The sequence below is a fragment of the Bos mutus genome, chromosome 28, assembly GCF_027580195.1.
Source record: "Bos mutus isolate GX-2022 chromosome 28, NWIPB_WYAK_1.1, whole genome shotgun sequence".
NCBI lineage: Eukaryota > Metazoa > Chordata > Mammalia > Artiodactyla > Bovidae > Bos > Bos mutus.
In genome coordinates this window covers 19,231,457-19,283,201 of record NC_091644.1, presented here as the reverse complement: position 1 = coordinate 19,283,201, position 51,745 = coordinate 19,231,457, and the positions used below count along the sequence as shown (strand labels likewise).

The window sequence follows — 51,745 nt, the reverse complement described above, 5'->3', positions numbered from 1 at the left end:
TTTTGCTGTCTCGTACACAAGGTTATTGTTATAATTCTTCGGCACTCAGCCTTCTTTATAGTCCAACTCTCACATCTGTATATGACTACTGGAAAAACCATAGCTTTGACTATATGGAACTTCTTTGGCAAAGTGATGTCTCTGCTTTTTAATACACTGTCTAGGTTTATCATAGCTTTCCTTCCAAAGAGCAAGCATCTTTTAATTTTATGGCTGTAGTCACTGTTCACAGTGATATTAGAGCCCAAGAAAATGAAACCTGCAACTGTTTCCACTTTTTCCCCTTCTATTTGCTGTGAAGTGATAGGACTGGATGCCATGATCTTAGGTTTTGAATGCTGAGTTTTAAGCCAGCTTTTCCACTCTCCTCTTTCACCCTCATCAAGAGTATCTTTAGTTCCTATTCTGCCTTTACAGTGATATTATCTGCATATCTGAGGTTGCTGATATTTCTCTCGGCAGTCGTGATTCCAACTTCTGATTTGGCATTTCATCTAAGATCAGGAACAGGACAAGGATACCCACTAGATGAATACATAGAGCCTATACCCTCAGGCCCAACACTTAGGAAGTGTTCACAAATGGGAGCTATTATCATTGCTGCTGTTGCTGTGGTAGATGTTTGCTGGGTTATCTCATGCTAATCTAAAACCCCATGAGAAATTTTTCCTGATCTCTGAGACTTATGACTAGAGCATTAGTTTCAAACATAGGGGTATGTTTGAATCACCGGGGGAACTGGTTAAAAATCAGATTTTGGGGCCTAGTCCCTTCCAGTCCTTATTCAGATGCTTTTGAACTGTGGTGTTGGAGAAGATTCTTGAGAGTCCCCTGGACTGCAAGGAGATCCAACCAGTCCATTCTAAAGGAGATCAGCCCTGGGATTTCTTTGGAAGGAATGATGCTAAAGCTGAAACTCCAGTACTTTGGGCACCTCATGCGAAGAGTTGATTCATTGGAAAAGACTCTGATGCTGGGAGGGATTAGGGACAGGAGGAAAAGGGGACGACAGGATGAGATGGCTAGATGGCATCACCGACTCAATGGACGTGAGTTTGAGTGAACTCTGGGAGATGGTGATGGACAGGGAGGCCTGGCATGCTGTGATTCCTGGGGTCGCAAAGAGTCGGACACGACTGAGCGACTGAACTGAACTGAAAGATACATACATATATATATAGTTAATATATATATGTATATTATTTATATATATATATACATATATATATATATATAGAGAGAGAGAGAGAAGCCCCCTGCCACTAGCTGTGCTGAGCACTGTCCATTGGTGTCCTTTTCCTACTTTACTTGATTTTCTTAAAAAAAACTTTAAATTAAATCTTATACATGCTTTTAGAAAAACAAACCAAAGAACATCAGTTCAGTTCAGTCGCTCAGTCATGTCAGACTCTTTGAGACCCCATGGACTGCAGCACGCCAGGCCTCCCAATCCATCACCAACTCCTGGAGTTTACTTAAACACATGTCCGTTGTGTCAGTGATATCCAAACATCTCATCCTCTGTTGTCCCCTTCTCCTCCTGCCTTCAGTCTTTCCCAGAATCAGGGTCTTTTCCAATGAGTCAGCTCTTCGCATCAGGTGGCCAAAGTATTGGAGCTTCAGCTTCAGCATTAGTCCTTCCAATGAATATTCAGGACTGATTTCCTTTAGGATGGACTGGTTGGATCTCCTTGCAGTCCAAGGGACTCTCAAGAGTTTTCTCCAACACCACAGTTCAAAAGCATCAATTCTTCGGTGCTCAGCTTTCTTTTATGGTCCACCTCTCCATACATGACTACTGGAAAAACCAAAGCTTTGACTAGACAGACATTTGTTGGCAAAGTAATGTCTCTGCTTGTTAATGTTCTGTCCAGACTGGTCATAACTTTTCTTCCAAGGAGCAAGCATCTTTTAATTTCATGGCTCCAGTCACTATCTGCAGTGATTTTGGAGCCCAAGAAAATAAAGTCTCTCACTGTTTCCATTGTTTCCCCATCTGTTTGCCATGAAGTGATGGGACCTGATGCCATGATCTTAGTTTTCTGAATGTTGAGATTTAAGCCAACTTTTTCACTCTCCTATTTCATTTTCGTCAAGAGGCTTTTTATTTCTTCTTTGCTTTCTGCCATAAGGGTGGTGTCATCTGCATATCTGAGTTTATTAATATTTCTCCCAGCAATCTTGATTCCAGCTTGTGCTTTATCCAGTCCAGCATTTCTCATGATGTACTCTGCATGTAAGTTAAATAAGCAGGGTGACAGTATACAGCTTTAACATACTCCTTTCCCGATTTGGAACCAGTCTGTTGTTCCATGTCCACATCTAACTATTGCTTCTTGACCTGCACACAGATTTCTCAGGAGGCAGGTCAGGTGGTCTGGTAGTCCCATCTCTTTCAGAATTTTCCACAGTTTGTTGTGATCCACACAGTCAATGCTTTGGTGTAGTCGATAAAGCAGAAATAGATGTTTTCCTGGAACTCTCTTGCTTTTTTGATAATCCAGCAGATGTTGGCAATTTGATCTCTGGTTCCTCTGCCTTTTCTAAATCCAGCTTGAACATCTGGAAGTTCACAGTTCATGGACTGTTGAAGCCTGGCTTGCAGAATTTTGAGCATTACTTTGATAGCATGTAAGATGAGTGCAATTATTTGTGCAGTAGTTTGAGCATTCTTTGGCATTGCCTTTCTTTGGGATTGGAATGAAAACTGACCTTTTCCAGTCCTGTGGCCACTCCTGAGTTTTCCAAATTTGCTGGCATATTGAGTGCAGCACTTTCACAGCATCATCTTTTAGGATTTGAAATAGCTCAACTGGAATTCTATCACCTCCACTAGCTTTGTTTGTAGTGATGCTTCCTAAGGCCCACTTTACTTCACATTCCAGGATGTCTGGCTCTAGGTGAGTGATCACACCTTTGTGATTATCTGGGTTGTGAAGATCTTTTTTGTATGGTTCTTCTGTGTATTCTTGCCACCTCTTCTTAATAACTTTTGTTTCTGTTAGGTCCATACCATTTCTGTCCTTTATTGTGCCCATCTTTGCATGAAAAGTTCCCTTGGTATCTCTGATTTTTTTGAAGAGATCTCTAGTCTTTCCCATTCTGTTGTTTTCCTCTATTTTTTTGCACTGATCACTGAGGAAGGCTTTCTTATCTCTTCTTGCTATTCTTTGGAACTCTGCATTCAAATGGGTATATCTTTCCTTTTCTCCTTTGCCTTTTGCTTCTCTTTTTTTCATAGCTGTTTATAAGGTCTCCTCCTAATATAGCTGTTTATAAAACAACCATTTTGCCTCTTTGCATTCCAAAGAGCCTAGAAGCTTACAAAGTGGAAGGAAACTCCTTGGGCCTGACTCCTTCCATACAGAACTCATTCCTACTCCCTGAGATAACGGTTGTTGGCTGTGGTTAACTTTTGTCTGTTTGTCCCCAGAAATCGTCTATACTCATACAAGCAGATCCATTAACGTATCTCTTTCACCACCCTATCAATACTTTCTTTGTGAAAAAAACACAAAGAGGATCGTAGGATAGAGCAAAATTGACAAAAGTTTTTGGTAAAGGGTCAAGCAGTAAATATTTTTGACTTTGCAGGTCATATGGTCTCTATCCCAACAATTAAATTCTCTCTCCATTGTAGCTAGAAGTCAGTCACAGCAATTCATAAATGAACGGTGTGCCTGTGTTCCAGTAAAATGTTTTTACCAAACCTCCAGCAGGCTGGATCTGGCCCCCAGGGCGTAGCTGGCAGCTGTTGAGTACTACAACTTTCTCCTTTCACTTGGATTTTTTTTTTAACATCTTTTCCATATCAGCACATGCAGTGATGTCATTGACTGCTACATGGCATGAATATTTAGCCATTCCTCAACTGGACTGCTGGATATTTTTTCCAGGTTTCGTTATAATAAACAAAGCTGCCATAGGCTGTATGCCTGGTTGGCTATTCTTAGTCAACTAGCATGAATTCTTATAGCAGAACTGGTGACTCAAAGGGTCAAGATAAATTTAAAATTTTGATAGAACAAGCCAAATTGTTCTCAGGCTTTTTAAAAAAAATTCAGATTGCCACATACCCTTGTGATTTTTATTGCTTAATCTTATTCCTGGTGAATATTTTCTGTTAACGGTTTTGTAATAACTAAAGGAAAGATCCCAGAGACAGAAGGACCAATAAACTCTGTGGCAGTTGACTCGACTTAATAACTCTTCAGTAAATGCTTGCCATCATGAAGTAATTTGCACAGCTTTCTTATCAGTGTATGGAGAAGGAAATGGCAACCCAATCCGGTACTCTTGCCTGGAGAACTTCATGGACTGGGGAGCCTGGTGGACTACAGTCCATGGGGTCTCAGAGTCGGACATGACTGAGCAACTTCACCTTCACCTTGTCAGTGTAAAGGCAAATTCCCTGTGGCCCAAAAGTGAGGACAGCTGTTCTCAAGGTAAAGAACATTCTGTGCAAAAGCACACTAGAAGCCTGTGCATAGCAAATATACTGATTAGACAGGACTTAATTGCCATTACAGGTGCAGCATATGCAGGCCTGGGCTCAGGGATGGTGAAAATGAATTTTGAATTTCCAATCAGAGGTCTCATTTGGGCCCTTTATATAACTGGGCCAATGCTTCAGATTACCTTACCTGAAAAAAAAAAATGCATTGATCATGCAGTGTTGCTGAGGGTACAATATTAAAATTTTTTTTAATTTTATATTGGAGTACAGTTGATTTACAATGTTGTGTGTTTCAGATGTACAGCAAAGTGATTCAGTTATACATGTATCCATTCTTTTTCACATTATTTTCCCCTATCGGTTATTATAGAATATTGAGAGTTCCCTGTACTGTACAGCAGGTTCTTATTATCTGTTTTATATATATAAATAATGTTTTATCACTTTTATACACAGTAGTGGGTATATGGACTCCCCGATGGCTAGGTGGGTAAAGAATCCACCAGCAGTACAGGAGACACGAGACGTGGGTTTGATCCCTGGGTTGGGAAGATCCCCTGCAGGAGGCGTGGCAGTCCACTCCAGTATTCTTGCCTGGAGAATCCCATGGACTGAGGAGCCTAGCAGGTTACAGTCCAAAGGGGCGCAAAGAGTCAGACACGACTGAGTGACTAAGCACACACCAGTGGGTGTATGATAATCCCAATCTCCTAATTTATCCCTCTTCTTCACCTTTCCCCTTTGGTAACCACAAGCTTGTTTTCTAAGTCTGAGAGTCTGTTTCTGTTTAAAATGAGTTCATTTGTATCATTTTTTTAAGATTCCACATATGATACTTGTCTTTGTCTGATTTACTTCACTAAGTATGATAATCTCTAGGTCCATCTGTGTTGCTACAGCTGGCATTATTTCCTTCTTTTTTTATGGTTAAGAGCCTCCTGATGAAAGTGAAAGAAGAGAGTGAAAAAGTTGGCTTAAAACCCAACATTCAAAAAAAAAAAAACATTCAGAAAACTAAGATCATGGCATCCAGTCCCATCACTTCATGGCAAATAGATGGGGAAACAATGGAAACAGTGAGAGACTTTATTTTGGGGGGCTCCAAAATCACTGCAGATGGTGGCTGCAGCCATGAAATTAAAAGACTTCCTCCTTGGAAGAAAAGCTATTGACCTACCTAGACAGCATATTAAAAAGCAGAGACATTACTTTGCCAACAAAGGTCCATCAAAGCTATGGTTTTTCCAGTAGTCATGTATGGATGTGAGAGCTGGACTATAAAGAAAGCTGAGCGCCAAAGAATTGATGCTTTTGAACTGTGGCATTGGAGAAGACTCTTGAGTCTCCCTTGGACTGCAAGGAGATCCAACCAGTCCATCCTAAAGGAAATCAGTCCTGAATATTCAGTGGAAGGACTGATGCTGAAGCTGAAACTCCAATACTTTGGCCACCTGATGCGAAGAGCTGACTCATTGGAAAAGACCCTGATGCTGAAAACGATTGAAGGCAGGAGGAGAAAGGGATGGCAGAGGATGAGATGGTTGGATGGCATTACTGACTATGGACATGAGTTTGAGCAAGCTCTGGGAGTTGCTGATGGACAGGGAAGCCTGGCATGCTGCAGTCCCTGGGGTTGCAGAGTCTTACACGACTGAGCGACTGAACTGAACTGAATATTCCATTGTATATCTGTATGTGGAGAAAGAAGTATTACATCGTCTTTTCCCATTCCTCTGTCAGAGGATGTCCAGGTTGCTTCCATGTCTTGACTATTGTAAATAGTGCTGCAGGGAACATTGGAGTGCATGTTATCTTTTTGAATTATGGTTTTCTCCAGATTTATGCCCAAGAATGGGATTGGTGGGTCATATGGTAGTTCTATTTTTAGTTTTTATAGAAACCTCCATACTGTTTTCCATAGTGCTTGTACCAGTTTAAAAACACTCCCACCAGTAGTGTAGGAGGATACCCTTTTCTCCACACCCTCTAGAGTAGTTATGAACAACCAGTCTTCACTCAGCACCCGCTATGACCCTGGCACTGGGCTAAGTCCTTCACCTATTTCCTGCTACCCTGTGATGATGGTGATATCACCATTTTAGAGATAGGAATACTAATGCTCAAATAAGCCAAATCATTTAGCCACAGCAACATAGTCGCTCCTTTTGACTTCCAGGCCCATGGGGGATAAAAATGCAACTATATGCTGCATTGAAAACTGGCAGAAGCCTTGCAGAAAACAAAATAAGAGGAACAAAAATGTCTGTATTCCATTTACAATCTACCCCTGGAAATTTATCCTTGGAAAATAATCCCAAAGGAAAAAAGTTATGCCTAAAGATACCAATAACAAAGAGCTAAAAAGTTTAACAAAGGAGAAATGATTAAGGAAATAATCAGCTTATGGATTAGTAAGTACATTTTTCTTTTCAAAAATTTTATTTATTTTTTAATTGAAGGATAATTGCTTTATAGAATTTTATTGTTTTCTGTCAAACCTCAGCATGAATCAGTCATAGGTATACATAATAATGACAGTGAAAACTAAGGAACGGTGTGAAATAGTGGGAAAACCCCTGATCTCAAAGTCAGGTAACTGGATTAAGTCATCACTTACCATTTGAGGGACCTTGGGTGAGTTACTTAGGTTCTCTGAGTCTCTTTTTTTCTCAAAAAGAAAAAAAGATTACTCCTCTGTGTATAAGATAAGGTTTCAGAGGATTTGCATTCCCACTGTATGTCAATAGTAACACTTTATTTCATGGTTAGGCATGGCCGTGAGGCCTGCATGAGCCAATGACCAAGAACGTCTATGGTGTGTGTCACTTCAGAGCATTTACTCAGCAGTGTGAGGCTCCAGCCCTTTCTCCCTCTGTGTGATGGTGACCGTCAGGAGAAAACAGACGTTAACGGGGGGCCAAGGCTGAGCTGTCACAGGGAGGACAGCTGCCCAGAGGCAGAGACGACTTTGTGAGGAGTGAGGAATGAACTTGTTTTCTTAAGCCACTGAGGTTTGGTTAGTGCCAAACACAGGGGCCTATCCAGATGATGCGCCTAACCTCACCAGTCTGCTTATTACCACTTTCCCCACAGGACCTGAAACAGTGCCTGGCACAAAACCAAATCTCAAGAAATGTTTGTAGAATGACTGTTGTCCCAAGGGTTAGGCTTTCTTTGAGGCTTTAGTATGTAGATAACCCTTATCCAGCACCAGTGATGAAGAACTTTACAGATGCCTGAAGTTGTTATGGGTTATTCTGTCCCACAAAAATTCATATTTTGAATTCTTAACACCCAGTCCTCAGAAGGTGACCTATTTTGGAAATAGGATCATGATAGGTGTAATTAGTTCAGATGTGGTCATACTGGAGTCGAGTGGGCACCTAACCCAACATGACTTTTTTTTTTTGGTGTGCCATGCAGCTTACAGGATCTTAGTTCCTCAAGCAGGGATTGAACCTGGGCCCACGACATCAAAAGCGCCAAGTCCTAACCACTGGCCCGCCAGAGAAGTCCCCTGATGTTCTTATAGAAGGGGAAATTTGGAAATAAGCAGAGGGAGAATGCCTTGTCAAGATTAGGGTTATGCTGCCACAAGCCAGGAACTACCAAAAGCAGGGAGAGGCCTGGAATAACTCCTCCCTAGGGAGCACAGGCCTGCAGATACATGACCTCAGACTTCCAGCTTCCAGGACAGTAAGACAAAACATTTCTGTCATTTAGCCCATCCAGTTTGTGGTACTCGGTTATTGCAGCCCCAGTAAGCAGGTACAAGAGTATTTTGCATTTCCTTACTTGACCAGAGGAGTGAAAGCTTTCTACAGAGGCGCTCATAACAGAACTGTTGCTGACATTCCTTCCGACTAGTGTTCTGTCCCTTGTATCCCTTCCTTCCCATAAAATTGGGGTGGGTGATTTCCTATTTATTGGACCAGTACTTGTGAAGTCCCCTACTTTGCATCGTCTTTCATTAGAAAACAATTTTTATCTTAACAAATCACTTCAGAAACCACACGACTGAGGCAGCATTTAGAAACAACTTATAAAATAAGAGAAATGCTACTTAAGTCTGAATGCTGATGTTTCTGATTCTGGTCCAGACAATAAGACATAGACCTGTTTTTCCCTGCTTCTTCTGCTAAGCACAGCTAACAGCCCTGGAGATAGCGAGACACAACCAAAGAACTCTGAAAGCTGCTAAGAAGGCTTGCTAGTTTCGGAGCCCAGGACCGGAGAACAGCATTGACAGGGCACATACAGTCCCACCACGCAACAGGGGGAGAGCCCTTCTCAAACCCCAACCTCGCAACAGAAGGCGGCCCAGACAGGCTCACACCCCCGCCTGCACCTGTAGAGAATGGGGGTCCCCCTGGTGGGCATGCCACCACCTGGCAAGGGGGTCACTGACAACCCAGGTGGAAAGAAACAGCCAGGGAGGCACTCTCCTTCCCCACAAGGCCTGAGACTCCCCCTTTCCACCAAGAGTTACCAAGGTATGTGGGTGGACTGAGCCAGAGGGAGAAATCCAGTCATAATGGGTATACCAATTCAGGAAGCTTCTTTATCCCTGGAGCCTAAGACTCTCCTCCTTCACCAGTAGATACTTAGCCCTCTCAGGCAGCACCAGCAGGAACCAACAGAAACCCTACTGGCCGCAGATAAACCAAGCTGACCAAAATAACACTGCAAAGCTGCTGAAACTTAAACTGCCATTGAAACCACAGTCCACAAAAGTAGGCCAAGACCCATGTGCTAACTCTAAATAGGGTGATGCTCACTAAAAATAAAAAGATTTAAAATGGGTCCTAGCATGTCCTAACATAATAGACAAAATGCCTAGGATATTATTAACAGTCACATATCATACCAACAACCAGGAAAATCACAAGTTGAATGAGAAAAGAGTCAATGGATGCCAATACTGAGATGAATCTTGACAAAGATTTTAAAGCAGTCATCTTAAAGCTGCGACTAGATTGCCAACTAGAAATTCTCTTGAAATAAGTTAAAAAATAAAAACTCCTGCAATGAAATAGAAGTTATAAAAAAGAACCAAATGGGCATCACAGAACTGAAAAATACTATAACAAAAGAAAAACTTGCTGGCTAGATTCACTATTAAGATTGGAGAAGACAAAAGATAGATTCAGTGAACTTGAGGATGGAATAATAGGACCAACCTGAAAGAGAAAGAAAAATAGACTGGGAGAAAAACAAGAGCCTACACGCCTGTGGGACAATAACAAAAGATCCAATGTTCATATTATCAGAGTCTCAGAGAGGCAAGTGTGGCTTGGGCTGAAAGAGTATTTGAAGAAATACAGCTGGAAAATCCCCAAATTTGATAAAAGACACAAACTTCCAGACCAAATCCCAAACAGGATAAAGCAGTAACATAGCAGTAATTAGCTTAAATCTAAATGGTCTAACTGTATCAATTAAAAGACAAAGATTGGATAAAAATGCAACTCAACTATATGTTACTTATAAGAAACTCACTTCAAATTGAACATATATAGGTTGAAAGTAAAAGAATTGAAAAAGATATAACATGCAAACAGCCAAAAACAAGGAGTGACTATGTCAGTGTCTGATAAAGTAGATTATGGAGCAAAGAAAATTACTACAGACAAAGAGGAACATTACACAATAACAGAAGGATTAACCCACCAGCAAGACAAAGACCCTAAATGTGTACACACCAAACAGCAGAGCCTCAAAATACATGAAAAAGCTGATCAAGCTGAAAGGTAAAACAGACAAATCCATAGTTGTAATTGAAGACTTCAGTACCTCCCTTTCAACAATTGATAAAACTAGAAGAAAACCAGCAAGGATACAGAAGATCTGAAAAATACTACCAATCAACAGGATTTAGTTAAATAGAATATTCCACTCAACACCAAATTAAAAAAAAATTTTTTTAAAGCAACTATGGAACATTCCCCAAGACAGACCACATCCTGGGCCATAAAACCACCTCAGCAAATTAAAGAGAATTGAAATCATATGAACTGTTTTCTGAGCATAATGGAAGCAAACTAGAAATCACTGATATAAACACATTAGGAGTCTAAACACGCAGCTAACACTGATCTGCGGGTTTCATGCAATGCCTATCAAAAGCCCAGTAAGGTTTCTTCCCTAGGCATAGACAATAGACATAGTCCAGTGTATTTTATAATTTATTTGAAAAGGCACACACCCTGGACTAAAGAATAAAGTGGAAGGAAGTTCTCTATTTGGTAGTAAGACTTAGCATATAGCTAGAGTAACCAAGGGAGCATGGTTCTGACAGGTAAGACTCATAGATCAGTGGAACAGACTGAGCACCCAGAATCGACCCACACAAATACACTCAACTGATATTTGACAGAAGCACAAAACCAGTACACTGAGGGAAGAATAACATTTCAACAAATGGGGCTGGAGCAGTTGGACATCTGTAGCAAGAATTAAAGAGCCTTGCCCTAAACCTCATACCTTATACAAAAAAAAAACTCAAAAGGGATCATAGACTTAAATGTAAAGCTATAAAACATTTGGAGACATTCTTTGGGATCCAGGTAAAGAATTCTTAAACTTGATACCAAGAGCATAATTCATTAAAAGAAAATTTGATACAGAAGACTTTATCAAATTTAAAAATCTGTTCTGTAAAAGCCCATGTAAAGAGAATAAAAAGTCACAGAATGGGAGAAAATGTTTACAACTACGTATCTGACAAAGGACTTTCAACAGTTAATGATGGGAAAAAAAAAATCTAATCAGAAAATGCATAAAAGGTAGGAACAAATATTTAACCAAAGAAGATGGCAAATAGACACAGGAAAAGATGTTTTACATAACTAGCAATTAGAGAAATGCAAATGAAAAGCACAACAAGATATCATTGCACATCTAACAGAACGGCTAAAATAAAAAAATAGTGACAAACCAAACGCTGGCAAGGACGCAGAGAAACGGAATCTCTCATACATTGCTATAGGAAGTGTAGAATAGTGTAGCCACTCAAGAAAACAGTTTGGCAGCATTTTATAAAACCAAATCTATGCATCTATGAGATGACTTAGCAATTACAGTGAAAAGTTATATATTGACACAAAAATATGTACATGAATATTTGCAGCAGCTTTATTTTTTATATTTATTTACTTGGCTGTACTGGGTCTTAGTTGTGGCATGCGAACTCCCGAGCTTCAGCATGTGGGATCTAGTTCCTTAACCAGTGAACAAACCTGGGCCCCCTGCACTGGGAGTGTGGAGTCTTAGGCACTGGACCACCAGGTAAGTCCTTGCAGCTTTAATAGTCAGAAACTGGAATGAGCTTAGATGTCCTTCACAGGTTAAACAGTTTACACATACATACATACATCCGGGGGAGAGGGTGTGCATCTCACGCTAGGCCACACCCATATCTGCAGGTCTCCAAGGTGAACAGCCTCTGGCATACATAACATACTACTCAGCAATAAAAAGGAATGAATAAAAAGAATGAACTACAGATACATGTGATCAGAGGTGGGTGTGGTTATAAAAAGATAAAACCAGGGGTCTTTGTGATATTAGAAGTGTTAAGTATCTAGTAGGATACAGGAGCCTACACAGGTTATTATACAGAAAAACACACCATACAGCTGAGTACAAGTAAAACTGGGAAATGTGAGGAAGATGGGTAGACTATCAGGGCCATATCCTGGTTGTATTATATTGTAGTTTTACAAACTTACCTTTGGGGGGAAAGGTATAGAGAAAGTCTCTCTGTATTATTTAACAACTGCATGTGATTTTACAATGATCTCAAAAAATTTTTCAATTAAAACAATCTGAATGCTTAATAATGCCTTTACACAAATTGCATCTCTTTTACAAACAAGGGAGCTGGAGTTGGGTGTTTGGTACCTGACCTGAGATTACAGAGCTAAGCAGGTAGATCATGTAGCATTAAAAACTCAGGTCTGCAGAGCTCCACAGTCCACAAATTTAATCACAGAACTATTCTGACTGATGGCTCACAATGAGACGACAGGAATTAGGTAAGAGCAGAGTATCAAGAACTACTGTAAATACAAGGGATTTCATTTTCAGGTGCCTAAAAATGTCAGTTTTTAGTAAAACTGAATTGTAAGATCAGTCATAGAAAGCAAATACCAAACAGCACCCAAGCCTGCTCGGTAGTGTTAGACTTCAGATTAAAATAAAAATGTCATAAACCAAGTTGAAACAAAATAATTTTTATTTCCTAACCATAGCAAACATATACATCCAATATGTACTTATCTTGCATACTCTGTCACAGATGACTTCCAAACTACAACCGCCTTGATATTTAAGCAGGAACTAAATGTTACCTTAGTTGACATGATAAATGCTCTTAGATAGATAATGTATGAATACACTGGATTGGTGACAGCAGAATCTGACTGATTAGTTCTATAAATTTAAAGCTTGGAAAAGCTACTATCACATCTAACACTTTCCGACAAGTAGGATGCAGCAATTATCAGCTTGTATTCCAGAGAAATTTCCTTAGTTTTTCTGGTGATGGAACCACTTATCCACTGTAGTCAGGAAAAAGAAAAACAAATTAGAATCCCTGTTAAGAATCAAAATTACACCCAATATATAACAGTGAATAATATACTTGCTTTAATATATCCTGCTATGGATTCCATTAAAACAAATCTACATACATGCATAACTTCACTAAATTACCAAAACAGGTAATTTATCAGTGTTTTGTTTTGGGCTTCCTTAGGAAGGAAGGAAGGAAATGGCAGGTGGAGAAGGAAATGGCAACCCACTCCAGTATTCTTGCTTGGGAAATCCCATGGACAGAGGAGCCTGGTGGGCTATAGTCCATGGGGTCGCAGAGTCAGACACGACTGAGCAACTAAACATCCTTACTCTTGATGCCTATAGATAGGCAATTCTCACCAGAAGAACCTTACAGAGAATCCTAATATCTAAAGATGGAAAGAACTGTTTTCTGGGTGAATCAGCCTGTGGCCAGACTGGGGTGCAGAGCCCAGCCTGCTCCAGCCTCCACAAGGCATCTACCAGGAACTCAGAGAACAGTGGGTCATGATTTGGAAACTGCGGTCACAGGGGATGGCACTAAAGGTGGTACGCACAGCCATCTTTTCCCACCTGTGCCTCAAAACACAGAATGCTGCTTCTCCCCACTCTCCTCTCTCTGTATGTATGTGGTATGTAAGATGTATCTATGGATATACATGTAATTTTCCCACATATATGCATAACTTTTAATGTAATTTTACCAGAATATAGATCTTACCATCTGTTGGTATTGTGCAGGCAGATTCACATGGTGGCGGTAACTAAAATACAATATTAAAATGTATTAGTCTAATTCCGGAAAAAGAATAAGCTAAAAAAGTATATTGACAGAAAGATTAAAAGGAATGTTAACAGAAGACAACTATCTCAAATTTTAAGTTCTAAAAATAATTTACACCAGATGGGAACAATGCAAAGCTTGCTCTACTGCTAAGAAATGTTAACAAATTCAAAACCTCTTGGCTTTTAATGACACACAGGAGAATAATTAATAAAAATGTTTTTTTGAAATAATTGAAAAACATGTATATATAGACTTTATATATACATACATATATATAAAATGTAGGCAGAATGTTCTTATTGAAAAGTAATGGTCGTTAACCAATGGCTTTCCCCTTTTAATTTATCTCAACTTTGTAAAAATTTATATACAAATAAAAATAAATCTAAATGTACTGGCTTCATCATTAAATTGTCTTTTTCCCTTGTACTGTACAAGTCAGTAAAGTCAGACCTCATTTTCTTTTGTTTTTCTCGTCTAACATTACAAATGAGAATAATTTTAGACAAGCTTCAGTCTTTAAGTTAATCAAAATCAGATTATTTCTTTGATGGATGATTTATTACCTCACCTGAAAGTCTCTCTAGGACTACAAACCACTCTTGCAATGATACCTGAAATCTGATGACTTTCTCCATCTTTGCTATGACCAAACCACATAAGTTCCCATTGGTACTCTTATGAAAAATGGCTTATGATAAGCACCCAGGCCCTTCGGTTATTTAGAACATTCTAGAGTCACTCTGAGTCTTACAGACTGTCCTAGCTTGCTATCTGCCCAGGTTAGGGTTGACTAGGATTCTCCTCAGGTTTCCCTCAGTCCAATGTCTACTTGAGTTTATGGTTTGTAATTTCAAGACCTCACACCGTAACAGACGTACAGGACACCCTCAAATATTTATTGAACCTACTTTCCCTCCCCATTCAACACCGTACTTTTTGGCCGCCGAGTTTGTTTTTTTCCCAGGAAACCTTTACTTACAGCATCCACAATGGCTTTGGCAGCATCAGGATCACACTGGAAGGGGCTCTCAGACACTGTAGTGTTCATGCTGTTACACAAAGGGAAAGCGTCACACTTAACAAAAACTTCTCTTATTAAAACTCATGTTAAAAATGACAAGTTGAAGCTGGTAGATCAGGTGAGATTCAAGTTTGGCATTGAAAGATTCCTCACCTATATTAAACATTCTGATTATTTATTTTGGCAAGATACAGCTATTCTTAAGGTAGATTTTACTCAAATACTTTAACAAGTTCAGATTTTAAAATCTGTGATTGAGTGCTTTGTAATTATTTGAAAGAGCTAAGAAATGCAAATTAAAATGAGAAGCCTATCTTTCCTAATTAGATAAAATGAAAAAAAAAAAAACACAAAAATCTGGTTTCTGTCGGTGCTGACACCTGGCAGGAGCAACACCTGGTTCAATATTCCTGAAAAATAATCTGGTAAAATATGTCCACAACAAAATTTTTTTAAAAAATTTTAAAACACCAAAAAAAAAAAAAAGTGTCCAAAACCTTTTAAAAAGCACATACACTTTGATAGACAAATTCCATCTCTCCAAACTCAGAGATTTAAATAATTATGTACAAAGATGTTCAACATACATGATTTCACTATTGATAAGATTGAAAAGCTGGAAGTAACCAAAATGTCCAACAACAGAGATGATTAAAAATGATTTATCCATCAGACAGAACAATATACAGATGGAATATTTATATTATATATTTAATGACATAACAAATGCTTGTAGTGTTAACTTTTCTAAACCACAAAACAAAATGTATATATTATATATGTGCATTTGTTTAGTCGCTCTGTCTTACTCTTTAGGACCCCATGGACTATAGCCCACCAAGCTCCTCTGTCCATGGGATTATCCCAGCAAGAATACTGGAGTGGGCTGCCATTTCCTACTCCAGGGGCTATTCCCAACCCAGGAATCAAACCTACACCTCCTGTGTCTCCTGCATTAGCAGGTGGATGGGTTCTTTACCACTGTGCCATCTGGGAAGCCCATATATTATACATACAATATGATTATTTTTGAAAATATACTTAAAAAGGACTGTAAAAAGAGAAACCTCTACATGTTACTAAGAGTGTCTATGGAAAAACTGAGATTAAAGTGATTTTTTAAAAACTTTTTTTGGTTAACTATGATTCAAAATTTCCTTCATATTGAATTATTGTATACTATTAAGTGGTTATAATCAAAAATATTCTATGAAAAAGAAAAAATATTCAGCCACCTGTTACTTAACATGTGCTAAAGCCATTTCCACAGAAATAATAGGATACCACAAAATAGAGACGATATTAAAAGCAAAGTCTCATGATTGTACATTTTCATACAAAGGTGTGTGTGTGCTCAGTTTTTCTTATGTTTGTGGAGAGACAGATGTTTTTATTTTACAAGACATTATCCCGACTTACAGAAGATTCCTGAGAATTTCCTATAGTTCTTTTCTCCCTCCAGAAAAGAAATTTATAATATAAACAGATGCTGGGGTGTGTATGTATATCTTACCTTGCATAAATGGGATCACACTATGATAAGTAAACTGCTATGGACTTTGCTTTTCTCATTTAATATATTTTGGACATCATTCCATATCAACATCTAGAGAATAATGTGCCATATACTATTCTGTTCTATGAATTGTTTAATCATTACAATTTGGTTGTTTCTAACTTTTTTGATACTATAAATGACACTGCAGTGAACATCCTTGTACCTGCATCTTGCAGGACTGTATCTATAGGATACATTCCTAGTAGTAGTGCTTCAAAGAAATAGAAGAATTTAAAATTTTGAGATTAATGGCTGATTTACATGTTATACACCAGAAACCAACACAGCATTGTAAAGCAATTATCCTCCAAAAAAAAAAACCAAAACCCTAGGGACTGACTACTGTCAAACTGCCCTCACAAAGGCTATCCCCATTCATACTCTCACAACTACATATAAATGTTGCCACTCCAGGCTATCATTTAATTTTTTAAAATTTTATTTTTATTATTATTTTTTTTTTACTTTACAATATTGTATTGGTTTTGCCATACATCAACATGCATCCGCCACGGGTGTAATTTTTTTTTTTTAACTTTGCAGATCTACTGAAGGATAATACTATCTTTCTGAGCTGCATTTTAAATTATAAAGTGAGGCTGCACATCTTCTTATATGTAAACTTACTTTCTCTTTTTCTCTCCCTCTATTAGTATTCTTTCTTTTATCAATTTGAGTAAGTTATTTATCAATTAAGAAATTTAGTCCTTTGTCAGGTGTTAAGAAAAAACTGGGAAGAACTGCCTCCTGATACATAAAAAAATCATAAGTAAATCTTTCTTTTCTGGATTTTGAGTCTGTCTTCTGTTTAGAAAGGTCTTCCCTACTACTAAGCTAATGAATTAAATTCACCTAGTCTTTTTCTAGAATTTTCTCACATTACAGTTTATCTGTCTGGAATTAAACACTGACATAAGACAAGAGTTGCAAACTCATGCTGGCAGCCAGTGCCAATTAACATGTGGGTATAAAGTAGCTGGGGTTAAGAACACTGGTTGGCGCTGGGCTACTTGTACAGGAGTACCTGCCTAGTGACAGCACCTTTCAGCAATGAAAAGCAGCCACAGCATGAGGGTGGTTGCCAGTGTGCATACCTGGAGGAAGAAAGGAACGTAAAGGGCGAGATAGAGATCTAGCCTTATTTTCTCCTTAAATAGGCAGTTGATGCAAACCTCACCACCACTACCCTTGTTTTTTCCAGGATTTCTGTCACTATTCTGACATGCAGTTTTTTTCCCTAGATGAAACTGAATGTTATTCATGAATATATGATACCTTTATATTTAACATCTTTTATATTTCTGTATAGAGTTTTAAAGTTTTCTTCTTCTGGGTCCTTCAGATTTCTTATTTATACTTTTTTTTCTTAAATACTATTCTACATGGGATCTTTTCCTCCAAAGCTAGCAATGTGCATATATACTCATTTTGTAATCCTCCACCTTATAGAATTCTTTTTCCTAGGGCTTTCTGTGTACACAGTCATATCATCTGCAACAACTTGCTTCCCCCTTTTCCAGTATTCCTGCATCTTATTTCTTTCTCCTATTTACTTCATCAGCTAGTATTTTCAGAACAACACTAGTTAAGTGGTAATGGTGGCCATTCTCTTATAATCTTCAAAAGAGGGAGTATATTATACTAAAAATAAGCTTGGATGCTTATTTTTACACAGACTTGGATGCGAGTCCTCACTCCAAAACACTTACTGTGGTATGACCTTGGTTAAGTCTCCCCGTGTCTCTGTTGCATGCTTGGCAAATATTAACTGCTCAATCAGTATTAGTTAGTAGTAGTAGTAGTAGAAGTAGTAGTAGTTAATTCAATGTGCATGGTAGATCCTGGTTTAGTTGTGATGATCCTATATATTTACATCGGAGAATACCAACCCTTGTACTCAACCCATTCTGAGCACCCTGATGCTAGGCAGTTTTCCCCAGTTACCCTAACAAAGCTCTGATCTCACTCTCCCCTTTATAATTTTAGTTTGTACTTATTCAGAGTATCTTTGTGGCTTTTTTTTTTTTTAACTTTCTGCAAAGAAAAAAATGTTGCCTGTGATATTCCAGTTCTACAAGGATCAAGCCATTAGCCACTACAGTCACCCGCTGACAGTGTGCCCTGAGGGGAATTCAGGATGGAGAAGAACAGGAAAGATTTGGGTATACTGGCCCCTAGATAGTTAACATGAATTTCTAAGAAAAAATTTCAAATGACCCCAGACTCCTGCCTTTTCTCAAACATAGAAAAGCACTGAAAGCATTAACTTGAGATGCCTCTTCTCTATGATTAGCAGTCATCTTTTTATGCATGACTACATGTTTTCCCAGCAAAAAAAAAAAAAAAAAAAGTTTATATTGCTCTTGGCTCCTCCCTTACATCTCTGCAGTAGTTCTTTAGGGCTATCTGAGAGGCTGTCTCCTGGGCTATACGTTCAACAACAGCTTATTTATATTTCTATATAAATAGAAAATAAACTGTCCTCAAATAAATTGTAACTCACAACCTTTACGTTGTGTGGTTTTTCTTTCAGTCTATACTTCCTATTGACTTAAGTACTGATAAAACCAGTTATCTCTTTCCTAAGTGAATGTAATGGTACAATATGTTGAGGTTATTAACGTATCTGGAGTAAGCTAGTCTGCTTTATGTGTTAAACATGGAGAAAAGAGTTAATGCTTACCAGCTGATTCCTTTTCCATCAGTTTTCTTAGTCACTAATGCTCTCCAATAGTCATGAGTGCTTTCAATAATGTCAATTGCAAAGTTCTATAATTTAAAGAGATATTCATTAGAATAACAGAAGCAAGTTCTTTCCTTTTCTAATTCTGGGCACGGTGCATGGCATGTGGGATTAGTTCCCCAACCAGGGCTAGAACCCATGGTACTTGCAGTGAACACAGTCTTAACCCCTGGACCACCAGGGAACATCCCTGTTCTTTTCTTATTATCAATATTTTACCAAAGCATCATAGCTTTGTCTCTTTTGAATCATTTCCTTGTATCAAAAATGGAAGAAAACCATTTAAATGAACAAATCAACATAAAGCCTGTCTTGTGTCTTTAAACAGCTATTTTATAGGTCATATAGTCTTTAGATGGTAACAATGTGGTTAAATTATGTCTCAATACAGGTAGGCCTACAGCTACAGTTCTGAGTGACACCTTACCTTATCTTTAAATTCTGCATTGAAAGCAAACTCATTTTCAGGTTTTCCATCTGGAACCTTGTACCTCCTAAACCAATCCACAGTAGCTTCCAGGTAGCCAGGTTTCAGCCGCTTGACATCATTAATATCTAAGAAAAGAATAAGATTCTCTTCTCAGATTGCAAGATATATATGTAATTATTTATGCATTCAATAAAAATACCAAGTACTTTGAAGAGCTATAGGATGGATTGTCAAAAAAGTTCAAATAATGTTAGAACTAATATCTTTTTGAGAAGAGAACATATATACACATTAAATAAAAATCATCTAGTGTCTTAGAATAGCTCTGACACTAAGTACTAAGAGAACAATCAGTACCACAATAATTCCTATTAAATAAGAGGAGGGAGAAATGACTGGGGGCTGCATGAGAGAATAGTTTGGCAAGCATGTGTAACTTCCCAGGGCTCAAACCTGCGTCTCCTGCAATGCAGGCAGATTCTTTACCACTGAGTCACCAGCGAAGCCCTAAGAGAAGGATGTCTGTTTCAGTTGCTCAGTCATGTCCAACTCTTTGCGATTCCATGGACTGTAGCCCTCCAGGCTCCTCTGTCCATGGGATTCTCCAGGCAAGAATACTGGAGTGGGTTGCCATGCCCTTCTCCAAAGAGAAGGATAAAAGATACTAAAAGAGAGGTTGAGGTTGTACTTGAGGATCACTCTCCAATGATGTACTAAAAGACAAGAAAACATGCATTACATATGTTCACTGATAGGTTACTTGTTACATGTGAATAAGCTTTCCTCACTCTACAGTATAGGCATTCAATATCACAATACTTTAGTTCCGGCCAAAAAAAAAAGTGTCCTCTGTAAAAAAAAAAAAAAAAAAAAATGTTTTTAAGTTTCTGTATAGTCGTTATCAATGTCGAGCCTCAATGCCATCAAACTCAAGTTTAAATTACCAAATTGCTTTTCCATGCAAACAAATAGAAGATACAAGTACAAAAAAAAAAAAAAATCCATCAGGAAAACTGTAACTGGAAGGAGGAATATGTTCAGCAACAGCTTATTTATATTTCTATAATATAAACTCTGCTTAAGCCCAAATTATAATGTATATAGTTAAAGAAAATCATGCATTTTATTATCAGAGTACCACTTAAAGTAGGGAAAGTTTACAAAGTGAACTGGGAAATGTTTAAACACTGATTAATTTCAAGGAACTTATATTTCATATAAAAGGTATCATCTGATACAGAAATAGTTTGAAAATCCAGAAATCCAAAATGCAAGTGTACGTTGTCTTCCAACAAATTTCCCATCCAATTCTATTCTTTAGGCACCAAATGCAAGTCCGCCAATTCAGTTCAGTAATGGCACTGACTGATGGAGTCAGGCCCCACAGTTCGAAGGCTCAGTTCCACAGCAGTGATCCCACTTCAGACGCTGGTGGCAAATTCCAAGCCATGCCACTTGCTACAGTTTCCTACAACTCTCTCCTTGGGTTTGATAATTTGCCAGAAAGACTCATAAAACTCAAGAAAACACTGAGCTTATGTTTACTGCTTTAGTATAAAGGATACAACTCAGGAAGAGTCCAATGGAAGAGATGCTTAGGACCCAGTGTGGGGGATGGAGGGTGTAGTTCCCATGTCCTCTGGGGGCGGAGGGAGGCATGCCACCCTCCAGCACTGCAGTACGCTCACCGTCTCAGAAGGGCTCCACATCTCATGATTCCAGACTTTTCATGGAGCCTCCCCTCCCAGTTCCAGGGGTCAGTGGCTGGGGCTAAAAGTTCCCACTCTCTAATCATTCAGCTTTTCTGTTGACTGACCCTGTCTGAGGCTAGCTAGGGGCCCCACCTTAAGTCCCCTTATTAGCACAAACTCAGGTATAATGAAAGAGGCTCACTGTGAATAAAAGACACACTCATCACTCAGGAAATTCCAAGGGATTTAGTTCTTTGCCAAAAACTAGAGACAAAGATCTAACATATTTCTGTATTCTATCATAGTAAGGAGAAATGTAAGAACTGATGAACTGTTTGACTTTTTTTGATCCAGATATCGAAACGTATGCTGGACTCAGACTAGGGAACCCTGGACACCAGACCCAGGAAAAAAAAAAAGTAAGAAAAACTTCAATTTTTGTGCCCCCTGTTGTACTTTATGTATCAATTCTGTGCTGTTCCTTGGGTTCAGCCTCTAATCAGCCCACAACCATGAGCAGCAAGAAATGCTCACTTTCCTGACGACCACAACTGCAGCAGGCGGGTGGCTGGCTGTCGTGGGCCCCACAATGTCAAAGAGGATCACCATGGCCAACCTGGTCGCTTTAGTGGGTAGGCCAGCCTCCCCCATGGCTCTGTGTATATTCCCCCCAAAGTTGTGGCTTGTCAAGTGCTCTACTTAATTCTCTTCCAGTTATAACAGATGACGGACACTGCCTTACACTGATATTTAAGGGAAGCTGTATACAGCTTGCACCACAGGGCCAGCCACCCAGAGAAACTTTCAGGGTTCTAACAACACTGACTGCAAGAGAATGACACCCAGAAAATGCTGCTGATGTAATGTGGTGTGGCTTCATTAACTGTGGCCAAAGCACACTATTTTAGCATGTGTACCCTTGTGTACACATCTCCGTGTGGAGATACCCCACATCCAAGGGCAGAGAAACCCCAGTAAGACGGTAGGCACTGAAACGGTTGTGAGGAGATACCCCACGTCCAAGGGCAAAGGAGAAGCCCCAGCAAGGCACCTTGTCTAACTCAATGAAACTATGAGCCATGCCATGTAGGGCCACCCACAGACGGGTCATGGTGGAGAGTTCTGACAAAATGTGGTCCACTGGAGTATGGAACTGCAAACCACTTCAGTATTCTTGCCTGAGAACCCCATGAACAGTATGAAAAGGCAAAAAGATAGGACACTGAAAGATGAACTCCCCAGGTCGGTATGTGCCCAATATGCCACTGGAGATCAGTGGAAAAATAACTCCAGAAAGAATGAAGAGATGGACCCAAAGCAAAAACAACACCCAGTTGTGGATGTGACTGGTGATGGAAGCAAGGTCTGAAGCTGTAAAGAGCAATATTGCGTAGGAACCTGGAATGTTAGGTCCATGAATCAAGGCAAATTGGAAGTGGTCAAACAGGAGATGGCAAGAATGAACATCGACATTCTAGGAATCAGCAAACTAAAATGGACTGGAATGGGTGAATTTAACTCAGATGACCATTATATCTACTACTGTGGGCAGGAATCCCTTAGAAGAAATGGAGTAGCCATCATGGTCAACAAGAGAGTCAAAAATGCAGTACTTGGGTGCAATCTCAAAAATGACAGAATGATCTCTGTTCATTTCCAAGGCAAACCATTCAATATCACAGTAATCCAAGTCTATGCCCCAACCAGTAACGCTGAAGAAGCTGAAGTTGAATGGTTCTATGAAGACCTACAAGACCTTTTAGAACTAACACCCAAAAAAGACGTCCTTTTCATTATAGGGGACTGGAATGCAAAAGTAGGAAGTCAAGAAACACCTGGAGTAACAGGCAAATTTGGCCTTGGAGTACAGAATGAAGCAGAGCAAAGGCAAATAAAGTCTTGCCAAGAGAACACACTGGTCATAGCAAACACCCTCTTCCAACAACATAAGATAAGATTCTACACATGGACATCACCAGATGGTCAACACCGAAATCAGATTGATTATATTCTTTGCAGCCAAAGATGGAGAAGTTCTATACACTCAGCAAAAACAAGACCAGGAGCTGACTATGGCACAGATCATGAACTTCTTGTTGCAAATTCAGACTTAAATTGAAGAAAGTAGGGAAAACCACTAGACCATTCAGGTATGACCTAAATCAAATCCCTACCGATTATACAGTGGCAGTGAGAAATAGATTTAAGGGACTAGATCTGATAGATAAAGTGCCTGATGAACTATGGATAGAGGTTTGTGACACTGTACAGGAGACAGGGAGCAAGACCATCCCCAAGAAAAAGACATGCAAAAAAGCAAAATGGCTGACTGGGGAGGCCTTATAAATAGCTGTGAAAAGAAGAGAAGCAAAAAGTAAAGGAGAAAAGGAAAGATATTCCCATTTGAATGCAGAGTTCCAAAGAATAGTAAGAAGAGATAAGAAAACCTCCCTCAGTGATCAGGGCAAAGAAATAGAGGAAAACAATAGAATGGGAAAGACTAGAGATCCCTTCAAGAAAATTAGAGATACCAAGAGAACATTTCATGCAAAGATGGGCTCAATAAAGGACAGAAATCGTATGGACCTAACAGAAGCAGAAGATATTAAGAAGAGGTGGCAAGAATACACAGAAGAACTGTACAAAAAAGATCTTCATGACCCAGATATTCATGATGGTGTGATCACTCACCTAGAGCCAGATATCCTGGAATGCGAAGTCAAGTGGGCCTTAGGAAGCATCACTACAAACAAAGCTAGTGGAGGTGATGGAATTCCAGTTGAGCTATTTCAAATCCTAAAAGATGATGCTGTGAAAGTGCTGCACTCAATATGCCAGCAAACTTGGAAAACTCAGCAGTGGCCACAGGACTGGAAAAGGTCAGTTTTCATTCCAATCCCAAAGAAAGGCAATGCCAAAGAATGCTCAAACTACAGCACAATTGCACTCATCTCACATGCTATTAAAGTAATGCTCAAAATTTGCAAGTCAGGCTTCAACAATACGTGAACCCTAACTTCCAGATGTTCAAGCTGGTTTCAGAAAGGGCAGAGGAACCAGAGATCAAATTGCCAACGTCCACTGGATCATGGAAAAAACAAGAGAGTTCCAGAAAAACATCTATTTCTGCGTTATTGACTATGCCAAAACCTTTGACTGTATGGATCACAATAAACTGTGGACAACTCTGAAAGAGATGGGAATACCAGACCACCCGACCTGCCTCCTGTGAACGTAGTTCACAGGAACACAGAACTGGACACGGAACAACAGACTGTGTCCAAATCGGGAAAGAAGTATGTTAAAGCTGTGTATTGTCACCCTGCTTATTTAACTTATATGCAGAGTACATCATGAGAAACGCTGGGCTGGAGGAAGCACAAGCTGGAATCAAGATTGCTGGGATAAATATCAATAACCTCAGATATGCAGATAACACCACCCTTCTGGCATAAAGTGAAGAAGAACTAAAGAGCCTCTTGATGAAAGTGAAAGAGGAGAGTGAAAAAGTTGGCTTAAAGCTCAACATTCAGAAAACAAAGATCATGCCATAGATTCCCATCGCTTCATGGCAAATAGATGGGGAAACAGTGGCAGACTTTATTTTGAGGGGCTCCAAAATCACTGCAGATGGTGACTGCAGCCATGAAATTAAAAGACGCTTACTCCTTGGAAGAAAAGCTATGACCAACCTAGACAACATATTAAAAAGCAGAGACATTACTTTGCCAACAAAGGTCCGTCTAGTCAAGGCTATGGTTTTTCCAGTAGTCATGTATGGATGTGAGAGTTGGACTATAAAGAAAGCTGAGCACTGAGGAATTGATGCTTTTGAACTGTGGTGTGTTGGAGAAGACTCTTGAGAGTCCCTTGGACTACAAGGAGATCCAACCAGTACATCCGAAAGGAAGTCAGTCCTGAATATTCTTGAGAAGGACTGATGCTGAAGCTGAAACTCCAATACTTTTACCGTCTGTTGCATAGAGCTGACTCATTTGAAAAGACCCTGATGCTGGGAAAGATTGAGGGCAGGAGGAGAAGGGGACGACAGAGGATGAGATGGTTGGATGGCATCACAGACTCAATGGACATGAGTTTGAGTAAACTCCGGGAGTTGGTGATGGACAGGGAGGCTTGGGATGCTGTGGTCCATGGGGTTACAAAGAGTCAGACACGATTGAGTGACTGAACTGAACTGAACTCTTGTGTAAACAGCACGTGTGAAAATGGACACAGTGATCAACAGGATCAAGACTAAATGAAGGAATGCACTCTCAATGTATAAAATTTAAATAATACAGAAGTATCTGAAAGAAAAAGTCAGTCTCCATCTTTTTTTCCCATTGCACTATTAAAGGGTTGGTGTTGAGTCCTTTTTAAATGAGTTTGTATATATATATATGCAAATATGCACATATTTAAACATATGTGAGATGATACTCTGAAAGGTAAAAATAACAACAGAAAGGAATAATGTAAGAGTTAAATTTATAAAATTCTTAGAAGGAAATAACTTTGTGACCTTAGATTAGGCAATGGTTTCTTAAATATGATACCAAAAGCACAGCAATAAAAGAAAAAATAGACTGCATCAAAATGAAAACCATGAGTACTTCAAAGGACACCATTAAGAAAACAAAAGGACAAATCCACAAAATGGAAGAAAATACAGACAAATCATATACATCTGATAAAGGTCTAGCATCCAAAACATAGAAGTGCTCTTATAGCTCAAAAACATGATGATACACCCCATTAGAATGGCTATACTTTAAAAAGATAAGTAACTAATGCTGGCAAGGAAGTAGAAAAATTGGAAGCCTTTGAAGACTGTAAGATGGTGCAGCTGCTTTGGGAAAAATCTGGCAGTTCCTCCAGGGGCTAAACATGGGACTTTCCTGGTAGCTCAGTTGATGAACAATCCGCCCACAGTGCAGGAGACCCCAGTTCAGTCCCTGAGTCGGGAAGATCCAGAAGAAGGAAATGGCAGCCCACCCCAGAATTCTTGCCAGGAGATTTCCATGGACAGAGAAGCCTGGTGGGCTACAGTCCAAGGGGTTGCAAGAGCTGGATTTGACGTAGCAACTAAACCACCATCAGGGGGCTAAACATTAAGAGTTACCATTTCACTCAGAAACCCCCCTCTTAGGTATATACACCCAGTCAGTCAGTTCAGTCGCGCAGTTGTGTTTGACCCTGCGACCCCATGGACTGCAGCACGCCAGGCTTCTCTGTCCATCACCAACTCCTGGAGCTTGCTCACCCAAGAGGATTAAAAATACATGTCCACACAAAAACTTACACAGGAATGTTCATAGCAGCAGCCTATTCCTAATAGCCAAAAAGAATCCAAATGTCCATCGATAGATGAATGGATCAACAAAACACGATATATATCCACACCACAGAATGTAACTCAGCCATTAAAAAAATAAGTACTAATACATGCTACAAGATGGATAAACCTAGAAAACCTAAGTAAAAAGAAACCAGACACAGAAGGCCATGCAGTTTACAATTCCATGTATATGAAATATCCAAAATAGGCAAATTCACAGAGACGTAAACAGTCAGTGATGTCGGGCCTCGGAGGAGGAGGGAACAGGGTGACTAAGTACTTAAAGGTACAGGGTTTTCCTTCAGGGTGATGAGGATGTTCTGAAATGAGGTAAGTGGTGATGGTTGCACAACACTGTGAATGTACTAAATGCCACTGAATTCTACACTTTAAAATAGTCAAGACAGTGAATGTTATGTTAATTTTACCACCAAAAAAGGCGGGGATAAAGCACTGATACACCTCACAATGTAGATGAACCCTGAAAACAGTATGCTAAGTGAAGGAAGTCAGATATCATGTGACTCCATTTATGTGAAATGTTCAGATCAAGCAGATCCATAGAGACAGGCCATAGGTAGGTGGCTGCCAGGGCCTGAGGGAAGGGGAGATAGGGAGTGATTGTTAACGCATGTGGGATTTTCTTTTGGAATGGTAAAAATGATCTAGAATCAGATAGTGGTGGCGGTTAATAGCCTAGCGCGTGTATCAAACCCATGGAACTGGAAACTTTACAATGATGAATTTTATGACATGTGGCATGTATATCTCAATTTTTTTATTTTTTAAAAATAGAGCAAGTAAGTGCTAGCATGTGGAAAAGGAAAGAAGAAAACAGGAAAGACAAACTACCAGATTTCTTCTTTCCTGGAATGAAGGAGAACACTTAGTTAACTAACCACAGGAGTTCAGCAGCAGGAATCACAGTGCTCTGCTGTCAAATGTCTTGCTCCTCCGTCCTTTAACAGTTTGAAGGCGTGAGCTTAACGACTATCATTACAGGTCAAGTCTCGTACGGGGTCAGGTTCAGACCCTACATATTTTCTTACCATTGTAATTGGCTGCATCAGGATCTTCCACATTAATGGCAATGACTTTCCAGTCGGTTTCCCCTTCGTCAATCATGGCCAGAATGCCCAGAACTTTCACTCTGATAATCTCCCCTCGTGCACACACCTGAGAGTCAAAAACCACAGCTGGGTCAAAACTACAGAATCAAACTCTGGAAGAAGAGTTTTACTTGGTGGATAATAGGAAATGAGGAAGACCCCAAAATTCTACAAACTTAAGATGGTTCCTGTAAGGAATTTTTAAAAAGCTAAACAAGTGAATGTCCACTAATCCTATCAGAGTTGAGGGTGATTCATGTTTTTTAAACTGTCATTGCTTGTGCTGAAGAATAAGTGCTCCAGAGTTTGTTTCAAACACCTATTTTAATGCACCCTCTTTACCTTTTATTTTATAGAAGACACTGAGTTAGGTAAGTCATACAATAAGCCTGAACTTCATGACTTAAGCAACTGAATGACAACTTTCCTTTCAGTTGCTTACTCTTTTCTTGAGGCTGGGAAAGATCATAAAGAAAATAACCATTAAAAAAAAAAAAAAGGAAAATAACCATAGCTAGAACCTTAGAGCAACTCTACTTGATAGAGGAATCCCTACCATAAACCCCCAACATGTGGGGTTATTTAACCCCCATGGGGCCAATTCATTAGTCACTCCAAATCCTGAGGCAGGGTTTGCCTTGTTGCCTCCTGGTACCCTTCATCCACTGACTCCTCATCTGCTTTTAAAGCAATGCAGAACATGTCTAGTTCTTCCACACACATGCATATACTATACATCTTTTCCTAGGCTAGGTTTAAATTACAAATTATAATGTACAAATGCTTAGAATGGAATGGAAGCTTTTATCACCCAAAGAGACATCATTACTTCACTGATATTCATATATTTTATTTACAATGTTTTTTAAAGTAAGAACTTTGTAGATTTCATTGCTCTCATCTCAACACTAAAGAAAAATATGTCAGATTCTATTACCTTGCTTCCAATTTCACACACATCAATTGGGTCATTGTCACCACAACAGCCAGTGTGTTTGTCATTGTGTCCTGGGTCTTCCCAAGTCTAAAAAAAAAATAAAAATAAAACGTCAGAGTGTATTATTCCTATATGTGTTAATGACAAAAGTAGATCATGTTGGCACTAAAAGATAACATCCCGTGATCGTTCTGCAAAATAGGAATCTTCAGCTATTTATTCCTCATTAAAATGAATCCTTTATTCATGTCTTAACTACCACAGTAACCTTAATTAAATGTTGGGCTCCTGTTAAGCTTTAAAATGGATAATGATACTATTTTAAACAGAAAAAACCCAACTATCTAATAACTGAGACAATACGCAAACACAAATGTAGACCCAGATGTTCACTTAAAAAAAAAGTATTCAAAGAAAACTGCTTTGGTGAACTCTTAGTACTTATTCTATTAACTAGACTTTTCTTTAAAAGATGTCTCCAAGCAGAGACAGGTAATATCAAGATGGAAATGACATGTGCTGATGGCAAAAATGCCATCACTGGTCAGGATCAAGAATGAGAAATTTAAGCAGGATTTGCTGAAAATGTAAACGGCCGAGTTTCTTTCCTGCTAAACTGTGAGGCAGAGTGCTCACAGAGCCCGGCGCCGGGGAAAGGACGGGCTGTGCTCGCCAGGAAGTCCAGTTTGAAGTGCAGCTGCTGCTTTGGTTCTTTTCCCTCCCAACCCAGAATACATTTCTTGGATTTGTTTGCTTACTCAGCTGGAGTAAAGGCAGGGAGATAAAAGTGATGGGGAAAAGAAGACCAGACCCAACAAAACCAAATTCAACCTACAGAAGAGTGAGGTATTTCAGCAATGTTCTCCAGAGGGACGACGTCTCAAGGCTAAACAGTGAATCAACCGCAGCACATGGTGAGGTGCTGTGCTTAGACTCGGTGATTACCTCCCAAGCTAGACGGGCTTCCCTGGTGGCTCAGCGGGTAAAGAATCCTCCTGCAATGCGGGATACCTGGGTTCAATCCCTCGGTTGGGAAGGTCCTCTGGAGAAGGGAACAGCTACCCACTCCAGTATTCTGGCCTGGAGAATTCCATGGACTGCATAGTCCATGGGGTCGCAAAGAGTCGGACATGACTGAGTGACTTTCACTTCACAAGCTAGATGGGTTTGCCCTATGTTTTAGTAACTTACAGGTTGTTTCATAGTAGATTCCACTTAGTAGACTTAATGGTTAATAAAAACTATCAGCAGGAAGAAAATAAACTGAATATTTAGAAATCTTAAGTGTCACAGCGTTGGTTTAATCAAACCAGAATTTAGTATACACTCAGTAATGTATACTGAATTCTTGTGATTCTTTATTCAAATATGAAATAAGAGCCTATACACACTGCTGTTGTGCTAGGGATAAACTGGTAAACAATGCAGATATCCCCTCACCTCAAAGGGACGACTGCTTAGGAAAACAGAACTCCATTATTACTTTACCACAAAGGAGAAATCTGGATGACAGAGATAAAAGTCAACAGCTGTGAGAACTTACATGTCCCAGGTTCTAAGTGCTTGATTCCTCAAACAGCCACATGAGCTATGCACTAGAATATTTCAGGGGGGAATATTACCATCTCAGGGAGGAAGAAGCAGAAGCAAGTTAGGAAATCTAGAAACTGGCAGACTTAGGATTTGTACCCTCTTCCAGATGGTGCAAAAAAATCAGTGCTTTTAAGCTCTAGTTTCGCAATAGATGTGCTACTCAATCTGTAATGAAAGAATTTGTGTAGTTTATAACCAGTCCATGTTCAAAAAAAAATAGATATTTCAGAGAAGAACAAACTTTCAAATGTGAAATAGTTACCTTTTAGTTTATCTTGAAAATAAGTTATTTAAGGAAGTATTAAAATGAGTTAATTACCCCCTATGTTTTTATAATCTACTCCACTGGATCATGGAAAAAGCAAGAGAGTTCCAGAAAAACATCTATTTCTGCTTCATTGACTATGCCAAAGCCTTTGACTGTGTGGATCGCAGTCAAACTGTGGAATAATTCTGAAAGAGATGAGAATACCAGAACACCTGATCTGCCTCTTGAGAAATTTGTATGCAGGTCAGGAAGTAACAGTTAGAACCAGACATGGAACAACAGACTGGTTCCAAATAGAAAAAGGAGTTCGTCAAGGCTGTATATTGTCACCCTGTTTATTTAACTTATATGCAGATTACATCATGAGAAACACTGGACTGGAAGAAACACAAGCTGGAATCAAGATTGCTGGGAGAAATATCAATAACCTCAGATATGCAGATGACACCACCCTTATGGCAGAAAGTGAAGAGGAACTAAAAAGCCTCTTAATGAAAGTGAAAGTGGAGAGTGAAAAAGTTGGCTTAAAGCTCAACATTCAGAAAACGAAGATCATGGTATCCGGTCCCACCACTTCATGGGAAATAGATGGGGAAACAGTGGAAACAGTGTCAGACTTTATTTTTCTGGGCTCCAGAATCACTACAGATGGTGACTGCAGCCATGAAATTAAAAGACACTTACTCCTTGGAAGGAAAGTTATGACCAACCTAGATAGCATATTCAAAAGCAGAGACATTACTTTGCCAACAAAGGTTCGTCTAGTCAAGGCTATGGTTTTTCCTGTGGTCATGTACGGATGTGAGAGTTGGACTGTGAAGAAGGCTGAGCGCCGAAGAATTGATGCTTTTGAACTGTGGTGTTGGAGAAGACTCTTGAGAGTCCCTTGGACTGCAAGGAGATCCAACCAGTCCATTCTGAAGGAGATCAGCCCTGGGATTTCTTTGGAAGGACTGATGCTAAAGCTGAAACTCCAGTACTTTGGCCACCTCATGCGAAGAGTTGACTCATTGGAAAAGAGTCTGATGCTGGGAGGGATTGGGGGCAGGAGGAGAAGGGGACGACGGAGGATGAGATGGCTGGATGGCATCACTGACTCGATGGACATGAGTCTGAGTGAACTCCGGGAGTTGGTGAGGGACAGGGAGGCCTGGCGTGCTGCGATTCATGGAGTCGCAAAGAGTCGGACACGACTGAGCGACTGATCTGATCTGATCTGATCTGATAGGAACAACTTTTTATAGGTATTTAAGTCTATTTTTTAAGTAGTAAGTTAAATTTTCATAAGCTAAGCTGAAAAGTACACTTCTCACAACTGCAGAGAGACAGACCTGAGGGATGGCACCGTAGTTCCAGATGTATCCTTTATACGGGAACAGATTTGCAACATAACGGAGTTTTCCTTTCTTCACATCTTGTTTAATTGGGTTTAAAGGGTCCTTTGTAGCAATCTAAAACAAAAAATTTCAAATCATTGTATATTTGTATCTAAAATACTATTCAAATAGGGATTTAAGGAATTATGAAATAGGCATCCCTTAGTTCCATTTACATGATATATTTTTACTCTGAACACTTTCATAATTTAAAATAAAAGTTTCATCATAATCAGCCTGTAAGTGGAAAATTTATTTGAGGTACACAGGAACGAACAAGATGGGGAAAAGAACATTTACTAATTCCAGAAAGCAAAAATTAAAATTAGCTAGAATAAATCCTAACATTTGAGAAAATATCTAACTTCAGCTTTCCTTTAAAGCATTTAGAATTAGTCAAATATTTGTCTATTACATATAAAGTTTTATTACTGTCAAAAAGCTTAGGTGATAGCCAATATCCACAACAAAAAGCCAAATTTATTAGGTGTCATCAGAATAAATTAATACAATGTGACAGAAATTCCAATAAAATTATTTTTATGGCTGGGCTGACTGAAGCAAGCCTGTTAACTACATGGAGGAGTCAACAAAGGAATTAAAGAGAGAAGACAGAAGAGAAAAAGGTGATTCTGGGTTTGGGGAGTGCCAGAAGCAAAGGCGTGGGAAAGGAAAAAGTGCAGCGTATTTGTACAGAATAAATGGTTGGGTTTAGCTGGGGCACGGAAGGAAGACAGGCAGGCAAGGGGAGACACAACTGGAAAACCAACTGGGACTAGAAAGACGACAGCCCTGGACTTCAGCTGTTTAACCCTTGAGCAACTCGGTGTGACCAGAGCAAAACTGACATCCCGTATCTGACTAGCAAAGCTGAAACATACCTCCATTTTTGCATTCGACCAGCGTGGCACTTCAACGACCATGTGAAACACTTCCTGAAAAACAGAGAAGGGGAGACAGTCACTGGTGCTCCTCTGTCCTCTCCCTTCAATAAACATACTGAGTTTCTTAATAAAATGTTGTAAGGACGGAATGCAAAGAATGTTCCTATAAAGAAAACAGTTTTAAACAGCAGAACTTGTGTCTCTGAGGAGGGCCATCTGCAAAGCAACCGTCTCCAAAAGCTATGCGTTTCCTCCAGCAACAGTGCAATTACTCAAAATGCTTTTGAGTAATCTATCAAAAGCTTCTATCTCAGAGGCGGTTTATAAGACAAACCCCAAATCAGAACAAACAAAATCAATCAGCTTGATTACCCACCCACATTATTCTCCCAATCTTGCTGTTTTTATGTTTTTAAAAATAACTTTATTTATTTTTGCCTGTGCTGGGTCTGCACTGCTGCACGGGCTTTTTCTCTAGGTGCAGTGAGTGGGAGCACTCTCTAGTGGTGGTGCTCCGGCTTCTCATTGCGGGGGCTTCTCCTTTCGTAGAGCACGGGCTCTGGGCACACGGGCTTCAGTAGCTGCGGCACACGGGCTTCAGTAGCTGCGGCACATGGGCTCAGTAATTGTGGCTCCCGGGCTCTAGAGCACAGGCTCAGCAGCTGTGGGGCACGGGCTTAGCTGCTCCACAGCATGTGGGATCTTCCTGGGCCATGACTCAAACCCATGTCTCCCTCATTGCCAGAAAAGATTCTTTATCACTGAGCCACCAGGGAAACCCCAATTTGGCTGATTTTAAAAATCAGGTACTCCTCAAAAGAAGTTTGGCACTGGAGATAAAATAAAAAGTGAAATGTTAGTTGTTCAGTCGTGTCCGACTCCTTGTGACCCCATGGACTGCAGCTCGTCAGGATGCTCCGTCCATGGGATTCTCCAGGCAAGAATACTGGAGCGTGTGGCCATGCCCTTGTCCAGGGGATTTTCCCAACCCAGGGATTGAACTCAGGTCTCCTGCATTGCAGGCAGATTCTTCACCATCTGAGCCAGCAGAGAAGCCTTTTAAAAATCAGGTATGGTTAAAATATTTTTGGAACATAGTTATTTTGCCTTCAGTGTCAAACTTCTTGTCTTTTTTAAAAATCACTGAAAGTCACTCAGTCACGTCCAACTCTTTGCAACCCCATGGACTATACTGTCCATGGAATCCCCCAGGCTAGAACTGGAGTGGTTAGCCTTTCCCTTCTCCAGGGGATGTCCCCAACCCGGGGATCAAACCCAGGATTCCCACACTACAGGCAGATTCTTTGCCAGCTGAGCTACAAGGGGAGCTGTTTAAAAAATCAGGTACTCCTCAAAAAGACAAGAAGCCTGACACTGAAGATAAAATCAGTTCAGTGCAGCTGCTCAGTTGTGTTTGACTCTTTGTGACCCCATGGACTGCAGCACTCCAGGCTTCCCTGTCCATCACCAAATCCACGGGAGCTTGCTCAAACTCATGTCCATCGAGTCGGTGATGCCATCCAATCATCTCTTCCTCTGTCATCCCCTTCTCCTCCTACCTTCAATCTTTCCCGGCATCAGGGTCTTTTCAAATGAGTCAGCTCTACGCATCAGATGGCTAAAGTATTGGAGTTTCCGCTTCAGCATCAGTTCTTCCAATGAATATTCAGGACTGACTTTCTGCAGGATTGACTGGTTGGATCTCCTTGCAGTCCAAGGGACTCTCAAGAGTCTTCTCCAACACCACAGTTCAAAAGCATCAATTCCTCAGTGCTCAGCTTTCTTTATAGTCCAACTCTCACATCCATACATGACTACTGGAAAAACCATAGCTTTGACCTTTATTGGCAAAGTAATGTCTCTGCTTGTTAATATGCTGTCTAGGTTGGTCATAGCTTTTCTTCCAAAGAGGAAGCATCTTTTAATTTCAGGCCTGCAGTCACCATTTGCAGTGATTTTGGAGCCCCCAAAAATAAAGTCTGTCACTGTTTCCATTGTTTCCCCATCTATTTGCCATGAAGTGATGGGACCGGATGGCATGATCTTTGTTTTCTGAATGTTGAGCTTTAAGCCAACTTTTTCACTCTCCTCTTTCACTTTCATCAAGAGGCTCTTTAGTTCTTTGCTTTCTGCCATAAGGGTGGTGTCATCTGCATATCTGAGATTATTGATATTTCTCCTGGCAATCTTGATTCCAGCTTGTGATTCATCCAGCCCAGTATTTTGCATGATATACTTTGCATATAGGAGTTAAATAAGCAGGGTGATAATATACAGCCTTGACATACTTGTTTCCCAATTTTGAACCAGTCTCTTGTTCCATGTCTGGTTCTAACCGTTGCTTCTTGACCTGCATACAGATTTCTCAGGAGGCAGGTCAGGTGGTCTGGTAGTCCCATCTCTTTCAGAATTTTCCAGTTTGTTGTGATCCACAGAGTCAAAGGCTTTGGTGTAGTCGATAAAGCAGAAACAGATGTTTTTCTGGAACTCTTTTGCTTTTTCGATGATCCGACAGATGTTGGCAATTTGATCTCTGGTTCCTCTGTCTTTTCTAAATCCAGCTTGAACACCTGGAAGTTCACGGTTCACATACTGCTGAAGCCTGGCTTGGAGAATTTTGAGCATTACTTTGCTAGTGTGTGAGATGAGTGCAATTGTGCTGTAGTTTAAACATTCTTTGGCATTGCCTTTCTTTGGGATTGGGTTGAAAACTGACCTTTTTCCAGTCCTGTGTCCACTGCTGAGTTTTCCAAATTTGCTGGTATATTGACTGCAGCACATTAATAGCATCATCTTTTAGGAACTGAAAGAGCTCAACTGGAATTCATCACCTCCACTAGCTTTGTTTATAGTGATGCTTCGTAAGGCCCACTTGACTTTGCATTCCAGGATGTCTGGCTCTAGGTAAGTAATCACATCATTGTGGTTATCTGGGTCATGAAGATCCTTTTTGTATGGCTCTTCTGTATATAAAATACTGTGTTTTATAGTATTCTGTATATAAAATACTATGAAGATAAAATACTATGCTCCAAAAATATTTTAACCAATGACAGTTCTACTGTAATCAGTTTACATCCTTAAACTATTTGAAATTGAATGATATATTTTAAAAAGCGCAGATGCTTACTGTCTGAAAACCCAGTTAAAGAAAAATCACTTTGTTACCTCCTTTGTATACCAGAGTCAAGTATCAACTTGAAATAGAGTCTCTAAATAAAACTATACTTTAATAGTTGTAAAATTATTTTTTACCATGGAATAAAATTTTAAATGCAGTTTTTCAGTTTAAAACTTCTATAAAAGGGCACACATGATGCCAAATCTGCCATTACTTTTCTAAGAATGCATATTTTAAACAATGATTTAAAATGAAAATCACTTAATGACACACTTATTAGAATTACTTCTTTGCTGCTGCTGCTGCTACGTCACTTCAGTCGTGTCCGACTCTGTGCAACCCCATAGACGGCAGCCCACCAGGCTCCCTGGTCCCTGGGATTCTCCAGGCAAGAACACTGGAGTGGGTTGCCATTTCCTTCTCCAATGCATGAAAGTGAAAAGTGAAAGTGAAGTCGCTCAGTCCAGTCTGACTTCTTTGCTACTTTGCATCAAAAAACAGGGACTGATGACGGATCAGTACAGGAAATAAGCCAAAGGTTTCCAGACAGTAATTACCTTGCTGCTACTTTGGCTAAGCAGAAAGCTACACAGATTTATATTCAAGAGGCTAAAACTTCTGTCACTTATTTAGGTTCTTGGTCAAACTAGGGGAGACTATAGTATTCCTCAGTTTCTGCTCCAAGCCTTCTGACACCTACTCTACACAGCATAAAAAACCCCAAGAATGGTGCTATGTTGTGCTGAGTTGCTCAGTTGTATCCAACTCTTTGCCAACCCATGGACTGTAGCCCGCCAGGCTCCTCTGTCCATGGGGATTCTCCAGGCCACAATATGCAGTGGGTTGCCATGCCCTCCTCCAGGGGATCTTCCCAACCCAGGGATCGAACCAGGGTCTCCTGCATTGCAGGCTGATTTTTTACCAGCTGAGTTACCACGGAAGCCCAAAATATGGAGACATTATTTAAATCCAGGACTTAGTAAACTGCTCTATCCCTGAAGTCATACTGTATGGTTTTAGAAAAAGTAACACATTATTCATGGGTAGGAAACCTCAGTGCCGGGGTCTAGCCCCGGCTGATCCAGGGTATTCGAAGAGGAGACGGCGTCGGCGACCTATTCAAATGGTAATTAGAGATATAAAGAGTAATAGAATGAGGATAGCTCAGTAGGAAAATTCAGTGGAGAAAAGAGGCTGAGTAGCTTGGTTTACGCGGAAAATCAATATAACCCGTGACACCAGGTTAGCTCTGACCACGGAGGCCACAGGCGCCCTCTCGAATAGCGGAAGGTGCCCCACCTTAGACACCTTCTCGAGTGGGTCTTAGAAGCCCAGGCAAATAAATGGTCGCAGAGGATATCCGCGCTCCAGATGGAGACTTCAGCCGGAAGTTAAAGGGAAGAATGACATGGGGAGACCAAGCGTTGGTGAGCAAGGCCCGTAGCTTTATTTTTAACAGGGGCTTTTATACCCTAAGTTACACATAGAGGATAATAGGGGATGCAAAGTCGGCAGTTTTTGATCCTTATCAAAAACCAGGGTTTCTTTCCTGCAAATTTATCGTATACAAATGGTTTAGGTGATTTACATCATCTTCTGGCCAGAAGGCCTATTAACATTTTATGACTCTTGACAAAGACTTATCAACAAAGACTTATTTTCTCTAAGAGTAATTATTTTAAGGTTTGGCTCCATCTTCCGAAGATAAAATTGCATTCCTATAGAGCGGATGTGTAATGGGTTTACAACAAAGGAAAGAATTTATTACCTTAAGGGTCTAAAGTTACTAACACCAAGGCCACTACTTATTTTTTCTGCATACCAACTGTATTAATTAATACACATTCAAGGATACAATTCAGGGGATGTGGAAACTTAGCAACAAGCATTGGCTCATCAATGAAATCCTTTACTAGTTTATTCTGACAGTTTCTAACTCTCTGACAGGTTCTAAGCTATTTGAATATTTTAAGCTTCCCGTGCCTCTCGAGGCTGGGAGACTGTAAACAATCGTATGCATAGCTGTAGGAGTACGGGTAAACTTGTGAGGCGAGTTAGAGAGCCATCTGAGGGGTTTGGATTTAAACACTCCTAATTGCCCAGGAACTTTATTAATTGGAGCTGTAAGTTAACTCTTTGACAGAGGAAACGAGATGGTGGTGGGGGACAGCCCCCAGTAAAGTCAGAGGTGAGAGCACAAAGCAATAAAGTAGGCAGACTCTGGTTTTTGGGGGGTAGATGCTCGAGAATATCCGGGGGGACTCCTGAGGCTCGATCCCGCCTTTGCGTATGCCGAGCCTCCTTCCTCATGACCTTTGTCACGAGTGGAATGCCTCACCGGCTCCCGGCACCTCAGACTCAATATGTTATTACATGTCATTCTACTCACTGGAAGCGTCTAGTAGCTAGCACCACGTCTACACCTCAGGTGTTAAAATGAAAGATCTGCACATTCGCAAACAAGTCAGAACTTAAAAGTGTACAGTAGTAATACCCTTAAGGTCCACAAGATGGCGCTGTTACTACATGAAAAGATTACCTGAGACCAGAACACCAAGGAAACTGGCTTTTTTTAAACTTTATAGGTTAAACCGTCTGCCCGCAATGTGGGAGACGTGGGTTCAATCCCTAGGTCGGGAAGATCCCCTGGACAAGGAAATGGCAACCCATTCCAGTAGTCTTGCCTGGAGAATCCCATGGACGGAGGAGCCTGGTGGGCTACAGTCAATGGGGTCACAAAGAGTTGGACACGACTGAGCGACTTCACTATTTTGTATTAAAATATAGCTGATTAACAGTATTGTGATAGTTTCAGGTGGACACCAAACAGACTCAGCCATACGTATAAATTTATCCATTTTCCTCCAAACTGCCCTCCCACCCAGGCTGCCACCTAACACTGAGCAGAGTTCCCTATGCTACACAGTAGGACCTTTTTGGTTATCCATTTTAAATATAGCAGTGTGTACATGTTGATCTCAAACTCCCTATCTCCTGCCCTCATTCTTACTTTCTGGAGACCAGAAGTTTGTTCTAAGTCTGGGATACTGGCTAATCTTTTAAAATAAAATATCAACAAATGAATAAAACACCTCAAGTAAAAAAAAGGAGCGAATAAAAATCATTGATTCAAAGTTTGGAAAACACATTGAATGCTTTATTAAATGATAAACACATAGAGATCCTCAAAAACCACATTATCTAATACTACAAACCTACATAAACTATTAAGAATGTAGAAGAAGAGAAAGAGAAAGAAACATTACTGGAAACAGAACATCTTTCAGGAAAAAACTACTGAAAACAGAAGAACTCTGAAAGCCTGAAGGTTTGGTACTTCTTAGAATTTAGCTGAGCCAAAAATAGCAAGGAGTATCCTGCAAGAAGCCTCAGAGACCATTCATTCATTTTTCATCAACAGATATGTATTGAGCACCACTGTTTTGTGCCAGATACAAGCAGTGAACAGATTTCAAGCTTTTTCAACTCCCGAAGAGTTCGGATTTCTGAACCATATCACTTAGCTTACAGGCCTCAGGCTATAGCCTGAAATCCACACATCTAGGTGAGGACCTGTGTAAAATGAATGTTTAGCGATTTTTCAAGTGTAGGTAGCTACCGTAGTGATTACTGTATCTTTTTTTAAAGCAATGAATGCATAATAACTTTCAGTCACTACTTTCCCCATCAATTATTATCAAAAGAGGGTGTTTTCCAATTATTTTGATATTTAAAAAGGGAAGATGTTCTTATTCTTTAGAAGGAACTACTAGTAAATAAGTTTGTTTCTCCTAGACACCATGTCTGCAGTTCAGGGAGCTGCCACTAGGTACACCATGATCCTCAGGATTTTCAGGGCAACTGATATGAGAAATCCAACCAATCACTCCACCGCTACTGGGGGAAAAAAAGCAACACTTTTCTGTTGAAACATTATGCATTCTATTTGGAACTCTTGCACACTGTTGATAGGAATGTAAAATGGTATAGCCACTGTGGAAAACAGTATGGTGGCTCCTCAAAAAATTAAAAATAGAATTACCATATGATCCAGCCATTCCACTTCTGGGTATATACCCCACACCCCCAGAATTGAAAGCAGGTCTTGAAGAGATCCCTACACCCCTGTTCGTGGCAGCATCATTCACAATAGCTAACACCCCGAAGCATCCAAGTGTCCTTCAAGGCAAGAATGGATAAGCAAAATGTGGTATGTACATACAACCGAATACCATTCAGCCTTAAAAGGGAAAGAAATGCTGACACATGCCCCAACAGGGATAAGCCCTGAGGACATTATGCTAAGTGAAATAAGCCAGTCACAAAAAGACAAATTACTCTATGATTCCACTCACAGGAGGTATCTAGAGAAGTCAAACCCATAGAGATAGAGAGCCGAATGGTGGTTTCCAGGGTGTTGGGGATGGGGGAGAATGGGAAATTATTGTTTAATGGGTATACAGAATGTAAGTTTTGCGAGATGAAAAGAGTTCTGGAGATGTAGAGTGGTGACGGTTGCAAAACAAGATGAATGTACTTAATACTTCTGAGCTGTATACTTCAAAGTAGTTAAGATAGTCGGTTTTATGTTATGTGTATTTTACAAATTAAAAAATTGGAAAAAAATATGCATTCTAATATTTCCAGTGTTTATGGCATTTAAATACTACCTAAAAATTCATGCTTTCTTTCTTTAATCCTAACTGGTTTCAACTATTACTTAGCTCAATGCTGGATTTAGTATCTTGTTATTCCCATTGTTAAGGCTTCTCAGAACTGTTCTCCACTTCTACTGTGTTTTGGGTTCTAAATTCCTGCTCTGGCATCAAGCTTTCAGCTCCCTGTTTACAGTTTCAGAGAAAGAAAGCCTGAAGGTTTGGTACTTCTTAGAAATTAGCTAATTTCTAAGAAGCTACATCCTACTAATTCCTAGTAAGATGACTTTGACAAGGCTGTAGGAAGCAGGGGAAAGACAAACCACAGCTTCCAAAGTCTGAAACATAGCCATCACTCTGACTGCCCACATTTATAATCATTTCATCAGTAAGACGAAAATGTTAATGCTATAGCTGTCCAGATTCTAAGGAGACCAGAAATTCTAACTCATAGCGTTCCATTAATCAAAAAGATTTAAAATAAAATTGCTTTAGAAATAGAAGAAATCAACCTATATCTCAATCAGGTTTCTAACTTCATTGATTAAACAGGAGTATTACAGTGAGCATAGGTCTCATTTCCAAACTGGTGAATTTTCTTGGGAATCAAGTCAATAGTCTGACAGGTCATTTACAGGCTACGACTATTAGGTAAGCTGTAACTACTAACATCATTAAGTACATATATAGGGAACATATTCTTAATTACATCCCATCCATGAATCTTATTAGTAACATTAAATGTGTCTGTATTGGGAGACTTATGAATGCCTCATGACTTATGATCTTTTCCCAACACTGGATCTGAAGTCTAGTGAACATGACTTGCTGTACTGCAAAACTGTGTAAGTGGCTTACATTAGCATTTCCATTTTGATTCTTCATGTGTTTCTCTAAATAACTTCAGAAATCAAGTAGATACCAGACTTAGGAAGAAATACAAACTCATCCTGATTCCACCATCTTTTTATTTTTCTGTTTTGCAATAAAATTTGGGGGAAAAAAAGTGGTGACAGATTTTTCTTCTAAATTTATCAAGAGGAAGAGGCTAAAAAGAAAAGGGCAGCTTGCCTTATTTTTTTTTTTCTAACCTCTACAGTATTTTCGAAATATAAAATTCCTATCAGAAGAGCCCATGTATTAAGGAAATGCTCTACTCCCATAAAGGTGCTTTTGTAAAGGTACAGCAGATATCATTTCTAACAGTATTTTTATCCTATTAAGTACTCACTAAGGAACACCTGGTTTTAAGTTTTGACTTCAAAGTCAGTTCTGTGATTACAGGATATATCCTAAGTTGTTAGAAGTAAATGAGTTCCTCCTGTGTGCTGTTGATGGGGTTGTAAATTGGTCCTCCCTTATGGAAAACGCATGGCAGTGCCTCAAAACACACACAAGAAAACTATCACATATGATCCAGCAGTCGCACTTCTGGGTATCTGTCCAAAAGAAAGTAAATCAGAATCCTAAAGAGAGATCTTCACTGCGTTGCTCACTGCAGCATTATTCACAATAGCCAAGATATGGAAACAATCTAAGTGTCCATCAGTGGGTGAGTGGATAAAGAAGATGTGGTACACGTGCACGCACACACGCAAATGGAATATTCAGCCTTTAAAAAAAAGGAAACCCTGCCATTTATGATAATACGGATGAATGTGGAAGATACTATGCTCAGTGAACTAAGTCAGAGAAAAACGAATACTACATAACCTCACTTGTATGTGGAATCTAAAAAAGTTGAGCTCATAGAAACAGAAAGTAGAGTGATAGTTGCCAGGGCCGGGGGAGCTTGTTGGGCTGCCGTCTATGGGGTCGCACAGAGTCAGACACGACTGAAGCGACTTAGCAGCAGCAGAGGGGTAGGAGAAATGGGGGGAATGTTGATCTCCCCAGTCTGAAATGTACAGACTTTCAGTTATAAGCATGATAAGTTCAGGAGACCTAATGTATATATAGCATGGTTCTAGGAATTCTGCTAAGATAGCAGATCTTACCAAACACACCCAAAATAAATGAGGTGGATGGAGAGGTTAATGAACATGATTAAGAGGATCATTTCACAACGTTTACACATACCAAACTTCGCACTGAACACCTTAAATACGATGACTATTCGACAATTATATCTTAATAGAGCTGAAAAATAAATTTTTAAAAATGGGCTCCTGAAATTCTTTCAATGACAAGTAACAAAAGTCGACTGGAGAAGCTGACACAAAAGAAATGTGATTACCAAAGTTCACTTGTGTGCCCTTATTCATTTAAATTATAATTTCACAAAGGAAAACATGATTTACATCAACCAAAAAAAATTTTGCTCAACAAATTAAGTGTCCAGGGGAGACAGTTAACCCATTAAAATTTAAAAACAAACACGATTCAGTAATGCTCATTTGTTTTCCAATCACATCCATTTTTACTCATAGCAGTTTCAAAAAACTCTTGTATTTGGTAATGTACACTGCCATATACCACACACAAAAAAAGTAGTAAAACTTAATTGACATAACTAATAAGCTCCTATTTTTTCCCTTCAGATGAGCTTTAAGATGACTAAATTTTGGAAATAGATAGCTTAACCATATCTGTGTTCTTTCTTATCTTTATAAAATCAAGCAAGAGTCTGCATATCAAGCTGTCAACCTTTCCTATGATTTGCAATGACTAAGAATTTTGACCATAGAACCTCTTTCAAGGAAAATGCACACTTACACCAAACTGCAATTTCAGAAAGATTTCAGAACCTCAGAAACCCACCGATGAGTATTCCAGGGTCTCAAGGCCACCAAGAATCCCCAAACTAGAGGAGTTTATAGCCTTCCCAAATGAAAAAAGTTCTTACTCATTTCTTTTGAATTCTAAGTTAAAAAAAAAATTAAGCAAACCTTTTGTTTTCCTGCCCCCCCCCACCTTTTTTTCTTTATAAATATCAAAGAGATATCAACTGCAGAAAATCTGGAAAATACCAAAAAACACAGAGGAAAACCCACCACCCATTCTCACTTGAGCCCGTGTGGCTCAGTGGTTAGCACGACAGGGTCTAACAGCTGGGTGTGCACCCTGCCACTGCTGCTTATGAATGCTGTTTGGTAATCCTGGACAACCAAGTTAATGAAAGAACCCAGCCTGGAGATTGGAATGTCGGCTAAAGGAGATAATCCACATAAGGGCTTTAGCGAGGTGCTAAATGTAATCTAAAACACCCACTAAGACCAACAGTGCTCAGAGGGGAGGCAACTTGCTCAATATGACCAAGGTAGTTAGTGGCAAAACCAGGACTAAAACCAAGGTTTCTTACTCCCAGTTCAGTGATCTTTCTGCATGAGAGCTCTGGAAGGCTTCAGACAGAATCAGTCGCTGTGGTTAACCTCATCATCCTATTGTGGGGGTTTTTTGTGTTTTTTGGTTATTGTATATTGAGACTTTATAAGCCAGGCATTATGAATGCACATTACATGCATATTTAATCATCACAACTTTTTTTTTCGTCAAATCCATCCAAAAAATTTTGTCTTTTTACTTATTTTTTTGATTGACATATAATTGACTTAAAATATGTGAGTTTCAGGAGTACCACATGGTGATTTGATATTTATACACATTATAAAATCATCACCATGATAAGTCTAGTTGCCATCTGCCACCATACAAAGTGATTACAATATTATTGACTATATTTCCCATGCTGTACTACATCCTCATAACTTATTTTATAACTGAAAGATTGTACCTCAATCTCCCATAACTATTTTCCTCATCCCTGTTCAGGCAACCACGAGTTTGTTCTCTATTTATATGAGTCTGTTTCAAGTTTGTTTTATAACTTTACCTTTTTGACAAAATTGATAAATCAGAGATTATGGTCAGGATATCTGTTTTTAAAATTTAGCCATCTTAAAGCTCATCTGAGGGGGAAAAAAAATAGGAGTTTATTCTTAGCTGCTGCTGCTGCAGCCTACCAGGCTCCTCCGTCCATGGGAGTTTCCAGGCAAGAGTACTGGAGTGGGTCGCCAGTGCCTTCTCCATTATTCTTAGTTACAACATGCCAATTAAGTTTTAATTGTTATCACTTTTCATCTATGTTCCCAGTTCTAACTAAGGTTTGGAAAACACAAAACTCCAACCAGTCTATATACATATAATGTTGGAGAAGAGGAACAGTATTTAAATTATTAATTTAGTGACATTCTTTAAAGTTTCATTTATAAAACTGTCTATAAAAACAAACAGAAAATTCAAAACAAAGCAAACCTGTAAGGAAGTGAGTACCACTGACCCTTGGAACAACACTTTGGGTTTGAACCGTGTAGGTTCACTTATATGTTTATATAAGTGATATTTATATATTTTTTTTCACTTATATTTTTCACTTATATTTTCACTTATATTTCACTTATATATATATTTCACTTATATTTACTATTTTCCAATAGTAAATACTACGGAACTACCTGATCTGTCAATTGAATCCCCAGATAGGGAGGAATACAGGGGGCCAACTGTAAATCATAAGCCAGCAGGGGCCTTAACCCCACATTGCTCAAGGGTCAACAATAATCTAAAAAGCATCCACTTGGGTGGCACATCTCCTCTAGAAATTTCAGGTATAGTAAGACAGTATCTTTAAAAAGTTAAGAATGGTACACAACTGCAGAAAATATCCTGTTCAGTTTCTAGAGCAACCACGCATTTGACTAGAAGCTTGGCTTTTTTAAAGGCAAAAAGTTTCGTATTTACATATTCGCCCAACAGTCACCTGAAAACCATTACAGAGGCCTATATGGTTACAACTGGCATTTAACACAGAAGTTTAAGATATGGAATAGAAGATACCAAACTTCTAAAATTAGAACATCAACTCATGGTACTTGAGCACTTTAAGGTTTTGATGTAGCTTGATTTTGATAAAGCTTTTTAATCTACCCAGTGTTTCACACGGAGAAGGCAATGGCACCCCACTCCAGTACTCTTGCCTGGAAAATCCCATGGACGGAGGAGCCTGGTGGGCTGCTGTCCGTGGGGTCGCTAAGAGTCGGATACGACTGAGCGACTTCACTTTGACTTTTCACTTTCATGCATTGGAGAAGGAAATGGCAACCCACTCCAGTGTTCTTGCCTGGACAATCCCAGGGACGGGGGAGCCTGGTGGGCTGCCGTCTACGGGGTCGCACAGAGTCGGACACGACTGAAGCGACTTGGCAGCAGCAGCAGCAGCAGTGTTTCACACCGTTATTCCTGATTATGTTCTGGATATTTAAATTTTCTGTTATCTCAGAAGTTTTAAGTCAGAATACACTTTGGGCTACAGATGTTTTTATATTTGATCCCAAAATAGGCCCAGAGCAAAGGGTATCCCTACAATTAAACATCCAGTGAGTGCCTCCTTCACTTGTACCCAGTGGGTCTGGAAATAACCCAAGGAGGGCAGCCGGGTCACAGAGATTTCCAGAACTGGCTGGATCAATTATCTAATGACACGTAATAAGAAATTACTTACTGTCCACATCTTTTTTTTGGCCTCGCCATATAGCATGCAGAATCTTACTTCCCCAACTAGGGATCAAACCCATGCCCCCCAGAGTCTAAGCAAGAGTCTTAAGCACTGGACCACTCCAGAATTCCCAAATCCTACCTACATTGAAAGGTCCTGATGTGGAGTCGAATACAAGCCTTTGGGCATTTTTTCCTTGTAGAGCTGAGTTGTGTTAAAGGCACATTCCCTCATTATCATCCCTCAAACTGCAGGGCACATTAGGGATAAAGTCTATGTGTACCCACACAGAAATGTATTTACATAAACTTAATCATACTGGATTTTTTTTTGCCCCAAAAAATCACACTCTTCTGTAAACAATGGAATTAATCAGATCTTTTATTTAGGCTAGAATCCAAAATAAGTTATGTGTACCACACCCATGTTTTGTATAGACTAAACTTCCTTAAAAACAAAACAAAAACGACTCTTTCCGGCCTCTAAGACAGGAGTCTTCAGTTCACTGAGGTCTCGACCACTGGTGAAATCCACTGTCATTGCCAGAACTTGTGCTTTTAAGCCAGCCCAGGATAGTACAACCGGGCTTCCCTGCTGGCTCAGAGGTAAAGAATCCCCAGCATTGCAGGAGACCGCTTGCAATGCAGGAGATCAGGTTCAATCCCTGGGTGGGGAAGATGCCCTGCAGAAGGAAACAGCAAACCACTCCAGTATTCTTGCCTGGGAAATCCCATGGACAGGGGAGCCTGGTGGGTTGCAAGAGTCAGACATGACTTAGCAACTACACCACCACCACCAGGATGGTACAAAGGCAGACTCTTCACTTGAGTAATCCCAGATTATAGATACAACCAGTCCTGTGTAAGACATTAAGGAGTTGCAGGGTCACCAGAGTGAAGATGTTTTACACAACATCAAAAAGTAACCTCAGCTTCCTATTTTGGGGTAACTTGTAGCAGCAACAAGATTAGGCACCATAACTGCTATGATTTTTCTGGTCCTTGGCTAGAATACTGTCCAATAACTTACAGCTATGGGCTACATGTTTCTGTCCCTCCAAAACTCGTATGTTGGAATCTTAACCCTCAAGAGTGAGGGTACAGTAGGTGTGACCTTTTGGAAATGCTTAAGACATAGGGTGGAATCCTCATGAATCGGATCAGTGCCTTATCAAAGAGGCTCCAGGGAGATGCCCAGGTCCTTCCACCACACAAACAGCTAGAACTCTGACCAGAAAAGGGCCCTTGCCCAGACATGCTGGCACCCTGATCTCAGCCTTCTAGCCTTCAGAACTGCAAGCAACAAATTTCTGCTCTTTATAAGCTACCCAGTCTAGGTATTTTGTTACAGCAACCCAAACAGGCTAAGATACTATGAACACACACACCCACCCAGCTAGATGTCAAGAAAATGGTTTCCTTCCTTACTACATCTGTATGTCAAGGTATCAATAAACTTAGGGTCATCATTTTCTACCTCTTGATTATTCAAAATGGTCTGAAATGTAACTGCAAAGTACTTTGATTACTAATTATACAAGACAATTCAAGCCAACCAAATGATGCCAAGTCAACCAAACGACGCCAATTCAAGAGGAAAGAAGGATTCTGCAGTTCATATCACCTCCCAGGAAATCAGAGGTAACAAATTAAAAGGTTCTGAATAAGTACAGCTTTGAGAATGCCACCGGAGAACACATGCCAATTAGAGGTCTCTCCTGTAACCATACCACATAATTGGCCTCGGGCTGTTTGCTCCACTGCCTCCAGGCAGAGCCCAGCTCAGGCAGGCTACTCAGAAGCAACACACAGATTAGATTTTCTGCCAGAGTCCAAGTGTCAGGACAGAACTGTAGCAATTTCCTGGTAGAAGTACAATGAATTTATCTATTTCTGATAGTCCAGCATAGAAAAAAAGTAAGACTCAGCACACATAAGGATGAGATTTCATCTTTATTATTCTAGACAAACACTGGAATGTGATATCACAGGTATTATGTATTAACATCTAAAAGATTTGCACTCACTGTGGGTCAAGCTTCCTGGCTGAATGAAAAACAAAAACCTTAAAGGTATAAAAAAGAATCAGACATTTGTCCTTGTGTCAGTTCCTAAATATGTATAAACTTTTCCTACTGGGAGGGAGCATAAAACAAGAAATGGCTTAAAAAAAAAAACTATTTAAATTTGCACAAATAATACATGTTCTTTGCAAAAAGATTAGGAAAGATAAAAAGGCAAAAATGAAAATAAAAACTAAAAGAATTACCAGCAATTCTGGTGGTTTTTTTTTTTAACCCAGGCAGCTTTAATACATTTGTTTCTGTTCCTCTACTCCTTCTCCAAATTATAGCTGCTTCTTCTAACCAAAAAATCTGAATTGAAGACAGTCTCCTTTTTAGTCAATGCACCTTTAACTTGTAGAACAATGAGGCATTTTAAGCACTTGTTAAGACATATAAGAAAATCCACATGTCAAACTGAGCTGAGCAAAGAGACTATGGTCAGAGAATGAAGTCTTACCTTATCTGCATAAATTGGAATATCATGAAATGGAGAGATATATTGTCCTTTTTCATTTTCTGCAAAATCAATTAGAAAATATTACTCTTATTTGTTAATTACATTTCCAGATGCATGAAGTACACGTTTTTCAAGACTTTTTTTAAGAGAACGTTTAGATATACAACAAAGTTGAGAAAAAGGTATAGAGATATCCCACATACCCTCTCCTCCCCATATCAACACCACTCGCCAGATTTTATTCCCACCCCAGAGAAACTGGTTTTATACTTGACTGCTCCAAGACCAGGTTAGGTTTTCATTCTACTTGTTCCTTAGGAGTCTAGAAGATACTAACCTCTGGTGAGGGTGGGGACTGCTTTACAAACCTGTGTACCCCAGAGCCTGTCTGCAGTGTCTGGTATACAAAAGGCAAGCAAGTTGTTTGACCTTACATCAGTTAACAGAGCTAAGGACATACCTGGGTAAACCGTGTTGCTTTAAGTGGTGTTTCCAGGGAGACAGAGCCATCTGAGATCATAATTTTTCTTAAGGATAATCTAGTTGTAACTCACTTTAACAGGCAATTTCTGTATTCTAGAGAACTAGCTACCATATCCAAAAACTACTTCTAAAACTTCCTCACTATTCTTTAGGAAACTTAAGGCTTAGTCTACATTGCATTCCTTCATGATTAAAAATCAAGGTGGAATAGGAAAAATTGAGCAGTGACCATCCCCATGACCCTTCAGAGTCAACAATGATTTGTGGTCCAACCCACTATCAGTTTTTAAAAGATTGGCAGATTAACATTATAGAGGTAAAAGCTTCTCTTATTAAAGAAGGATGCTAAGAAGTCTATAATTTTTTTTAATTAAAATTATATAGTACTCACTGCTGCTGCTGCTAAGTCACTTCAGTCATGTCTGACTCTGTGCGACCCCATAGATGGCAGCCCACCAGGCTCCCCCGTCCCTGGGATTCTCCAGGCAAGAACACTGGAGTGGGTTGCCATTTCCTTCTCCAATGCATCACTACCTATGCATAATCTGAGTAAAAACTGTTTTTCTTTTGTAAATATAACTTGAAAACGATTACCGTAATCATCTCCGAACCTTCCAACTACAGTCACTTCTCTAAGTCCCTCCCTACAGAGAAATTGTGGAGCCAACACTAACTCCAGAAAAACTGCTCAGTGAATTATTTGTCAAAGGTTTCTGCACTGCCTTCGTTGCTGAATCCTGAAATTCATAAAATGGGTGGGGGAGGTCCCACACCTTTTTTCGATTTTAAATGGCAGTCTAAACTTCAACTAGTTGTGTAACTTTACTGCTCACTTTCTTTTTCCTCTAACACCAGGCTACTTTAGGCTAGGAGCTTTGTTCTTTCAGTATTAACCATGTATACCCTCTTCCCGTCTCTTTACTGCTCTTCATACCCAGGACTCATAGAACTCACGGCACCTGCCCATTTCCTTTGGAACAAAATAGTGAAGCAGTTAAAACAGAAACTCCTCCGTTATCTCTAAAAATCTTGGCAGGGTGGAAGGGGGGGTGGTAAGAAGATAAAGATAAACAAAAGATAGCTTTCCCCCACCTAGGAGGCTAAAGGAAAGCAGAGTCTACAGCCTTTAAGTGCAGACTGTGGGTGGGTACCCCTTACACGCGATCCCACGGCCCAGGGGCCAAAACTTGGCACTTTCTTACTCATGCTTGCCCGACTGACGTCACCTGTTTGACGGGAGGGGAACAGCTTTCTGTTTCATAAGGCATCTTTCCAGCATCAGGGCTATGGGAAACCAAGCGTCAGGGAGACAGAAGCGCCACTGGGACCTCAGAGGGACCGGTCCAGTACTCTACTGACCGCTCCTGATCCGGGCCTCAGTTTCCCCGTCTGTAGGACGTGGGCCTGGACTTGACCCCTCCAGGTCCCCACAATCTGAGCTACAGTGGAGGAATTAAGGTCTTAGGATGTCTCCACCATCACCTCCTCTCCCCCACCCCGTTCTTCCGAATTGAATAATCCTCTTACGGGGATTAGCTTAGCCCAAGACACCTTATTTAGGGTGGCTCAGTGATTTCCTTTTCCCATCAGACACTGCCTGAGCCGGACACCTGCGAAATTAGCCTAGCGCAGGTTCAGGTCCAATCGGGCGTGTGAAAGGGGAACGCCTATCCACGCCTATCCGACGCGCGAGCGGGACGTATGAAATGCGAGCCAGGCCCTCCCAGACCCGCCGCCCAGGTCCCCGGGACCGGAGGAGGAGGCCGGCCGGCGCCCGGGACAGCGAGCCGAGCGCGGGCCGCAACTGCTGGAGCCGGAGCCGAAGCGAGGCCCGGGAATGAATGGGCGGGCTGGCAGGGAGGGGCCGTGGGCCTCCGACACTCACTGAGGAAGACTCGGTACTCGAGGGTGAAGGGCGCCGCGCGCTCCTCGCTGCTGAAGCCGCTCATCGTGCCGGGGAACAGCCGCCGCCGCCGCCGCCGCCGCCGCTATTGCTACAGAGCCACACGCCTGCACGCGGCGCCGACTGACAAGAAATGAGCTCCGCGCCTGCGCACTGCAGAGACTGGCACGGCTAGTAGGGCGGGGAGCCGCCTTTAACGCCGCGGGCGCGCTCGAGCCCACCCCGTGCGCAGGCGCACTTCGTAAGGCTGGCGAGTCCCGGCGCCCTAGCTCCACCCCCTCGGGCCGCGCCTCCACTGACCAGCGCTCAGCTCGCAGGCTGGGCCACGTGGCTGGCGGCCGGCTTTGGCCGTGATCCTTCTGACCTGGCGGGCTTTGTGCATCTGACCCAGAAGGGTAACCAGTTCTCAGCTTGGACCACCTAAGAATTGACTGTCGACATCTCGCGCACACTGGGGGCTCACCTTTGACTCACACAGCCTTCTCCGCAGGATAATTCCTTATCTCAAAAGAAGTTTAATAGGAGTCAGCTGCTTTACCTGACGATCTGTGCCAGTTTTCTGATCCGTTTAAGCAAAGTTAAGGCATATTACTGACACCAAGCTGTAATGGCTCCCAGCTAGGTAGGAGCTCCATCACTTTCTAGCGTGTGACATCGAGCAAATTGCTGTTAACCTCTCAGTTTCTCACCTGGGAAATGGAGCTGTTCAGAGTAAAGATTTCAGAGGTTGCAGGGATGATGAACCGAGCTGATGGACGTGAAGATCCGTCCATCTAGGGAGGAACATCCCTAGATG

The 51,745-nt window shown here is 40.4% G+C and overlaps 1 protein-coding gene across 1 annotated transcript; it reads right to left on the bottom strand.

The window, feature by feature from the left end:
* Positions 1 to 12,674: 12,674 nt before the first annotated feature.
* On the bottom strand, positions 12,675 to 51,100 carry PPA1 (inorganic pyrophosphatase 1). The gene is made up of 11 exons (XM_005904231.2): positions 50,932 to 51,100; positions 48,564 to 48,622; positions 32,769 to 32,822; positions 31,843 to 31,962; positions 28,651 to 28,737; positions 27,654 to 27,780; positions 19,573 to 19,700; positions 19,086 to 19,171; positions 14,803 to 14,872; positions 13,755 to 13,797; positions 12,675 to 13,017 (listed from the first exon to the last, which is right to left on the bottom strand). The coding sequence occupies exons 1-11, from the start codon at positions 50,993 to 50,995 to the stop codon at positions 12,986 to 12,988; spliced, it is 870 nt and encodes a 289-aa protein (XP_005904293.1). The 5' UTR covers positions 50,996 to 51,100; the 3' UTR covers positions 12,675 to 12,985.
* Between the last annotated feature and the right edge of the window lie 645 nt (positions 51,101 to 51,745).

Bases quoted from the DNA above. Each gene is read 5' to 3' on its own strand.
- PPA1 (XM_005904231.2), bottom strand. From the start codon at position 50,995: ATGAGCGGCTTCAGCAGCGAGGAGCGCGCGGCGCCCTTCACCCTCGAG. The intron at 13,798-14,802 runs GTAAGTAAAGGT...ATTGTATTTTAG, and splicing joins CCAAAGCCATTGTGGATGCT to TTACCGCCACCATGTGAATC. The intron at 13,018-13,754 runs GTAAGATCTATA...TCCTGACTACAG, and splicing joins CTGCACAATACCAACAGATG to TGGATAAGTGGTTCCATCAC.